Source organism: Podarcis melisellensis, assembly GCF_964234715.1.
Source record: "Podarcis melisellensis genome assembly, chromosome: W".
NCBI classification, from domain to species: Eukaryota; Metazoa; Chordata; class Lepidosauria; order Squamata; family Lacertidae; genus Podarcis; species Podarcis melisellensis.
Window position 1 is genome coordinate 19,110,759 of NC_138535.1, and position 72,089 is coordinate 19,182,847.

The 72,089-nt window shown below is 45.5% G+C and overlaps 1 protein-coding gene across 1 annotated transcript; it reads right to left on the reverse strand.

Annotated features, from left to right (window-relative positions):
• Nucleotides 1–22,486: 22,486 nt before the first annotated feature.
• Nucleotides 22,487–47,907, reverse strand: LOC309361158 (splicing factor YJU2-like). The gene is given in 8 exon segments (XM_081896122.1): nucleotides 22,487–22,629; nucleotides 23,564–23,745; nucleotides 23,923–24,057; nucleotides 25,161–25,190; nucleotides 25,194–25,244; nucleotides 25,247–25,310; nucleotides 33,342–33,442; nucleotides 47,697–47,907. Coding segments are annotated over 8 exon segments (633 nt in total). The 5' UTR covers nucleotides 47,721–47,907; the 3' UTR covers nucleotides 22,487–22,583.
• Nucleotides 47,908–72,089: the final 24,182 nt, after the last annotated feature.

Sequence of the window (72,089 nt, forward strand, 5' to 3'; positions counted from 1 at the left end):
GTTTAGAGTATTGTGCTTGATAGAGTTTAATTTCTCTCAGAATCGGCTGTGACTTCGGATTAGATCTTAGCTTCTTCTCTGATTCTTTAATTTTCTCCAAAATCTTGTCTTTTTTCTCATTTTGCGTCCTTTTCTTTACAGCGTTCTGTTGTATCAAGAACCCCCTCATCACGGCCTTGCTTGCGTCCCAGATAGTTCTTTTTTCCACCGAGGTGTTCAAATTTATCTCAAAATAATCCTTCAAAGCTTTTTGGGCCTTCTTAATGATCTCCTGATCTCTAAACAAATTGTCATTCATTTTCCATCTAAAGGAGCCGGTTGGTAATAGTGTCATATCCATCTTTACCGCATTATGGTCGGAGCAGGTCTTTGGGCAGATTTCCACCTTTCTGGTCTTAGGTGCCAGACCTCTAGATACCCATATTTGGTCGATTCTTGTCCATGTCAGTTGGGCTTCAGAAAAGAATGTTCCTTCTCTTCCCAAGGGGTTCTTTGTCCTCCAAATGTCAATCAAGTCCATATTGTCAGTCAGTTCAAAAAAAAAGTCTTAGGTAGTCTGCCATCTTTTGTCACATTTTGGTTTTGAGACTTATCCATATTGGTTGAGACCACGCCATTCATGTCTCCCATCATAATGATGTTGTCATAGTCCAGATAGTCCAGGACGTTCTCATGCAACTTCTTGTAGAATTCTGATTTCCCCTCATTTGGAGCATAAATTCCTAATATCAAAAGCTTCTCTCCTTGGTGTTGTATCTCAATTGCCAAAATTCTTCCATGTTCGTCTTTAAAAAGGAATTTAGGTGACAGGCTCTCTTTTGCATAGATCACCACTCCTCTCTTCTTCACTCGGTCCGAGGATATAAATTCTTGGCCTAATCTTTTATTTATTAGCACTTTTCTGTGTAGCCTAGTCACATGTGTTTCTTGCAAACAGATAATGTCCAATTGTTCTTTTTTCAAAATATGAAATATTTTTTTCCTTTTCTCCAGAATGTTGGCGCCATTTATGTTCCAACTCAGAAGTTGCAGAGACATCCTGAATAAATCTGCTATTTTTCAAGGGGTGGTTCCTTTTTCTCTGCATCTTCAGTGTCCAAGGGTGTGGGTACAGCAGATGCTCCAGGCCGAAACGGTGTTTCAATTCCTTTCTGTAGGTCCTCTCCGTAGGCAGTCAAAAATTTGTCTCTATCTTCCAGTGTTTTGATTTTAACCTTCTTCCCTCTAAAGGTGAAAGATAATCCCTGAGGAAATTCTCACCTAAAGATGATTGAGTTGCTCCTCAACAATCTGGCCAGTTCAAGATATTCAGATCTAAGGTCCAGCAGTTGTTTCGGAATGTCTTTGTAAATTTCAATTCTTCTGCCCAAAATGTCCAGTGACTTTCCGTAGTGTAGTTTTTTGATCTCTATTGGTAAAAAAATAAATTTTTTTGGAATTAGATTGTTTAAGAAAATGCTGTTGAATATATTGTCTGATAATTAATTAAAACTGGTTAAGATTGTGCACCCTCTAGGGGAGAGAACAAATATTACAAGAAACTCAATTAAAAAAGTCGAGGAGAAAATGTCTGGGGAAAACGGGGACAAGATAGGAGGAACACCATTAGATAGGAAAGCATCCCGACAAGAATAAATCAAGGACTTAGATATCCTATGGCTAAAAATAAAGGAAGAATTCAAACAGAGTGAAATACATATGGAGAAAAAGCTAGGAGAGATGCATGAGTTGATAGATAAGAAAATAGAGGGAGTAGTAGGAGAACTGTCAAATAAAATTAAAGACTTGACAGTTCGGTCAAAGACTATGGAAGAAACAAAAAAAATACAAAAAGATATGAAAGAACAAAGGAAGGAGACAGATAGGATAAAAGATGAAATAGGAGAACTGAAGAGAAATCAAGACCAAGTTTTGGATAATTTAGCGATGATTGAAATGAAACAGAAGCAGCTAAATTTAAAATTTAGAGGAATAGGAGAAGAAACAAATGAGAATATTAAAGAAAAAATGACCAAAGAGCTAGCGAAATGTTTAGAACTGAAAGAAGAGGAGGTTGCCTATACGATGGAAAACGCTTTTAGAATAAAAATAAGGTCTACACATGTAAAATAAAAAAAAGTTCCAGGAGATTGCCTAGTTATATTTAATTCGATGGAGATGAAAAATATGATATTAAGAACAAGTTATCTAAAGAAATTAATCATCGAAGGCAGACCAATCATCATCTTTAAAGAGATACCAACTAGACTCCTACGCAAAAGAGAAGGTTACAAACAGCTAGTAAGTGTGTAAAAAAACAATGGTATACAACATAGATGGGAGTTCCCTGAGGGGATCTCCTTTTTCTATTAAGAAAAAAGATTCAGAATTACTGAGACCCAAGAAGTGAGGAAATTTCTGCGTAGATATAAGAAAGATCTTGGAAAAGTAGAGGAGAGATATGGAGGAAGAAATGGAGACCCAGAGGAGAGAAGAAGAAAAAAGGAGAAAGGAAAAGAACAGGAAGATAAAGGAAGGGAAGAAGAAGTAGAGGAAGAGGAAGAGGAAGAGGGAGCAGCGGAAGAAGAAGAAGAAAGAAGAAGAAGAAGAAGAAGAAGAAGAAGAAGAAGAAGAAGAAGAAGAAGAAGAAGAAGAAGAGGATACAGAAAACAAAACCACTCGAATCTAAATTATTCGTTATTTGTAGATTGGAAAGTAAACACAATAATGAATCTGAAAATTTTGTCATGGAATGTGAACGGTTTGAATGAAAAAACCAAAAGGAATAAAATCGTGAATGTTTTGAAAAGAAATAATCTTGATTTAATCTGTATACAGGAGACACACGTGAGTAAAAAGCATAAACATATTCTGATAAACAAAAAATTAGGGGTTGTTTATAAATTCTATTGCGGGGGGGGGAAAGAGTGGTAGCGATATATGTCAAAGAAAAATGGGAACCCAAATTGATCTGCAAAGACGATGAAGGAAGGATTTTGGGGGTACAAATTAACTTCCAGGGTGAAAAACTTAATGTGGTAAACATATATGCCCCGAACCTGAATAAATTGGAGTTCTTTAAGAAACTGGAACTAATATTACTGGAGCTAGAGTGTAACAAGACGATATTATTGGGAGATTTCAATGGAGTGCCAGCACCAGAAATAGATAGACAATCAGAAAAGAAAAAATGTAATCAAGGGAAACTGCCAAGATCCTTTAACAATCTGGAGGAAAATTTAGATTTAGTAGACATCTGGAGATACAAACACCCAATAGAGAAGCAATTCACCTTCTTTTCAGAGCCACATAAGAGCTGGGGCAGAATTGATCAAATCTGGGTCTCAAGAGAACTTACATTAAGAACTTCAAAGTGCAAAATCCAACCTAGAACCCTCTCTGATCATAATTCAATAGTTTTCAAAATAAAAGGTGTATCACAGTGTGGGTTCAGATGGAGAATGAATGAATATTTATTAGAGAGTGAAGGTGTTATTGAAAAGGCCAAAGCCACCTTAAAAGACTATTTCAGCCTGAATCTCAATAAAGAAACAAGTATAGATGTAGTCTGGGATGCCAGCAAGGCGGTCCTAAGAGGGTTTCTTATTCAGCAAAATAGCTATAAGAGGAAAGTAAGAGAACAAAAGAAAGAGGAAATCCATAGTCTGCTGAATGGTTTCTTTAAATGTAAAGGTTCATCATTGTTCTACTTGATGTGTATGTCTTTAAGGGGTCAGAGCAAGGGCCAGAGCAAGATAATGAGACCCAGCTTTACAGCTGTGAAACACAGCAGGTGCTGCTGAGTTGCATTGATTAAGGTGTGTCAGCATTTGGGTGTAGTATATAAGGAGCAGCACCTAGCTCTCCCATTACCCTGGGGGTTGGGTCATGTTTGTTGTTTAATGTACAAGGAGTTTTTGTTTTTGTAATTAAAACCTTGTTTAAGTTATTTTTGAGTCCCTTTCTTTTTAATGCATGGTCTCCCCAGCAAGCTCTCTGCAGCGCTACCATACTGCAGATAGCCAACATCTTTGGTTATGGGCCCAGCTGCTGAGTAGATGACTGCATATTTTTGGACTCTGAGAAAGGTTTGAAAACTCCTTCTCCTGTTAGTGTAGTTTCTGTGGGGCTGGAAGATTTCCAGAATGGTTGACCGGGTTCCTGAAGCTGAGAAGGCTCTGGTCTTCCCACAGCTAACAGATGAGAACTATAGTTTATGGTCTTTTCAGGTGGAGGCGCTTTTGACCTCTAGAGAAGTATGGACCTATGTAACTGATGACGCTCCTGACCCTGTAACTAATGCTTGGTCGAAAGGAGATGCAAAAGCCAGGGCGATAATTAATTTGGCAGTCAGCGACCAGCAAGTAGTCTATATAAGAAATAAGAAAACTGCCAAAGAAATGTGGGACAGTCTTGCAGCAGTGCATGTTAGAAAAGAGTCAGCATCTGCATTGACATTTTTCAAGCAGTTGTACCAGACGAAGTTGCAGCCTGGTGGTGATTTGGCAGCACACTTGAGACGTCTGGAGGCAATACGCGGTGAATTAATTCGAAGGGACATGGAGATACCTGATATTCAGTTCGTTTTTATCATCCTTTGTTCCCTTAATGAGGACTTTGATGGTATAGCTAGCCAGATATCTGCCGTTCCACCAGCACAATTAACTGTGGAAGGGGTAACGGCAAAATTAATGGGCGAGTTGGATAGAAGGGAGGCTTGTGCCATAAGCACTCCTATTTCCAGAAAGAATGAGGAACGCCATATGCAAACTTGTGGTGATACAACTGCATTTAAAGCTGCCAAGCGTTGTTGGTTCTGCAATAAGCAGGGACATTTTGCAAAGGACTGCAGAGCCAAAAGAAAGCAAAGTACTCCCAAGCCTGTTTCTGTTCGTCAGTCACGGTTGTCATCTCAGCAGCCAACATCATATTGTAAAGACAGAAACGAGCCGCGAGCTTTTCACGCTCGGACTACAGATCGTAAAAGATTTAAAGGTGCCAAGTGGAAGTCTTTTATTGTAGACTCAGGAGCATCTCAGCACGTTTGCAATGATCGAAGCTTGTTCATTTCTTTCGAAGAGGAAATTGGTAATGTACATTTAGCCAATTCACAAGTCTTGCAGTCGCTTGGCAGGGGTACTGTTAAACTTGACTCTTTAAACATTACAATAGCGCACTGCATTTACTGCCCATCCGTGGACAATTTATTATCAGTAAGGTGTTTTGCTCGTCAAGGCATAACTGTGTGTTTCTTAAATTCAATGTGTGAGTTTTTTGATGGCAACAAACGTCTATTGTATGCCCGGGAATCTGATGGTTTATATAGACTGTATTTTCGCACCTACTCACAATCGCCTATAAATTGCAGAACAGCACAGTCAAGCCAGGGGTTGAGGAATGTAAGGCCTCATTCTGGGTGTGTCCATGAGGCGCACAGAATTCTGGGACACCTAAATTTTGCTGATGTAATTAAGACAAAGAATATTGTTAATGGCCTCAACTTAAAACCATGTAAATTCTTTATGCAATGTTTATCCTGTTGCAAGAATAAGATTAAGGTTGCACACAAGGGTAGGTGCTCAGATAGGAAAGTAACTGAGCCATTTGAGCGTGTACATTGTGACTTAGTTGGGCCACTCCCACCATCATTAGGAGGTTCTAAGTACTGGCTTACCCTGATAGACCAGTATAGTAGATACTGTTGGACTTATGCAATAGCTGAAAAGTCACAAGCATTTGAGAAGTACGAAGTTTTTTGCAACTGGGTAAAAACGCACTTTAACAAACCAATTAAGAACCTGTTTTCTGACCGGGGCGGGGAATTTGTTTCTGAGGATTTTGAGAAATTCCTGGAAGCGCAGGGGACTACTCATGAGTTATCTTGCCCCCGAAGTCCCTGGCAAAATGGGCTTGTTGAAGTTGTGCAGCGTGACCTGCAGGCAGGGGTTAAAACTTATCTGCACGATGCTAATCTACCCAAAGACTTTGGGGCTGAAGCGCTTAATGCCTTTTGTTATGTTAGAAATCGCAGTTACCATTCTAGTTTAGATGTCACCCCCTATGAGAAGTTGTTTAAAAAACGCCCTAATCTGAAATACCTACGCATTTGGGGTTCAGATGTAATTATGCATTATCCCGCTAAGCAGAAATTGGGTGAACGTAGTGTCCAGGGAAAATTAATGGGCTACCAGCAGGGGGCGTACAGAATTTACATACCAGCAACTGGCAAATTTCATATTACCAGAAGCATGATACAAACTGTAAATTGGAATGGAGTTGCTGTTTTCCAAGATACTAATGGTATAGATAATACTGAGGAGGAAGAAGAGGAAGAAGCAGCAGCAGCAGCAGCAGGAAATGGTGCTTCTGAATTAATGGAAAAAGACAAAAAGCCTGTTGAATCTGATTTGTTTGATTTAAAGTCACAGGCACCCGAGGGGAGGTTAGATTCTCTTGAGTTTTCTGACCATGAGCTTAGCCTACAGGCACCTCTTCAGTCTGACAATGATGATTTACAACCTGAAACTAGTACTTCACTTAGTCCCATTAAGTCTGAGGAGTCTGACTCTCCTTCCGGACTGAGACGTTCAGATAGAAAGAGGCAGAAGCCACAACGATTTGCAGATGAACATTTTAATACTGTGTATGCCTATAAGGTGGTTTTTTGAGCCAAAAACCTACAATGATGTTCAGAATTTACCTAAGCACCAAGCTGCAAATTGATATAAAGCTATGAACTCTGAGATAGCTTCTTTAAAACAGCATAACACTTGGTCTCTTGTACCACAAACCCCAGATATGAGACTTATTGATTCAAAATGGGTTTACAGAGTTAAAATGAATGACAAAAATGAAGTTGTAAGGTACAAAGCAAGATTAGTTGCTAGGGGTTTTCAACAAATTCCAGGCAAAGATTATGATTTGTGTTATTCACCAAGTGTAAAATATGAAACAGTTAAGCTTTTGTTAAAGATGCATCACAATGTGGAAAAGCCCACTATGCAATGTTTCTCTGCTCTTAGAGTGGTAATGTACCTTAAACATACCAAACATTATTGGTTGCAGTTTACATCAAGTATTGACAAAGGTTTTGAAATTTTCTGCGATGCATCTCATGTAGTGGAACAAAATAATTGCAGGGGTGTGTCTGGTATGGTGTTTTTCTGGGAATGAAAATAAATTCCCTGTCCGGAATATTGGGTCCAGCAAGCTTCCCAGTTCAGCTCCGTATCCCTGCAAGCTCTGAGCTGGCCTAGCAGAGTAACAGCAGAGTAAATGCAGCGGTCCTGAGTCCATGTGAGAAAGGGATAAATCAAGTCCAAAGACAGATCAGTTCTTATCTCTAGAAGCGTTTATTTACAGGTCATAAATCAGTCTCTCCATCGGAAACCTCCGCCATTCCAAAGGCATTCCTCCGTGCTTTTTAAAAAAGCACACAGACAGCTCCGTTGAGCTGTGTCTCTCAGCGTCTCTCAGTGAGAACTGAAACTAACTCTCACAGACAAAGCCTGTGACGTACAGCCCTGCTTCCGGCCCCTCCCAGATGCAGGGCACCACGGAGTTTTAACCCTGTTTGTTCCAAACTCCACACCCCCTCTTGTCCTGCATCTGGGGACAATAGCCAACAATGCTTTCCCCATACACAAACCCTCACAGAACTCCTCGTGCTTCTGGAAGGTTAATGGTTTTGTGAAACCATCAGCGAGGTTCTTGGTTGAGGGACAGTATTTCAGAGCAACTAGCCCCTCACGAACGCTCTGACACACATTTTGAAAACGTATGTCCAAATGTTTGGTTCTCGCCTTGAATTGCCCCGTCTCAGCTAATTTAAGGCACGGTTGATTGTCTTCATGCACCACAACGGGCAGACAACCCTCCCCACAGATTTCCTCAACCAAACACACATAGAACTCCAACTCTCTGCAAGCATCTGATAGCGCACTGAACTCAGCTTCAGTAGATGAAAGCGCTATGAGACTTTGTTTCCGGGACCTCCACCCAACTACTGAGTCCCCAAACTTCATCACCAGACCTGACACTGATTTGCGATCCTCAAGGTTAGCCCAATCCGAGTCCACCCAAGCAGTCAGCTTGACATCTCCTTGAGCTGACAACTTAAGACAAAAGTCTTTGGTTTCCTGTAAATACCTCAGAACTCTCTTGATGCCATTCCAGGCTTGCACACTAGGACTTGAAGCCTCTCTACTGAGCAGATTGACAGCAAACGCTATATCTGGTCTGCTCCACTGTGACAGATATAACAGACTACCTAGAGCTGACTGAAAGAGTTCAGTGTTTTCGAACACCATACGTTCTACTTGCTGACACTCCTTCACAAAGCCAGCCTCCATGGGTGATCTGGCACCTGCACAATCAGACATCCTGAACTTCTCAAGCAACTGTTCAATCTTACCTTTCTGGCAAAGCAAGAAGCTTCCATCACTTGCTTTTGTGATCTGCACGCCCAGATAGGATTTGACATCTCCAAGCTGCTTCAGCTTGAACCGCTTTCCAAGCTCTCTAGCAAACTTTTCCACCTGTTTACCTGTCTGTGCGATCATCAAGATGTCGTCAACAAACACCTGGATCACTTCCTGTTTTAAGCCTGACTCTTTAATGTAAAGACAACTGTCTGCAAGAGATCTCTTAAAACCTAGCTCCTCTAAAGCTTCATGTAGGCACATATTCCAATTCCTGGCAGATTGACGTAATCCATAGATGGATTTGTGCAACCTCCACACGACACCTGGCTCACTGACTTCAAACCCTGGAGGAGGAAGCATGTACAACTCCTCCTTGAGATCTGAGTGCAGGTAGGCGACATCTACATCAAAATGGTTCACCTTCCAACCTCTCTGTGCTGCTATCGCCAAAAGCATTCTCAGAGTCTCTGATCTCAAGGTTGGTGAATACACTTCCTCTTTCTGTGTGAATCCTCGGGCCACTAATCTCGCTTTATACTGTGGTTCTCCTGCTTCTGTGGGTTTCAAACGGTAAATCCATCTACAGCTAACAGCTTTTTCGCCCATCGGCAGCTTTGTGAGTGAGAACACACCAAGAGACTCCATTGAGTTCATCTCCTTCTGCATCGCCTCATGCCATTTGCTAGCTTCTTCCTGAGGCAACTTCTGAACATCCTCAAAGGATTCAGGCTCACATCTAGCCACACCAACCCAGACACTAGTGGCTTCATACCTTTCAGGTGGCTTTCCCTTGGTTGATCTAGCTGATCTCCTCAGCGTGAATTCTGGAACTGCGCCTGATTCACCTGGATCAACTCTACTATCCTCTGTGTCTGACACATCCCCCTCTGACCTGCTGCGCCGTTTCGGGCGTACAGCTGGTTCTGCTGGTGAGGATGGTGCACTCCTTAGCTCAGACTTGACAGTGACCTGTGGAGGGGTCCTGGGACTCCCTTTTGGAGAAACTGGCGCTGGACCCTGCTGCTGTGGACCGTGCACATCAGCAACAGGTTCAGCCTCGCCTTCCTCCTCTTCCTCATCTGAGTCTGACAGAACATCTGGGTTCCCGTGAAGACGCTTCCACCCACTCTGCTCGCAAAACTCAGCACTGCCGCTAATAAGCAGCTTAGACTGGTTGCCAGTAGGGTATGCGAAACGGCACGCCTTTGAACCCGGCTCATAGCCCACAAAGATCATCTTCCTAGACCTTGGCTCACCCTTTCTGCGCATGGCCTTTGGAATGAGAACCAAAGCCTCAGACCCAAAAACATGAAAAAACCCCACCTTCGGCTTCTTCTGATGCAACAAGTAATACGGTGTGTTGCCTACACTGGAATTGTACACCCTATTTTGCACAAAACATGCCGTCCGATAACTCTCTGCCCAAAAGCGCTGTGGCAAACCCGAGTCTGCCAGCATGGCATTCGCAGATTCCTGTAAAGTGCGAAGCTTTCTCTCTGCAACCCCATTCTGTTGCGGAGAGTAGGGGGCAGTCAATCGATGATTGATACCCTTCTGCCTGAAAAACGATTGCAGCGCAGAACCTGTGAACTCCCCCCCACGATCAGATTGAAAGGAAATCACCCTGGTAGAGAACTGTAGTTCTATCGCAGTGATCCAATCCCTGATCAATGTAGCCGCTTCTGACTTGCATTTAAGCGCAAAAACCCAAGAAAACCTCGAAAAATCGTCAATCAGAACTAGAACCCACTTAGACCCAGCTAAAGAAGGTGTTGGCATGGGTCCTGACAAATCAGCATGCACAAGTTCAAAGGGTTTGCTAGTCCTCCTCTCTGATCTGGGATATGTGCAAGTTGTGACTTTCGACTGCTTACAGGCTTGACAATCTAGGTATTTGTCACAAGCCTTGAACCTACAACCAATGGTGTTTTCAGCAGCCTTTCGCACAAGCGACCACCCAGCGTGCCCAAATTTCCTGTGCCATAAATGAATACAATCATTGTGTGGTGGGACATTTGCACACTGCACATGAGCATCTTCAATGGACTCTCCACTAGCCCCATTTTCCACCAGCCCCATTTTTCCACCAGTCCCATTTTCCACTAGTCCCATTTTTCCACCAGCCCCATTTTCAACAGGCATCTGCACCAGAAAGAGCCTGTCTGTTCTCTCAACGCTGTAGATCTTCTTACCATCCCTGTAAAAAGAGCACAATTTGTTAGAGAACCGAACATCGAACCCTTCATCATTTAAGGCTGTTACACTTAAAAGAGAGTGCACAAGCTCTGGGACAACATAAGCTTGCACCCAACAATCCAAGAAGGAACAATATAAAGACCCAGGTTCAGTCAGTGGTCTTTTAGATCCATCTGCCATTTTGACATTTTGTCCATTTTTAACTGTCTTGCAGTTCCTCAGGAACCCACCAGATGGCACAAGACAGTGAGTGGCTCCAGTGTCTATTATTAGAGATATAGTGTCTCTCTGGCTGTCTTCCAAAGCTGCCATGGCAACGCTCGCACCCCCACCGGGGCCTCTGCAAGTGTCAAAGTCAGTGTTCTGCCTGGTTGCCATGCACACAGCCTCCCCCCGATCAAGGCTTTTGCCTTTTCCCAGGGACACCGTCGCAGCTGTGAGATGAAAAAATGAGGCGTCTTTGTTTTCCTCCTGGCCAGCAGCTTTCCCACGTCTGGCTCTGGGAACCTGCTTTGTTGACATTGCACTGCAGCTGGTGACCTTGGCAGCCTGGGCCTCAAGCGGATGCTTCCCAGCGCTGTTGGACGTCGCAGCAAAGCACAAACAACTTTCTGAGACTTTCGCTTTCTCAGAGCTCTTGGCATGGCCTGCACCCCCACTCTTGGGTGCACAGCAGCCTGAGGAACAGCTTGCCACTGCTTTCCTCCTTTCAGCTCCCAGCATTTCTCCAGCACACAGTCCATCACACAGACGTGTTGAAGCATTGCAACAGCTCCCCAACACAGTCCCAGCCCCCATTGGGCTTTCTGGGCATCCTTCAGCCTCTCCTGGGCTTCCTCCTGCCCCCTCTGGCCTGGCTCCCGCTGAGCTTTCACACACACTCCTCAGCGCCTGCCAGGCGGCCGATTCTATGCCCTCCAGATGAGGCTTCAGCACCGCGTCCACAGCTGCTTGCAGCATGTAAAGCTGCCTCTGCTCTTTCTCCCTCAGCATAGCATTAGCTTGTGTGGGTGGGGCCGGCTCCTTCTGGACTGGACTCCAGAGCCCTGTGGCCACAAACCACCCCCTGGCTCCTCTTGACCAGGCCTCCCAATTGGCTCCATGCAACTTTTCACCGGGGTAGCTCTCTTGGCTCTGCTGTGCCTGTGCAGCAGCCATCTCCTCCCCCCTGGGCTTCAAACGTACTCACTCTGCCAGCAAGCTGGTCCTCCGAAGCAGCCGTCTCTCTTGGCTCTTGGCTCCGATCATCAGCATCTCCCACTGCCCTTCCTGGCAGGAGATCACAGCAACTCAAAGCTGGCAGTCTTCCTCCCTTCTCACACTTGTCAGGAAACACGTAAGACCCATGACCTCTGGGAATGAAAATAAATTCCCTGTCCGGAATATTGGGTCCAGCAAGCTTCCCAGTTCAGCTCCGTATCCCTGGAAGCTCTGAGCTGGCCTAGCAGAGTAACAGCAGAGTAAATGCAGCGGTCCTGAGTCCATGTGAGAAAGGGATAAATCAAGTCCAAAGACAGATCAGTTCTTATCAAACAAACAAACAAACAATCTTTATTACGGTCCAGAGACCAACAAAACATTACAAATCAATACAGAGTTCATACAGCCTGCCTCCAGGTTAATCAAGCACTTTGTTTGGAATATAGGGCTCATTTGTTCTTTCAACCACCGATAAAAACTTTGCCACTGCCAAAGTTCTAGCTTTTGTCCGGTCTTCCAGTAGGAACCTGACATAGTGAGCCTCTGACTTTCCCGGGAAAGGCACCAGCAAGGGTAGTATCAGTTCAGCCCTGGCCTGCTCATACTTCGCACAATGTAACAAAATATGATTTATGGACTCGATGTCTTGAGCACACGAGCAAAGTCTGTCCTGGTAGGGAACTCCTCTCAACCTACCATCCAGCACTGCAGAGGGGAAGACATTCAGTCTGGCCTTGGTGAAAAGGCTTCGATAGTTAGGTACTGTCAGGTTTTTGATGTAAGGTGTTAACTCAAAGACATACCCATATTGAACTCCTGCTGCCAGTGGACTACAGACTGCGTGTGACCGAGATCGCAAGTCACTGTGTGCATTGTCCCATAATCTTTGCTTTAAAGCCTTTTGGGCGCCTTCATAGCCCAGGTAATACAGTTGGGGGGGAGACAGACCAATAGAGGTGGCTTTTTTAGCCATGGTTTTCTGCCATTTGCTGACAAATTCCTCATTGGTCAAATGTTGGTACAGACCCTTCCCTAGATTAAACACTGAAATCCTGAGCCAATGTCTTAGGGCAGCCCACCATGCTCTAGCTGAAATTGGGCATTCACCAGCTTCCAACAGAAGTACGGAGTTGGGGACGCAGTTAGGTACCTGCAGCAGAGATCGTATAAATTTTGCCTGAAAGCCATCTAGCTTTGGCAGGTCCCCATTATGCCAGACATTTGCTGCATACAGGAGTTGGGAAACGGGCTTTGCGTTGAAAACCCTTAAGGCTGCTGGAACATATTTGCCGCCCTTTGTGAAGAAGAATTTATGTATGGCTAGCTTTGTAATCTCCGCCTTTTGAAGGGAGGTTTGCCAATGGTGCTTCCAAGATCTTGTATGATGGAATGTGAGCCCTAGGTAACTGAAGTATTTTACCTGTTCGAGGTTATGGCCATCCAGCACCCATTTAGACTGGGAGAATCTTCTTTCGAAGACTAAGATTTTAGATTTTTCATAATTAATGGATAAACCATTTCCAGAACAGTAATCAGAAAATTTCCTCAACAGATAATTCAAGCCCGGCCTGGAACGCGAGATGATGGCTGCGTCATCAGCATACAACAACAAAGGGGTCCTTCTCGTTCCTATTTTTGGAATGTGTCCATCTGGGTCCATTAAGTTCTCTTCTAGGTCATTTAGGAATAGGCAGAACAATGTGGGGGCCAAAATACAACCCTGTCTCACCCCCCTAGTCATCTCGATGCTGTTTGATAGCTGTCCCTGTCGACCGCATCGGACCTGCAGTTTGGTTCCATTGTACAGGGCTTTTATAAGAAAGAGAAGTCGTTTGTCCTGCAAGATCAGACTCAATTTGGACCATAGCTGGCATCTGGGGATGGAGTCAAATGCTGATTTCAGGTCCATAAAGGCCACGAAGAGTTTACCCTGTAGGTGTCTGGTATACTTCTCAGCTAGGAAGGACAGCATTAGACAGTGGTCTGTTGTTGAAGGATTCTCACGGAAAGCTGCCTGGGCTTCAGATAGTATATTATGTTCATTTAGAAAAGTTGTCAATTTGCTACTGAGGAAATGGGCATATAGTTTCCCAATTATTGAGAGCAGGCTAATAGGCCTATGATTGGAAGGTACATTTGGGTGGACTCTCTTAAAGATTGGGACTACTATAGCATGTTTCCAGCTATATGGTACCTTACCAGAGTTATTTACTACCGTAAAGAGTGCTGCCAGAAGCGGGGCCCACCAGTGCTGGTTTGATGTAATCACCTCAGCTGGAATAAAGTCTTTCCCCGGAGCCTTTCCGCTCTTCAGCTTCCCAATTAATGTATGGACTTCCTCCACAGTTACCGGCCTCCAATTAGGGAGCAGTGACAATTGTACCCTGTCATCCTCCTGTAAACTGGAAGGGAGGTTTGGATTTTCCATAAATATATTTCTGAAGTGGTTCTCCCAAACCTGAGCTGGAATGACACAGCTGGGGGCTGAGGAGCTATTTCTCATTGAGTCGGAGACCAGTTGCCAAAAGAGTTTAGTTTCATTGTTTAGTGAGGCATTCAATAGTAGGGACCAGGAATTTTGTTCGGACTGCCTTTTTTTTGAGGCCAAAAGGGCTTTGTACTCTTTTTTGATTTTGAAATAAGATTGAGGTAAGTAGCTTAATCCAGCGTTTCTATAGGCCAAATAGGCATTCCTTAGGGCTTCCTTCTTTGTGTGGCACTCTTGGTCAAACCAACTGCGCCCTTTCGCAGTGCGTGGCTTGCCGGCTGAGTTTATGTTAACCGAGACCACATCCTGCAAGGATGCAATGAGATTTTCATAAGCTGTCAGGGAGGAGTCTATTGATAAATTGTTTATTATAATTGATCTTAACTTAATTGCAGTTTGTGAATTCAATCTATTCTCAACTGCAATTGCTATCTCAGGTGTCCATTTTTTCCTACGCAATGCTGGATCATTTGCTTTGTCTATGTCCTCATGTTCTATGTGAGAGTGCTGAATTGAATTTTGGCCGGTAATGGAGATGATAAGAGGTAGAGTTCTTATCTCTAGAAGCGTTTATTTACAAGTCATAAATCAGTCTCTCCATCGGAAACCTCCGCCATTCCAAAGGCATACCTCCGTGCTTTTTAAAAAGCACGGAGGAATGCCTTTTTAAAAAGCACGGAGGAATGCCTTTGGAATGGCGAAGGTTTCTGATGGAGAGACTGATTTATGACCTGTAAATAAACGCTTCTAGAGATAAGAACTGATCTGTCTTTGGACTTGATTTATCCCTTTCTCACATGGACTCAGGACCGCTGCATTTACTCTGCTGTTATTCTGCTAGGCCAGCTCAGAGCTTCCAGGGATACGGAGCTGAACTGGGAAGCTTGCTGGACCCAATATTCCGGACGGGGAATTTATTTTCAATTCCCAGAGTTTTGTTATAACGGTTGTCCATTTGAATGGAAGTCCCAGACACAAACCATTATTTGTCTCTCCACAACCGAGAGTGAATTATGTGCATGTGTTCAGGCCACTCGTGATGTGGAATGGTATCTGCAAGTATTTGCAGACCTACAGATGCAAGTAACACTACCAGTAAAGGTTTACCTTGATTCCCAGAGTGGACTTGCTATCCTGTGTTCAGAGACCAATACGCAGCGCACTAGAGTCTTAAGATTACGTTTACAGTTTGTAAAGAAACTAATTGCTGACGAAATGGTTGTATTTGAATATGTTCCAGGTGACAATCAAATTGCGGACATTTTTACTAAAGCACTTCCAAAGGTTACACATGAAAAACATGTACAAAGTATGCTTTATGTTTTTGTTCCACAATGATGAACCGCAGGGGAAATGTTGAATGGTTTCTTTAAATGTAAAGGTTCATCATTGTTCCACTTGATGTGTATGTCTTTAAGGGGTCAGAGCAAGGGCCAGAGCAAGATAATGAGACCCAGCTTTACAGCTGTGAAACACAGCAGGTGCTGCTGAGTTGCATTGATTAAGGTGTGTCAGCATTTCGGTGTAGTATATAAGGAGCAGCACCTAGTTCTCCCATTACCCTGGGGGTTGGGTTGGTGGTTGGGTCATGTTTGTTGTTTAATGTACTTGGTGTATAAGGAGTATTTGTTTTGTAATTAAAACCTTGTTTAAGTTATTTTTGAGTCCCTTTCTTTTTAATGCATGGTCTCCCCAGCAAGCTCTCTGCAGCGCTACCATACTGCAGATAGCCAACATAGTCAGCTAAGAGAATGTGAGAAAAAATTAATAACAAACCCAAAAGATGAACAAAACATACAATTAAAAAAAATGTTATAAACACACTATTCAATGCTAACAAGTCAAGAAATTGAATGGAAAATAAAGTTAATGAAACAAAAATATTTTGAATCAGCTAACAAAACAGGTAAACAACAGCTTGGCAACTGCGAAAAAGGCGAAAACAAAATGTAATAAATAAGATAAAAATAGAGGAACAATTGATAGAAGATGCAAAAGAAATAAAGGAAAATTTCCTCAAATTTTATGAGAAATTGTACAAAAAGGAAGACAAAGAGATAACCCGGATAGAAGAATATTTAGAAGACTACAGTGGGAAGACCATAACAGAGGAAGAAAGAACTTAATTAAATAAACCTATAAAAGCAGAAGAGATCCAGGATGCGATAAGGAAGATGAAACCAGGGAAAGCCCCAGGACCGGATGGACTGGCAGCTAAATATTATAAAGTATTAGAAAACCAACTAACGCCAGTGCTATGTGACATCATGAACAATATATTATTATTTTTTTAAAAAAATATTTATTACTTTTCAACACTACAAAAGAGAAAAGAAAGAAAATAAGAAAATAAAAAACCAACACAATACAATATATAAACATTGCACAACACAACATAAGCCAAACAAAACAAAAACAATTTAAAACTCAGATCATATCATTTCAATATCTTAACTTTCATTCACTTGTTTCAGGGACCTCCTCACACCTCCCTTTTTGTCTTCCACTTCTATTAATTGTTTCAGCAATTCCTTTCCATCTTCCTCTATTTTCTGTCATATAGTTATCTTAACATATTTTAATCTTATTTTCCCTTTAATACTCTAATAATCTAATTGTACTTAATTCCTTATAACATTTCTACTAAAGCCATGTAACTTCGTTCCAACATTTTTCAAACACTGATTAATTTACAATATTTCTATAAATAGTCTTTAAACTTTTTCCGAACTTCTTCCTCCGTCTCTTCTCCCTGGTCTCGGAATCTGCCAGTCATTTCCACTAATTCCATATAGTCCATCAACCTGGTGATCTTCTATCCGATGCTCTTAACTCTTTTCCAAGTCCCTTCTGCAAGTCTTCTTCGTACTTATACATGCACTTTACTTTGTCTTCTGCTGATCTTATTTTTATTTTCCTTCCTTTGAGGCTAGAGAGCAGATCTCGGGGAAACTCCCACCTAAAGATGATTTTATTCCTTCTCGACAGGGCGACCAAGTCTCCATAATTAGGCCTAAGATCCAAAAGATATTTCGGGACGTCTTTCAAATTTTTTTCTCTTGACTGTTGTTCTTCTAGGTTCTTCTGGTAGTTCCAACAGTCTCTTATTTTGTTCTTTCCTTTTTTCCCTCCTCTTCCAAGTCTGAAGGCCCTCACAAGTTTGATCTCTTCATGACCCAAGTCCTCCAGTTCAGATAGGGCTCTGATCCTCAGAATCTGATTTTCTTTAAATTCAATCATAGAGGGCATCAACTTATGATCATCAAGTTGCATCTGTGAGGCTGGGACACACTCTCTCTCCAATTGTGTTACTTTAGGTTCAACAGCAACAACTTTCTCCCTAGCCTTCTCCGCAGTTTGCCATGTCAGAGTAGAATCCTGTATAAACTTCTGAATAGTTTCTGTATTAGTAGTCACTTTTTGTCCCAAATTATCAATTTTGGTAGTTGCCACATCCACCTTCTTCTAAGCTGTTCCAGTGAATCACTTATCTTACTTAAAACAACCACTAAGGCCTCTTCTGTCGACATTCTTAACCAATTCAAGGTCAATAATAATAATAATAATAATAATAATAATAAATTTTATTTATATCCCGCCCTCCCCAGCCGAAGCCGGGCTCAGGGCGGCTAACAACACCAAAATAGTGCGACATTATAAAAACATTATAAAAATTAATTAAAATCAAGATTGATGGCAGCCATAAAGTTTTGTAAAGGTTGCCAGAGGAGGGAGTCAGGCTGCGCCCTAACCAAAGGCCTGGCGGAACAGCTCTGTCTTGCAGGCCCTACGGAAAGATGTCAAGTCCTGCAGGGCCCTTGTCTCTTGTGACAGAGCATTCCACCAGGTTGGAGCCGCAGCCGAAAAGGCCCTGGCTCTAGTTGAGGCCAGCCTAACCTCTCTGTGGCCTGGGACCTTCAAGGTGTTTTTGTTTGAAGACCGTAGGTTCCTCTGTGGGGCATACCAGGAGAGGCGGTCCCGTAGGTACGAGGGTCCTAGGCCGTATAGGGCTTTGAAGGTTAAAACCAGCACCTTAAACCTGATCCTGTACTCCACCGGGAGCCAGTGCAGCTGGTATAGCACCGGATGAATGTGATCTCGCAGCGAAGACCCCGTAAGGAGTCTCGCTGCGGCATTCTGCACCCGCTGGAGTTTTTGGGTCAGTCTCAAGGGCAGCCCCACGTAGAGCGAGTTACAATAATCCAGTCTGGAGGTGACCGTCGCGTGGATCACAGTAGCTAGGTCAGGGCGAGAGAGGTAAGGAGCCAACTGCTTAGCTTGGCGGAGATGAAAAAATGCCGCCTTTGTAATAGCTGCAATCTGCGCCTCCATGGAGAGGGAGGTATCGAAGATTACACCCAAACTCTTAACGGACGGTGCTGGCACTAATTGCACCCCCGCAAGAGAATCCCAGAATCTCACGGCTTTTAAGCTTGCAGCTGGAAATTCCCCCAGCTCAGCTCTTGTAACAGTTTCAAAGGCTTCCTCTAGAGGGAAACAGTTTCTATTTGTCTTGATCCTTTTAAACACGGTTCAAACATTAAAGTTAGTTTCAATTTTCATTTACTTTTACTCCTTTTTAAATGCAGAAGGAGACAGTGGAAACAAAATATTTCTCTTCTTTAACTAGCTGTCAGCAAATGTTCTATTCACAGTCAATGAACATTCCAAAAACATCAGTCTTACTAGCAGCCCGTTTCAAGGTTCAGAGAGGTGGTATTTTAAGTTCTTCACTCTCTCCTGCAGGTTTACACAGTCTAAAACTTCCCCCCTCTTTTCCTGCTTCCAAGGGGGGTTTAATGATTTTAATCGATGAAAATTTAGTCCTTTACAGAAGGCTTTCCAAGACTTTAGCTTGCAACCTCTTTGCTTCAGTCTATTTACAAAAGGGGAAGGCGGACTTCCTGTTTTAAACCTCCCCGTTTCGGTGCCAAATTAAGACTTTTAAAGATCCAATACTCCGCTCTACTCACGGGTAGTTGTTTTAAGATCAAACTGTCCACAGGAAAAAGTCAGTGCTCTCCGGCAACAGCAATGCGGCTTCGCTCTGTGAAAGAAGCAGTCAATTTGAAGCACCGCGCCGCTCACCCCACGTCACTTGTTGTTGTTGTTGTTGTTTAGTCGTTTAGTCGTGTCCGACTCTTCGTGACCCCATGGACCAGAGAACGCCAGGCACCTCTGTCCTCCACTGCCTCCCGCAGTTTGGTCAAACTCATGCTGGTAACCTCGAAAACACTATCCAACCATCTCGTCCTCTGCCGTCCCCTTCTCCTTGTGCCCTCCATCTTTCCCAACATCAGGGTCTTCTCCAGGGAGTCTTCTCTTCTCATGAGGTGGCCAAAGTACTGGAGCCTCAGCTTCACAATCTGTCCCCACGTCACTACAGATCCCCAAAATCGGGTTTCCCTGCGAGTAGGGGAGGCGCAAAAGGTGCCAGCCGAATCCCAGGTTCACAGGCTTCACCCGCCTGTGATTTTTAGTGGGTCTCCGCCTTCGCCGTGGTGGCCAGACCCGGATTTCCACGAAGCAAATTCCTCCCGATCAGAGGAATTCCGCCATTACCGGAGGCTCTAACCCGGAAGTCTCCATGAACAATATATTAAGAGGAGGTAGGATACCAGAGACATGGAAAGAGGCCCACATTATGATGATCCCTAAACCGGACACGGATAAATTAAATATCAAAAACTATAGACCTATATCACTATTAAACAACGATTATAAAATCTTCGCAGAGGTGATGGCAAACAGACTCAAAAAATGCCTAGTAAATTTAATACATAAAGATCAAGCAGGATTCCTCCCAAATAGGTTACTCAAAGACAATGTAAGGCATATCATAAACATCATTGAATATCTGGTGTGTAAGAATGAGATACCTGTGGTGCTGATTTTCATCGATGCAGAGAAGGCATTCGACAATGTCTCATGGCTGTTCTTATTAAAAAGTATGGAGAAAGCAGGGCTAGAGGGCAAATTTATGGAAGGAATAAAATCGATTTATTCGAACCAATCTGCTAAACTGATTATAAACAATAATCTAACAAATTCATTTAAGATTGAAAAAGGAACAAGACAGGGATGCCCTCTATCCCCGCTTTTATTCATTATGGCATTAGAGGTAATTACGAACAAAATAAGAGCAACACCAGAGATTCGAGGGATCAAAGTTGGAACGAAGGAATACAAACTAAAAGCGTACGCAGATGATCTGATGCTATCCCTAGAAGAACCGCAGAAAAGTGTTAGTAAGGCCTTGGAGATATTAGAAGAATATGGCAAACTATCCAGTTTTAAATTAAACAAATTAAATACAAAAATGTTGACTAAAAATTTGGGAAAAGATGAAAGAGAAAAACTGGAGATACAGAATGGAATCAAGGTGGCTAAAAAAATAAAATATTTGGGAATTTGGCTAACCACAAAAAACATAAATTTAATTCAGGATAATTATTCCACAACATGGAAGGAGATTAAAAAAGATCTAGACACGTGGAACAGAGTAAAACTTTCATGGGCGGGAAGGATGGCGGCAATAAAAATGAACATACTCCCAAGAATGATATTTTTGTTCCAAAACATCCCAGTGATTAGAGGTTCCTCAATGTTTAAAGACTGGCAAAAAACTCTTTCGAAATTTATATGGCAAGGGAAAAGACCGAGAATTAGATTCAAATTACTTACAGATCGGAAAGAAAGAGGGGGATTCTCGTTACCCAATCTGAAATTATACTTTGAGGCCTCCTGCCTCTGCTGGATCAGAGATTGGATTAATTTGGAAGACACCAATCTGTTAGACTTAGAAGGCTTCAACAACAGATTCGGTTGGCATGCCTATTTGTGGCTAAATAAAGAAAAGGTACATAAAGGTTTTTCAAACCACATTATTAGAGGGCCACTATATGAAGTTTGGGAGAAAAATAAAAAAACTTCTGGAATGGAAAACACCCCGGTGGTATCACCAATTGATATTTTAACAACCAAAAAGGCAAATATGGAAGGAGACTGACATATGAAGACCTACTGACAAGATCAGAGAGTGGATGGAAATTGAGAACATATGAGGAGTTGAAAGACAAATTAACAGGCTGGCTGCAATTTCATCAAATAAACGCAGTATGGAAGGAAGACAAAAAAGTAGGGATAAACGAGAAAAAATCTAAATTTCAGATAGAAATAATTGAAGGTAAATCCAAGTTATTATCTAAAATGTATAACATTTATGGACTAGTGGAATGAAATTCACGGCATGTGTCTTACTCAGAGAAAATTTGGAAAAAATGATGTATAGGTGGTACATCACACCGGCAAAACTAGGGGAAATGTACAAAACAGGAAATAAGGCTTGCTGGAAGTGTAAAATCAAAGAAGGCAATTTCTACCATATGTGGTGGACCTGTGAAAAAATGAAGAAGTTCTGGGAACTTATTTATAATGAGTTAAAAAAAATATTTAAATATACCTTCCCTAAAAGACCAGAGGCCTTCTTACTAGGAATAATTGGGGATGAAGTAAAAAAAGAAGATAAGACATTATTCCAATATGCCACAGCCGCCGCTAGAATATTAATTGCACAAAATTGGAAAAGTCCAAATACCCCAACGATCAGAGATTGGCAAACAAAATTATATGAATATGTTGATTTAGCAAAAATGACACAAAAAATCAGAAACCAAAAAAATACAAAGTTTATTAGTGACTGGGATAAATTTATGGTATACATTGAAGGAAACTATAGAGACCTAAAAACTATAGCAGGTTTGATATAAGTCTTACGACGCGTAAACCATTAACAATTAATAGCTGCAGAAAAAAGAAAGAATTTTTATTAAGAAGCCCGAAATCGGGAAGGAAGGAGGTCAATGGGTGCGTAGAGGAAAGGTTTAAATATCTAAATATATAAAGATTCAAGGAAGAAGACAAATAACTGTAATGGGTGTTATTTTTGTGCTATGTATGGATATTTCTTTTGAATTTGTTGATTTGTTTTTTTTTCCTTTTTGTTTTTTTTTAAGAGAAACTCAATAAAAATATTTTTTTTTAAAAAAAGAGAGACATGGCCTGGGGCTCAGGGGGCATCTCGGGGATGCACCTGTCTGTGATGGGACAGTCCTCTCCGTACAATACCTCTTGCAGGATGTCTGTAGGCTTCACTTTTGCAAACAGCTTAGCAGGACGTGAAGCAGAGTCCACATCCTCTGAATCAGAGTCTTGTAGCAGCCTCCTGCTCTGAGCTTGTTCCAGCATAGTTCTGGCAGGGTGATATATAAGCAGGCAGAACACAGGAATGTAGCAGGTTAGCTCATTGTGCACATGTCAAATTTCAGATTGCTGCTAGCTGCTCTAAGGGTAAGATTTTGTCAAAGGAAACCAGGGTTCAGGAAGTAGGGGGTGGAAAGCAATTCTAAATTTTACTATGTAATAAACATGTAAAAGTGTAGTCATGCTGCTAGCTAGCTGGCCACAGGCAGGTGGCACGATGAGCTACAGCAGGGTTTCCCAAACTTGGGTCTCAACTCCCATCATCCCTAGTCAGCAGGACCAGTGTTCAGGAATTATGGGAATTGCAGTCCAAAAGCAGCTGGAGACCCAAGTTTGGGAAACCCTGAACAACAGTGTGACAAGAAGCAGTGGATAGGAAGCCCAGGCAAACTGCAGATGGGCTGCAGCTGTCCACAAATTCCATCGGCTCCTCAGTCTCCCAGTGCCAGGGCCCCTGCCTCCAGGATCCACTTTGTCTGGCCGACCAGCAACACAACTGGCTGGTGCTGCTACTGTTAGCCACCTCCCTCCTCCCGGGCCGGCTCAGGGACCTGCTCCTGCTGCTGCTGCCACCCAGTAAATTATGAAGAGCTATTCCATCAGGAGGAGCAGCACAGGAAGGAACAAGATTGCCAGAAGAGGTGGCAAGATGGCTGGTGACAGCATGAGAAGGTTTAAGCTTTTTGCAGTTCTCCCTGCCCTTCTCATCTGCACCTCCAACATGGGGGCAGGCCTGGCAGGGGAAATGATAAGCGGGGGTGGGGGGCAGTTTTACTAAGTTTTTATATATGCTGTTAGCCGTCCAGAGTGACTGGGGAAACCCAGCCAATGGGCAGGGTATAAATAATCTTCATCATCATCATGCTTCTGGCAAGCTCTAAGGGGAAGGAGAGGGTTAGGCAAGCAAAGCAGGCAGGAGTAGCAGCCCCTAGTTAGCAATAAAACATTCACACACCACTGTCAGCACTAGCAACCCACCCCCTGTTTTGGTGTATGTGAGGCAGCCCTGGCTCACTTTGTCTCCTGCTCGTCCTCCTCCAGCTCCCGTTCTTTCTGCTGCTCCTCATAGTCTTTGTACTGCTGCAGCATGGACTCAAAGTCCACGTGGGCCTGGCGCTGGTTCAGCTCCTTCAGCTCCTGGAGGTTCTCCAGAACTTCCATCTCCAGCTTGGAGTCCTTGGTCCTGTTCTCCAAAACCTTAGGGGTAAAGCAGGAACATATCTTTTTATTACTTCGTTATTCTTACACTCGCCTTTGTTGTTGTCAATTAAACTAACTAGTTTAACCAAATTAACTCAAAGCAACCTACAGCAATTGATGAACAGGAACTTAAATGAAAGGGAAGTTTTCCCTCGTGGGACTGGCGGAAAATACCTTCATTGGGTTGTTCAGCTCTTCATCCTCTCGCTCTTTCTGCAGGCGCTTCTCCTCTTCCTCCAGTAGCTTCTCGGCCTGGAAGTTCCGCGTGGCCCCATGCTCCATGGCATAGTCTGTGTTCTTGGGGTTTGTCTGACAGGGACACAGGAAGCAAGAGGGAGCTATTTCAGTGGGAGACACATAGGACAAGTTGCTCCTGGCCTGTGCACAACTGCTAGTCAGGGAGCGCACCATGAGCGCACGGTTGGCCACTGTGAGGACAGCATGCTGGGCTAAACCTGATCCAGCAGCTGCTGCTTCTTTCCTCGCAGCAGGAGAGGATCTGGCCCTTCAAGCCCTCATCTGTTTGTCCACTGGGGAAAGAAAAATGCTGGACTAGTTGAGGGACCTTTGGGGTCTGACCCAGCAGGACAGGTTACATTCTTACTAAACAAAAAACTTTATTTGCCCAAGCTGTCTTGAGCCATGGTTAGCTAAAGGAACACAAATAATTAAACACTGCCAATTTATTTAGGATGCATAGCAGGGAGGCAGAATCACAAAGTCTTCAAATGGCAATTCTCTTGTACAGGTGTCCCTCCACTTGCGCGCGATCGACTCACACGCAACCGCATATACAAGCGGTACAGGGAAATAAATAATTTGATTCAAAGCTGGAAATGACAGGAGAGCTCTGCAGAGTCCATGCGGCTTACAAGGAGACCCTCCCCAGAGCCTGAAGAGAACGTCAGTGAGGGTGGTGGAAGCCACAAAAAGTCTGGAGACACAGTGGGGCTTTGTTTAAACTGCTCAGCCTCCCTGCCTCCAGCAGGCCCCAGAGCTTCAATTCTAATTATCCACAATTTCTGGATACAGTATTTTTGGTCCAGATTGGAGAGAAAGCAGCAGAGAGGGTGTTTAGAGGGTGTCTGCTTATCTGCAGGAGCCCAGAATGTAACCCCTGCATATGTGGGGAGATACCTGTAATTATCCTGTGCTAAGGAATGCATGATCAACACACCTCAAGGACAAGGACTTTCTTCATCATGTGCTGGTTACCTCAAGTCTGGTTCACTGCAATGCCACTCAATTTGGGGGTTCCCTTGTGCTTGACCCAGAACCTGCAGTTAGTGCAGAATGCTTTCCCACTGACCGGTGTTTCCAATTTGCTATTGCATTGATGCAGCAAATGGTGTATTTCCATTATTTGTTTTTCAGCTGCACAGGGGAAAAAGAAGGATGAAGACAGCTCGTACCTTGAAGGTGATTTCTGCAAGGCAGCGGGTTCATTTGATATAAAACCGGAAGATGGGAAGCCCCAGGTAAGACTCATTCTGGACCGGACCGTCTCCTTCCGGGCGTTGAACTTCTTTCCTTTGTAGATGTACTCGCCACAGGTCTTGCACCTAGACAGTTTAAACAGTTGCTTCTTCTTATATCAATAATTCCCCACTGGGGCCTCTGGATGGCCAGTATGAGAACAAGATGCTAGGATGACTATTACTTAATATTGGGGCTTTGGAGGAATACAGGTGAAACTCGGAAAATTAGAATATTGTGGAAAAGTTCATTTATTTCAGTATTTCAACTTAAAAGGTAAAACTAATATATGAGATAGACTCATGACATACAAAGCGAGATATGTCAAGCCTTTATTTGTTATAATTGTGATGATTATGGCGTACAGCTGATAAAAACCCCAAATTAACAATCTCAGAAAATTAGAATATTGTGAAAAGGTGCAGTAGCTATTCAATCCATAACACCTGCTATGGGTTCAGTTGGAAGCACAATCATGGGGAAGGCTGCTGACCTGACAGTTGTGCAGAAAGCCATCATTGAGACCCTCCATAAGGAGGGAAAGCCTCAAAGGGTAATTGCAGAAGAAGTTGGATGTTCCCAAAGTGCTGTATCGAAGCACATTAATGGAAAGTTTTTTGGGAGGGAAAAGTGTGGAAGAAAAAGCTGCACAAGCAGCAGGGATGACCACAGCCTGGACAGGATTGTCAGGAAAAGACCATTCAAACGTGTTGGGGACTTTCACAAGGAGTGGACTGAGGCTGGAGTTAGTGCATCAAGAGCCACCACACACAGAAGGATCCTGGAGCTGGGCTTCAAATGTCATATTCCTCTTGTCAAGCCGCTCCTGAACAAGAAACAACGTCAGAAGCATCTTGCCTGGGCTAAAGAAAAAAAAAGAACTGGTCTGTTGCTCACTGGTCCCAAGTCCTCTTTTCTGATGAGAGCAGCTTTTGCATCTCATTTGGAAACCAAGGACCCAGAGTCTGGGGGAAGAATGGGGAGGGACACAATGCCAGATGCTTGAAGTCCAGTGTGAAGTGTTGATTTGGGGAGCCATGCCATCAGCTGGCGTTGGTCCACTGTGCTGCATTAAGTCCAGGGTCAACACAGCCGTTTAACAGGAGATTTTGGAGCACTTCGTGCTTCCTTCTGCAGATGAGCTTTATGGGGATGCTGACTTCATTTTCCAGCAGGAATTGGCACCTGCCCACACTGCCAAAAGTGCCAAAACCTGGTTCAATGCCCATGGGATTACTGTGCTTGATTGGCCAGCAAACTCGCCTGACCTGAACCACATATCTATGGGGCATTGCCAAGAGAAAGATGAGAGACATGAGACCTAGCAATGCAGAAGAGCTGAAGGCTGCTATTGAAGCATCCTGGTCTTCTATAACACCTCATCAGTACCACAGGCTGATAGCATCCTTGCCATGCCACATTGAGACAGTAATTGATGCAAAAGGGGCCCAAACCAAGTACTGAGTACATCAGCATGCTTGTAATTCTCAGAGGTCCAATATTGCTCTATTTGCAATCCTTGTTTTGCTGATTTCATTTAATATTTTTTTTTATAATAATATTTTATTAAGTTTTAGAAATAACAAGCGGAAAAAAGAAAAAACACATACACAAAAATACAAAGTTACAAAATACAAAAAATACAAACATTTAACTTAAAAAAAGAAGAAAAGCAGAAAAGAAAAAAAACACTAAAAGAAAAAGCAAAAATCCCTCTTTTTAATTTCTCATCTTTGATTCACTTATTTTCCTGACTTCCTCACGTCTCCCTTTTTTGTATCCCTTTTAGAAATTAGTTCAGCAAATTCATATCCAATTAATTTATCTATTATCAATCCAATCTTATTTTTTACCTTGTTGCTAGAACCCCTTCAGTTCATTTCAATGTCATAACATTCAAAAATTTTACAATGTTTCTGTAAATAAATTTTAAATTTCCTCCAATCTTCTTCCACCAACTCTTCTCCCTGGTCTCGGATTCTGCCAGTCATTTCCGCCATTTCCATGTAGTCCATTACTTGCATCTGCCATTCTTCCAGAGTGGGTAGGTCTTGTGTCTTCCAATGCTTTGCGATGAGTATTCTTGCTGCTGCTGTAGCGTACATAAAGAAAGTTCTATCCTTCTTTGGCACCAATTGGCCGACTATGCCCAGGAGAAAGGCCTCTGGTTTCTTCAGGAAAGTGTACTTAAGTACCTTTTTCATTTCATTATAGATCATCTCCCAGAAAGCCTTAATCCTTGGGCACGTCCACCAAAAGTGAAAGAATGTACCTTCAGTTTCTTTACATTTCCAACATTTATTGTCGGGCAAATGATATATTTTTGCAAGCTTGACTGGGGTCATGTACCACCTATACATCATTTTCATAATATTCTCTCTTAGGGCATTACATGCCGTGAATTTAATCCCGGTGGTCCACAACTTCTCCCAGTCAGCAAACATAATATTATATCCTATATCTTGTGCCCATTTTATCATTGCAGATTTTACTGTTTCTTCCTCAGTGTTCCATTTCAACAGCAAATTGTACATTCTTGATAGTATCTTAGCATTGGGTTCTAACAGTTCTGTCTCTAACTTTGATTTTTCCACCTGGAAACCAATTTTTTTATCCAGGTTATAAACCTCTCTTATTTGAAAATAGTGTAGCCAGTCTCGCACCTTCTCTTTGAGCTTCTCGTAGCTCTGCAATTTCAATTTGTCACCTTCCTGTTCTAAAATTTCCCAATATTTTGGCCATTTGGCCTCCATATTAAGTTTTTTCAGAGCTTTCGCTTCCATGGGTGAAAGCCACCTTGGGGTTTTACTCTCCAAAAAGTCTTTATATCTAATCCAGACATTAAACAATGCTTTCCTGACAATATGGTTTTTAAATGCCTTGTGCGCTTTTACCTTGCCATACCACAGATATGCATGCCACCCAAATACATTGTCATACCTTTCAAGATCTAAAACATCTGTATTTTCAAGAAGTAGCCATTCCTTCAACCAGCAAAAGGCTGCTGATTCATAATAGAGTTTAAGGCCTGGCAGGGCAAACCCCCCTCTATCTTTAGCATCAGTAAGTATCTTATATTTTATTCTGGGCTTTTTGCCCTGCCAGACAAATCTAGATATGTCTCTTTGCCACTTCTTGAAACAATCCATCTTATCAATAATTTGCAGTGATTGAAATAACAATAACATTCTCGGCAATACATTCATCTTGATAACAGCAATTCGACCCAGCAAGGAAAGCTTCAAATTCGACCAAATTTCTAAATCTTTTTTTCACTTCTGACCAACATTTCTCATAGTTATCTTTAAATAAATTCACATTCTTAGCGGTCATATTCACCCCCCAGGTATTTTACCTTCTTTACCAATGTTAAGCCTGTCTCCTTCTGAAACCTCTCCCTCTCTATTGGCATCAAATTTTTCTCCAAAACCTTGGTTTTTGACTTATTCAACTTAAAACCTGCCACTTGACCAAATTCACGGATTACTTCTAAGGCCCTCTTAGTGCTAGATGCTGGCTCCTGTAATGTCAGTACTAGGTCATCTGCAAAGGCTTTAAGTTTGTATTGTTTAACTCCGACCTGGATACCTTGAATCAAGTGGTCCCTTCTGATCATATTTAGCAAAACCTCCAGAACCGAAATAAAGAGCAATGGGGAAATTGGGCAGCCTTGTCATGTCCCTTTCTCTATTTTAAATTCTTCTGTCACCACGTTATTAACTATCAATTTGGCCTTTTGTTCAGATAAACTTTATCTGATGAGATAAATTCTTGGCCTAGTCTTTTATTGATTAATACTTTCCTATGTGTTCTGGTCACATGGGTTTCTTGCAAGCAAATCAAGTCCAATTTTTCCTTTTTCAATAGATGAAAAATTCTTTTCCTCTTGTCTGGGGAGTTCAAACCTCGGATATTCCAACTTAATACCTGCAGAGACATTGTGTAAATTATTCTGTATTCCCTCCAACTGCTCCTCATAGTTGTTCTTGATCTGTGGGTGGTATCACTTTCTCTGGTTTATCCAGTCCCAATGGTAACTTTGCTGGGTCCAAAGCTCCTGGTCTTGGTATCTTCGGTTCTTTTTCCTCTGCCTCTTTTTGTAGATCTTCCTCGTGATCTTTCAGAAATCTTACTTTGTCCTCCTCTGATCTTATCTTCACCTTTCCCCCTTTGTAAGTAAAAGACAGGCCCTGGGGGAACTCCCACCTGAAAATAATACTGTTTCTTCTTAGCAGGTACACTAGGTCTCCGTACTTAGCTCTAAGGTCCAATAGATGTTTTGGAATATCTTTAAAAATTTCTATCCTTGAATCCTCTATTTCCAATGATTTCTGGTAGTGGAGGCTCAATATTTTATCCCTCTCTTCTTTAGATCTGAGTGTAATCAAACAGTCTCTTACCCTGTTCTTTCTTCCCCCTTTGCCAAGTCTGAAGGCAGTCACTATCTTAAAGTCTTTATCTGGATCAAGGCCCCAGAATTCTTCAAATTCCTGTGTCAGAAATTCACTCAGATTATTTTCTTCCAATTCTGGTACCGCCCTGATCCTTAAATTGGTCTGTTTATCTTTAAGTTCAGTTAAGGACAATTGTGCCTTATGGTTCTCTAGTTGTTTGTTGATTGCCTGTATCTTTTCTTCTACCGCCAACACCTTCTCTTTTGCTTCCTCAGCAATTTTTCTTGTCAGTTTAGATTCCTGCAGCAACCGATCAATGGCCTGTGTGTTAGAGGTGGTAGTTGTAGTGTTTAAATCAATTTTAGCTGACAATTTTTCCAAAGCTCCTTGCTGATTTCATTTAATATTCTAATTTTCTGAGACTGTTAATTTGGGGTTTTCATCAGCTGTACGCCATAATATCACAATTATAACAAATAAAGGCTTAACATATCTCGCTTTGCATGTCACGAGTCTATCTCATATATTAGTTTCACCTTTAAGTTGAATTACTGAAATAAATGAACTTTTCCACGATATTCTAATTTTCCGAGTTTCACCTGTAGATAACTACCGTATTTTTCACCCTATAGGACGCACCGGCCCATAGGACGCACCTAGTTTTTTTTGGGGGGGGGAAATAAAGTAAAAAAAAAAATTTTCCCCCCCCAGGCACGGGGCTGGGGTGGGTGAAGCCTGAGCTTCCCCCGACCCCAGCCCCCAGAACAGGCAGCTCTCCGCAAGCCGTGGGAGCCCCGTGGGAACTCAGCGCGCCCAGGCTTCGAGCTTCGCACAGCTATCTGCAAGCCGTGGAAGCCCGGTGCCGGGCTCCCACGGCTTGCAGAGAGCTGCGCGAAGCCTGGAGAGCGAGAGGGGTCGGTGCGCACCAACCCCTCTCACTCTCCAGGCTTCAGCGAAAGCCTGCATTCGCCCCATAGGACGCATACACATTTCCCCTTCATTTTTAGAGGGGGGAAAGTGCGTCGTATAGGGCGAAAAATACGGTAAGTCTAGCATATTGTAAATATGGTTAAACATACAAGTATGGTAAAAGTAAGGGAAAGAAGAGAGCCTGGGAATGTTTTCACTGAAAAATGCAGTACTGTATATGTATTGATGTAATAAGGTACAAGAAAACGTAAATCCACACAGATTGCTGTGAGTATTATAACCCTATATTACTTCCCTGTTTAGGGAAGTTTTTAATGTCTGATTTTTATTGTGTTTTTAATATCCTGTTGGAAGCCACCCAGAGTGGCTGGGGATGTAACCTTACTGGGGTTCACTGATTGGGTCTGCGTTGCTCCCGGACAGGAGGAAGGAAGTCAAATGACACCGAGGGCTGGTTCAGAGAAAGAGTTCTTTATTTCTGCTCTCCGGAACAGCAGAAAGGCACCTGTGTGGTGTGTCCACAGCAAGTCCAAAGAAATGAGAAATTTCATGCAGTATATACCATATTTTTTGCTCTATAAGACGCACCAGACCACAAGACGCACCTAGTTTTTGGAGGAGGAAAACAAGGGAAAAAATATTCTGAATCTCAGAAGCCAGAACAGCAAGAGGGATTGCTGCGCAGTGAAAGCAGCGATCCCTCTTCCTGCTCTGGCTTCTGGGATAGCTGCACAGTCTGCATTCACTCCATAAGACACACACACATTTCCCCTTACTTTTTAGGAGGGAAAAAGTGAGTCTTATAGAGCAAAAAATACGGTATATCCTCCAGGCACCCTCTCTCCCTTCCCCAGGAATCTAGCTATGTCAGCTTGTACACGCAGGTTGACATCACAGATGTTCCTGCTCCGACACTCTTAACCATAAAAGGGTATTCCTTCCTATACTTCTGACCATAAAAGGATATTCCTGTTCCTACTCTTATCTTGGAGCAAGAGGTCACCATCTCCAAGAACACCCTATGGCGCTGTTCCCAGACTGGGTCTGTGCGTCTTTTGTGGTCAGGATATAAGATAAGGCACAGACGCATCATCCCTGCTCTACTGGAACTTGGCAAGGTCACTCATTGCCGCCACAGACTGATAAGGGAGAGAGCTTTGAGCACAGCCGGGTTTTTGTTTATACATTGACTCAGAGCTCAAGTTAATGGATTTTAGCTAAGGAAAAATAGGGATTTTGGTGCAGTTTCAAACTGCCTGCACAGTCAGTTTTGGGTTTGGGAAACCCATTCCTTCAGGGAGGCCAGGCCAGATGGGTGGGGTATAAATAATAATAATAATAATAATAATAATAATAATAATAATAATAACCACTATTATTATTATTATTATTATTATTATTATTATTATTATTATTATTATTATTATTATTATTTATTAGACCAGAAACTGTAATCTCAATTATTACATTCACATCTGGTTCTTTCTTCTTATTATATCTCGAATGGAATCTTTTTAGGTTTTGAACTTTTTGGGTTTATTATTGTAAATAATAAAGCATTTTAATTTTTTTGTTTAAGGATGCATAGCTTAGTTCCACCTTGGTGCAACAGCACTTTAAGAGACATGGCTTCATCCCAACTCATCTTGGGGGCTGTAGTCTGTGAAGGGTGCTCAGGAGACTCCTATTGAAGGAATGGGTTTCCAAAACCTAAAACCTGACTGGGCAGTCAGTCTGAAACGGGCCCCAAAATCCGCATTTTTCCTTCTCCAAGGGAGCATTTCTAAAATGTTTTAACTTGAGCTCTTGAGCCCAAACCCAGCTGTATTAACAAGTGCTCAAAGCTCTCTCCTTTATCAGTCCGTGATGCCCAATGAATGGCCTTGTCCATTCCAAAGTGGAGCAGAGATTACGCATCTGGGTCTTATCTTACACTGAGGCACAAACCTTGTCAGCCACCCAGGAACGGCGCCAGGAGTTGGTGACCTCTTGCTCCAAGATAAGAGTATAGGAACAGGAACAGGAACACCCTTTTATGGTCAAGAGTACAGGAAGAGGAACACCCTTTTATGGTCAAGAGTACTGGAGCAGGAACATCTGTGATGTCAGCCTGTGTGTATAAGCTGATGTGGCTGGATTCCTGGGGAAGGGGGGAGAGGGTGCCTGGAGGATATATATACTGCATGAAATTTCTCATTTCTTTGGACTTGCTGTGGACTGACCACGCAAGTTCCTTCTGCTATCCGGAGAACAGAATAAACTCTTTCTCTGAATCAATTTCGGTGTCATTTGACTTCCTTTCACCCTCCTGGGAGCAACGCAGACCCCACCAGTCGGTAAAGTCTAATAAGGCTACACTATTTCCCTCTTTTACAATGACTGAGAAAAGAGTATAATAAGAACTAGTAACTTACTTTTCCATACATGTTTTCTCCCCCTTGTTCTGAGGCCTCAAGATGGGGACTAGCTGCTTAAAACAGCTGTTAAATTTTTAATCAAATAGTTGGATACAAGGAAAGGTGAAATATAAGGCAAGCCAACCAAGAACCTTTACAAAGGGTCAAGAGCTGAGAATGGGTTTAAATCCCTAGAAAACATCACCAACAAATTCCTGAGGATCCAAGTGCCTTTCACCTTTCTCAACCCTGCAGATAAAACAAGATTAAATTCCTAACAAACACCTTCCACACAACTAAATCATTTCACACAGAAAGCTCTGGCGATGTAACTGAGCCAATAAGGCCCAAAAATTCTCAGGGGGGAAAAAGGGTCTCGCACAACATTCTTCCTTACCACATGTTGAAAGGTGCCATCAGTCGGACCACATACTGTCTGTCCTTTCGAAGTTTAAGCTTGGGGATCTTAGATGGATCAAAGTCTGGAGGGTAGTATTTCTAGGACACAAGGAAAAAAGATGGGTCAGATGAAAGAGCAGATCATTCTCATGCAGGCTTTTGCAGCGCCCACTACAAACTTTGGCAGTGCCCAGGAGCTGGTGGTCACAAAATCACACCTGTTTTCCAGTAGCTCAAAAAAACCTACTAAGCAACTTAGCACTACCTCCATCCCAAATGGGACAGGGCCAGCCACTTCTCTGTTCCGCAAGCTTCTCCGGTCAATTTGCTTTTCAAGCTCCTTATTTATTTCTCACCATGTCTATCCCAATTTCCCAGCCCTGGAGAGACTGGCTGAAATTTGCTCCTCTGACATGAAGCTGGTACAGTGAACTTGGGCTCTTTGTTCTCTCTTGCAGCAAGAAGTGGTGAACCTTTTAGGTTCTGCTTGAGAAATCTGCTCACCAGTTGACCACACGGTGTCTTCAAAAGCACCATGCATAACACTGGTGTTGGCTGAGCAAGGGAGTTGAGGAAGCCAGATTTCCCTTGCCAACTGGGAGTGCACTTCAAGGCTCCTGGTTGTATATTGAAAACCATCTCTCTACCTGCCTTGCACCTGATGTCACATGTGTTGACATCTATCTGTCTTGAGAGATCATAGATTGTGCCTTCGGGGTGAAGTCAAACTGCTGGAGAATCAGAGCGGCTGCTATGGCTGAAGAGTCTGCTAACTTGTAACTGCTACCTCCTGCATTGCTTTTGCTGCGTTAGCAGCATGCAAGAGATCTCCCCAGGGCACAAGCCTGGGCTGTGTGTCTGGAGGTCCTGGGCGGCCCAGATGACAAGACCCCCCGTCAGCCTCGCTGATGTGGCCCAAAGGAAAGCAGAGCAAGACATTTGGCACCAGCTGGGCTGCAGGAATTGCTGGAAGAGAGCCCATCTGGGAGAAGGAAAACCCTGGTTCTAAACCTCTACTGCCTTGTGGGACATCTTCAGGAGAAGAAAAGGCTCAGGAGTAATCCCTACACAAATTCACAAGTCCCTAAGGCACTTGGATTGTGCCTTGTACTCCTCCTTCCAGCAACTCCTGCAGCCAAGCATCTTGCTTTCCTTTCCTTTGGACCCAGCCCAGGACCTCCAGACTCACATCCTACCCTTTTTGCTTGGAGAGGTCATTTCTGTGCTGGTAACACAGTGCTGATGCCAACAGCCTAATCTTCTTCAGGGGAGGGAGGGGTCAAATCAGTATGCCATCTTGAGCTCCTTGGAGGAAAGGAGTGATGTAAAAGCAGTAATAAATGATATAAAATGGGGGTGGGAAGAACCAGGTCTCTTAGGGAAACGAGATGTAAATGCTATAAGGACATACAGAAAGTGGAGGTTATCTGAATCTGTTTGAGTATTTTAATTTTACAATTTTTTTGGGCAATTAAATCCTGCCGTCCAGTCAGCGCTTCCCTGCGTAGTTCTGCTTGAGGCTGACCTGGGCAGGAAAACAGAGTTGCAGCGGTCCTGCCGTCCGTGTGAGATAGAGGGATAAATCAAGTCCAGAGACAGTTCGTTGCTATCTCTAAAAATGTTTATTTACACAGCAATAAATCCATCAGAACTTTCCGGCATCTTTCTGTGCTAAAAGCACACGCAGTCTCTCTGCTGCTTCTTTCAGTCTAAAGTGAAAGCAACTCTCACAGACAAAGACGGACAAAGCCTGTGACGTACGGCCCTGCATCAGGCCCCTCCCAGATACAGGACACCAAGGAGTTTTAACCCTGTAAAATCCAAACTACACACTCCCTCTTGTCCTGCATCTGGGGAAATAAGCAAAAATGCTCACCCCAAACACAGACCTTCACAGAACTCCTCATGCTTCTGGAAGGATAATGGCTTCGTGAAGCCATCAGCGAGGTTCTTGGTTGAGGGACAGTATTTTAGAGCAACTAGCCCCTCATGAACGCTCTGACACACATTCTGAAAACGTATGTCCAGATGTTTGGTCCTGGCCTTGAATTGCGCTGTCTCGGCCAATTTGAGACACGGTTGATTGTCTTCGTGCACCACGATGGGAAGACAATGTTCCCCACAAAGTTCCTGGACCAAACACGCATAGAACTCCAGCTCTCTGCAAACCTCAGAAAGCGCACTGAACTCAGCTTTAGTAGATGAAAGCGCTATGAGACTTTGCTTCTGGGACCTCCACCCAACTATCGAGTTCCCAAACTTCACCACTAGGCCTGACACTGATTTGCAGTCCTCAAGGTTAGCCCAATCTGAATCCACCCAGGCGGTCAGCTTGACACCACCCTCAGCTGACATCTTGAGGCAAAAGTCTTTGGTATCTTGCAGGTAACGTAGCACCCGTTTCATACCATTCCAGGCCTGCACACTAGGACTTGAAGCCTCTCTACTGAGCAGATTGACAGCAAACACTATGTCTGGTCTGCTCCACTGTGACAGATACAGCAGACTACCCAGAGCTGACTGAAAGAGTTCAGTATTTTCGAACACAGTGCGTTCTACTTGCTGACATTCTTTCACGTATCCAACTTCCATGGATGTTCTGCAACCTGCACACTCAGACATCCTGAACTTCTCAAGCAACTGTTCAATCTTACCTTTCTGGCTGAGCAAAAAGCTTCCATCTCTTGCTCTCGTGATCCCTACACCTAGATACGACTTGACATCTCCAAGCTGCTTGAGCTGGAACTGTTTTCCAAGCTCCCTAGCAAACTCCTCCACTTGTTTACCTGTCTGTGCCATGATCAAGATATCATCAACAAAAATCTGAGCAGCTTGCTGCATCTCAACTGAACCTTTAAGGTAAAGACAGCTGTCCGCAACACTTCTCCTGAAGCCTAGCTCTTCTAAGGCTTCATTCAGACACATGTTCCACTTTCTGGCAGATTGGCATAATCCATAGATGGATTTGTGCAACCGCCACACGATGCCTGGCCCACTGACCTCAAACCCTGGAGGAGGAAGCATGTACAACTCCTCCTGGAGGTCTGAGTTCAGGTAGGCAACATCCACATCAAAATGGTTCACCTTCCAACCTCTCTGTGCAGCAACTGCTAAAAGCGTCCTCAGAGTCTCGGCCCTCGAGGTCGGCGAATAGACCTCTGTGAAGTGGACTCCCTTCTTCTGTGTGAATCCTCGGGCTACTAATCTAGCTTTATACTGTGGTTCTCCAGCTTCTGTGGGTTTAAGACGGTAAACCCACCTGCAACTCACAGCCTGCTTGCCAGCCGGCAATTGTGTCAGTGAGAACACACCAAGAGACTCCATTGAGTTCATCTCCTTCTGCATCGCCTCATGCCGTTTGCTAGCTTCTTCCTGAGGCAACTTCTGAACATCCTCAAAGGATTCAGGTTCACATCTAGCCACACCTACCCAGACGCTAGTGGCTTCGTACCTTGCTGACCTTCTCAGCGTGAACTCTGGAACTGCGCCTGATTCACTTGGGCCAGCCACACCATCCCCTATGTCAGAAACCTCCCCCTCTGACCTGCTGCGCCTTTTAGGCCTCACAGCTGGGTCTGCAGGCGAGGATGGCTCACTCTTTGGCTCAGACTTGACAGAGACCTGTGGAGGGGTCTTGGGACTTCCCTTTGGAGAGGTTCGAAGCCTCTGCCTTGGAGATCCCGGTTCTGGACTCTGTGGCTGTGGACTGTCCACCTCAGCAACAGGTTCAGCTTCATCCTCCTCCTCTTCCTCATCTGAGTCAAACAGAACATCCGGGTTCCCGTGAAGACGTTTCCAACCACTCTGCTCGCAAAACTCAGCACTTCCGCTAATAAGCAGCTTAGACTGGTTGCCAGTAGGGTATGCGAAACGCCACGCCTTTTAGCCCGGCTCATAGCCTACAAAGATCATTTTCCTAGATCTTGGTTCACCCTTTCTGTGAGTGGCCTTTGGAATGAGGACCCAAGCCTCACAGCCAAACACACGCAAGAAATCCACTTTGGGTTTCTTCCCATGCAGCAGAAAGTAGGGTGTGTCTCCCACACTTGAATTAAACACCCTGTTGTGAACAAAGCATGCTGTCTTATAACTCTCGGCCCAAAAGCGCTGTGGCAGACCCGAGTTTGCCAGCATTGCATTCGCTGCTTCCTGTAGGGTGCGATGTTTTCTCTCCGCAACCCCGTTCTGTTGCGGACTGTAGGGGGCAGTCAATTGATGACTGATACCTTTCTGCCTGAAGAAAGATTGCAGTGCAGAACCTGTGAACTCCGCCCCCCCCCCCGATCAGGTTGAAAGGAAACCACCCTGGTGGAGAAACGCAGCTCTACCGCTGTGATCCAATCCCTGATCAGTGCAGCCACCTCCCACTTGTGTTTAAGTGTAAACAGCCAGGTGTGTTTCGAAAAATCATCAATCAGAACCAAAACATGCTTCGATCCACTTAAAGAAGCTACCTGCATCGGACCACATAAATCTGCATGAACCAGCTCAAAGGGTTTGCTGGTCCTCCTTTCTGACCTGGGATATGTGCATGTTGTAATCTTTGATTGCTTACAAGCTTGACAATCTAAGTATTTATCACATGCCTTGAACCCACATCCAATTGTGTTCTCTGCGGCTTTCTTAGCATATGACCACCCTGCATGCCCAAACCTGCGAGGCCACAAATGTAAACAATCATGGTGTGGTGGTACATTTGCACACTGCACTTGTGCTTCTTCAGGGGACTCTGCAACAGTAGCATCAGTGACAGGCATCTGCACCAGAAAGAGCCTGTCCTTCCCCTCAACACTGTGGAGCTTCTTCCCATCCCTGTAGAAATAACACGTATTGTTAGTAAACACCACATCAAAACCATCAGCAATCAGAGCTGATACACTTAAAAGACGATGTGCAAGCTCGGGGACCACAAAAGCTTGCACCTTGTGATCTATAAAGGGACAGTATAAAAAACCAGTCTGAGTTAATTGTCTCTTAGAGCCATCTGCCATCGAGACAAAACGTCCAGTTTTAACTTTCTTGCAATTTCTCAGGAGCCCCCCTGATGGCACCAGGCTGTGGGTCGCTCCCGTATCGACAACAAAAGATAAAGTGGCTCTCTGGCTGTCTTCCAAGTTTGCCATGGCGACGCTCGCACCCCCACCGGGGCCTCTGCCAGTGTCAGGGTCCTTCATGGTTGCCATGGTTGCAAGGCTCCTGCTGGTGTTCTCACGCTTCGCCGTCTGAGAACCGTCGCTTATCTGCCTTAGCAGGTGGCTGACCTTGCATTCCAGAGCCTCTGCAGAACAATGCCCTTCGCTGTTGGGCTTCGCCTCAGAGCACAAACAACTCTTGGAGACTTTGGCTTTCTCAGAGCTCTTGGATCGGCCTGCACCCCCACTCCTGGGTGCCCAGCTGCCTGAGGAACAGACTGCTACTGCCTTCCTCTTCCCAGCTCTCAGCCTCTTTCCCGGACCATCACACAGACGTGTTGAAGCATAGAAACAGCTTCCCGGAACAGTCCCAGCCCCCTCTGGACTTGGTGCTCTCTCTGGGCATCCTCTAGCCCCCTCTGGTCTGGCTCCCACTGCGGCCTGACATGCCGTCTTCAGTGTCTGCCACGCGACCCAGGGCTTCTTCCCTTTGAGCTTTGGCAACAGCCAAGCATCAACGCTGGCCCTTAAAATGGCTAGCACCCTTTGCTCTCTTTCTAGAGCATCAGCCACGTCTGCTTCACAAGCTTCCACTGTGCCTGCAGACTTCTCAACCTCTGCAGCTGCAGCACTGGGCTGGGCAAGAACTGGATCGGCCTGCGTACATTCCCATAGCTGCTTTCCTTCCAGCCAGTAGTACATGCGCTTACTCCAGTCTTCCCAATTGACCCCATTGAGTCTTTCGAAGGGGATATTGTAGCTCTCATGGCCTTGCTGTGGCTGAGCAGCAGCCATCTTCCTCCCCCCGGGGCTTAAGCGTACTCACGCGTTGCCAGCTAGCTGGTCCTCCGAAGCAGCCTCCTCTTGGCTCCGCTCTCCACCAGCGTCTCCCACTGCCCTTCCTGGCAGGAGCTCAAAGCAGCTCAAAGCTGGCAGCCTTCTTCCCTCCTCACACTTGGCAGGAAACACGGAAGAGCCATAACCTTTGGCAATTAAATCCTGCCGTCCAGTCAGCGCTTCCCTGCGTAGTTCTGCTTGAGGCTGACCTGGGCAGGAAAGCAGAATTGCAATGGTCCTGCCGTCCGTGTGAGATAGAGGGATAAATCAAGTCCAGAGACAGTTCGTTGCTATCTCTAAAAATGTTTATTTACACAGCAATAAATCCATCAGAACTTTCCGGCATCTTTCTGTGCTAAAAGCACACGCAGTCTCTCTGCTGCTTCTTTCAGTCTAAAGTGAAAGCAACTCTCACAAAGACGGACAAAGCCTGTGACGTACGGCCCTGCGTTAGGCCCCTCCCAGATACAGGACACCAAGGAGTTTTAACCCTGTAAACTCCAAACTGTGTTTTTTTCTGTCAGTTTTACTGCTTTGTTGTTTGTAAACCGCTTTGTAAAATACAAATGAATAACCTAGCTGTCAGGGAACTGCCATCGGAAGAACAGGTGGCGGAAGGGCTCCAGGAGAATAGGAAAGACTCTGCAGCAGAAGAGGGAACCAGCAGGGGGAGAGCAGGAGTTCCGACGGGAAGGGAGTCGGAGGGGAGGCTCTGGGATACTTCCAGTGAGAACAGTGAGGAGGTAACAAGGGCCCCTTTAGGAGTTCCCACCCTTCGCCGGAAACTGTCACGCAGAGAGTCCAGGAGGCGCATGTCCGTCAAACAGCTTTTATGTTGGAGTAAGTTCCGTAGACGCCCACTGTCGGATTCTACCAGCGACTAACGGAGTCATGCTTTGGGAGCTCCGTTAGTGACTCAGGCTGGCTGACCAGCCAAAGCCAGGAGGGATCAAGCTTTTACGCACAAGCAGCTCATTATCCCATCACAGCAATCTGACAGTCTTTGAAAGCAGCTTGTGCAAGCAGAGGGCATCATGAGCGAACCAGTCGGAACCGGAGGAGCTGGAGCTGGAGCGGGTCCAAGCCTGGAAGAAAGGTACAGGGCGTTGGAGGTCCAGCTCGCGTTGCAAACGACGAGGCTTGAGGAGAGGAGGGCTCAAGATGCGGATAAGGGGAAAACCACCCCACTTGCCAGAAAGGTGCCTGGATTGGTGCAGAAATTTGGGGGGGATCCCAGGAACTATCAAGCCTTTAGAACAGAGATGCAATATGCTCTCAATCTACTGTTTGATGACTTCCCCGATGAGAACTCTAGAGTGGTGTACGTTATTGGCCATCTAGAGGGAGGGGCGAAGGACTGGGTTAGACCCCTGATGGCAGCCAACAATGAAATCTTAAAGGACACGATGAAGTTTTTTCGCGCCATGGACCTGATGTTTTCCAGCGAGATTGAGCAGGGAGTGGTGCGCAGGCAGTTAATGGTGTGTAAACAGGGGAGCCGATCTGTACGTGAGTACTGGACTGAGTTCACCATGCTGATACATAGACTGGGGTGGAATATAGCGAGTGAACCCATTCAAATGCTGTTTGAAGAAGGGCTCTCTCCGGCAGTGAAAGATGAACTTTCCCGGGCGCCTAGGGCGGAGTCTATGGACCAGCTGACTAAATCTGCGCTGTCCATAGGAGCATGCCAGGAGGCAAGAGCTTTGGAAAAGCGGGAAGGAAAGGGGGAACGTTGGAAGGACTTCCGCATTCCAGAGATTCCGGAGCAGCCTTTCCCGCCAGCAGAGCCGATGGAACTTGGAACAGCGCGCTCGCAGTTTCAAACAACAGTGAAGGGCGGAAGAAGGAGGGAAAGAGTGCCAAGAGATGTTATCTCTGCCAACAGCCAGGGCACTTTGCCAGAGTCTGTCCGCAAAGGAAGGAATGGCAAGGGATGGCGGGAACTGTTGGGGGGAAGGAGGAAGAAGGAATTCAGGAGCAAGTAAAAGCCAACGCCTGGCTGCCAACATCAGGGCACAGCAGCCAGGCCAGGGAGTAGTGAATGTGCCCACGCCGGAACCTCCAAGACCAGCGCTTGTGATAGAGGTGTTGCTGGAACTGTCAAACGGACACCCACTAAAGATAAAAGCGCTATTGCATTCAGGCAGCTCCTGTAATTTCATGAGTAAGGAGTTTGCAGCCGAACACCAGATACAGACTATCCCATTAAGTAAGCCTTTGCAGGTTACCACGATTGATGGGAGGGAACTGTTGGGAGGAGAAGTGAGCCAACAGACTGTACCAATGATAATGAGGGTGGCAAGACACACAGAACTGATAGCGTTTAACGTAGCCACCTTGGGAGGAGCTCCTATTATTTTGGGAATGAGCTGGCTGGCACTACACGATCCGCTAGTAGGCTGGCATCAGAGAGTGGTTTCCTTTGGATCAGCACATTGCCTAGAACACTGCAAGGAGGGAGAGGCTCAGGCAGGGGCCAGGGCCACTCTAGCAGGGATGGAAGTGATGGACAAGGGGAAGGTGCCACCACAATACGCTGACTTGATTGACGTCTTTAGCGAAAAGGAAGCAGATAAACTGCCCCCGCACAGACCCTTTGACTGTCAAATTAACTTACTCCCAGGAGCACAATTGCCAGTGGGCAAGCTGTATGCAATGTCAGACAGTGAGATGCAGGAGTTAAGGGAGTTTATTGACAAGAACCTTAAGCGAGGTTTCATAAGAGAGTCACACACGGTGGGGGGCAGCCCAGTGTTCTTTGTGGACAAAAAAAACACGGGTAAACCCAGGCTTGTATGTGATTTCAGAGCCCTAAATGCAGTGTCAGAACCAGTGACTTTCCCTATGCCTAGAATTGATGACATTCTGACACGGGTGAGAAAAGGGAAAATTTTTACCAAACTGGACCTTATGGGGGCATATAACTTGATACGTGTGAGAAAGGGGGATGAGTGGAAGACCACTATGTTCACCCCCTTGGGGGCTTTTGAGTACTTGGTTATGCCTTTCGGATTACAAGCGGGCTCGGCCTGTTTTCAATCATTCATGAATCACGTCCTGGGGCCATTGCTCTACAAGAACTGTGCAGCGTTCTTAGATGACGTCCTGGTGTATTCAGAAAATGAGGAGCAGCATGTGCGAGATGTAAGAGAAGTACTGAGCAAACTGCGAGAAAATCGGCTGTGGGTGAAACTGGAGAAGTGTCAGTTTCATACCAGGGAGGTGGAATTCCTGGGGTACCGGTTGTCTGACAAGGGATTGGCCATGGATCCCAGCAAGGTTCAAGCGGTACTGGAGTGGAAAACACCAAAGACCAAGAAGGACGTGCAAAGATTCCTGGGCTTTGGAAACTTCTATAGGAAGTTCATCAAAAACTTTGCCCATTTAACAGCGCCCATCACAGATTGTCTTAGCAGCAAGAAAAAATTTGTTTGGACGGAAGAAGCGCAGCGGGCGTTCGAACACTTAAAGCAGGCGTTTGCGTCGGAAGAGCAACTTTTGCATGTAGATCTACAGCAACCAATGAGAGTGGAGACTGACGCGTCAGACCGAGCGGTGGGAGCCGTGCTTCTCCAGCCGGGAAAAGATACGTCTGAATGGAGACCGTGTGCATTCTTCTCGCGGAAGTTGAACAAATCCGAGAGGAACTACACAGTATACGACCGAGAACTGCTCGCCATTCATGAAGCATTCCGGAGATGGCGGCACTTGCTGATTGGGGCGCAGCACAAGATTCAAGTCCGAACTGACCACAAAAATCTGGAATACTGGAGAACAGCCCGAGTGCTGAACCAGAGACAAGTAAGATGGGCCCAGGAGTTCTCCAAATTCCACTTTGAGATTCGTTACGTGCCAGGCTCCGAGAACATAAGGGCGGACGCTCTTTCCAGGAAACCTGAGTACTTAGAGGGGGAGGGAGCGCCTGAGGCAAGGCATGTAATCCCTGAAGACCGCTGGGTGTGTGGGGCGGCATTGGTGGGGCAGAGAGAACTGTTAGAGGGTACGGAGAACGATGATTACGCCCAAGAGAAACTCAGAGAACTCAGGAGGACAGAGGAGAACACAGGGGGGTTTGAAGAAAAGAACGGGGCGTTGTATTACAAAGGGGCACTGTACATACCCGATGGGGAACTGAGGGGCAGAGTACTCAAGCAGTTGCTTGACAGCCCCACCGCGGGGCATTTTGGACAGCACAAAACCATGTGGTTGGTTACCAGGGAGTTTTGGTGGCCTAAGGTGAGGGAGGATGTACGGGAATATGTCAGGGGTTGCGACAGGTGCCAGCAAGCGAAAGGGGAGAGGGCGGCGCCAGCGGGGCTATTACAACCCTTACCCACACCAGAAAGGCCATGGGAGGCAGTATCCATAGATTTTATGACGGACCTGCCAAAATCCAAGGGCAAAACAGCTGTCATGGTGGTGGTAGATCTATTAACTAAGATGTGTTATTTTATAGCCTGTTTACATGCGGTCACAGCGGAGGAAACCGCCAAGTTGTTTGTAAAGCATATTTTCAGGTTGCATGGCGCCCCCTTGAGGGTGGTCAGCGACAGAGGGAAGCAGTTTACTTCCAGGTTCTGGAGGAAACTTATGAGCTTACTGCACGTAGAAATCAATTTTTCAACTGCCCGGCACCCAGAAACGAATGGGCAAGCGGAAAGGGCAAACGGGATTTTACAACAATACCTGAGGTGTTATGTAAAAGACAGAGAAAATGATTGGGTAGATAAGTTACCTCTGGCAGAATTTGCCTACAACAACGCGGAGAACGTGTCCACAGGGATGAGTCCCTTTCTGGCAAATTATGGGTGTCATCCCCGGGCATTTCCAGGAGAAGGAGGGGAGAGGTGGAGCGTGCCGGCGGCGGAACATTTTGTTGAAGAGATGGAAGCGATCCACCGTCAGCTTCAACTTAACTTAGAGAAAGCCAAGGAAGAATATAAGAAGCAAGCAGACAGAAATAGGAGGGAAGGTGAAACTATAAGGGTGGGAGACCGGGTGTGGCTATCCACCCAAGGACTACCGTTCAAGGGAGGGAGTAAGAAATTGAGACCCAAAAGATTGGGACCCTTTGAGGTCATACAGCAGGTCAACCCAGTAGCATTCAAACTCAGACTGCCCAGTCATATGAAGTTGCACCCAGTATTTCACAGGTCATTACTGTCGCCGCACCGAGAGGGACGTGAGTGGGGGGAGCGTGAGAAAGAGGTCACCCAAACGCCCGTAATAGAAGAGAGAGAACGCGACATGAACGTGGCAGGAATCATTGATTCCAGGTGGAAGGGGAATCAGGTGGAATATCTGGTAGAATGGGAGGGGGAAGTAGAGTCGGAAAATACTTGGGTACCAGCAGAGGTAGTCAATGACGAGGTTTTAATAGAAACATTTCATCAGCGTTTCCCAAAAAAACCGCAACCCGTGGCTCGATTTAGAAGGGAACACTTTGGGATCACCGATGAGGAAGGGGAGTTTGAAGGGTTCCCAGAGTCAGGGGTGGGTGAAGAAACCGACTCCGACGAAGAAGAGGAAGACGGAGAAAGAGACGGTAAGCCGTGGCTAGAAGTGTTTGAATCCTCGGACGACGAGGAGAGTTCCTTCAGGGGCTTTCCGCCCTCACCGCCAGTGGGAGAGGAGGCGGGAGGGGGTGAAGGGGGCCCTAGGGGGGAGGTGGATGTCAGGGAACTGCCATCGGAAGAACAGGTGGCGGAAGGGCTCCAGGAGAATAGGAGAGACTCTGCAGCAGAAGAGGGAACCAGCAGGGGGAGAGCAGGAGTTCCGACGGGAAGGGAGTCGGAGGGGAGGCTCTGGGATACTTCCAGTGAGAACAGTGAGGAGGTAACAAGGGCCCCTTTAGGAGTTCCCACCCTTTGCCGGAAACTGTCACGCAGAGAGTCCAGGAGGCGCATGTGCGTCAAACAGCTTTTATGTTGGAGTAAGTTCCGTAGACGCCCACTGTCGGATTCTACCAGCGACTAACGGAGTCATGCTTTGGGAGCTCCGTTAGTGACTCAGGCTGGCTGACCAGCCAAAGCCAGGAGGGATCAAGCTTTTACGCACAAGCAGCTCATTATCCCATCACACTAGCATTGTCTGGATGGTTCATCGGGGTCTCAAGGAGGGTCCTTCCTAAGATTTGAACTTGGGTTTATGAGCACAGAAAAGCCAGTGAAGTAGCAACCCAGATTCAAATCAATCAATCAATCAATCAATCAATCAATCAATCAATCAAAGTGCCCTAGTCCTGCGAGGTAGGCTTCTCTCCCCCACCCCAACCAGGGGCTCCCTATTAACTGATTGCCAGCCCCGCTGTTTCCCAGTGCCCACCCTGACAGACCTCTCCTCTTCATCCCTCCAACCACACATGTCTCTCTATCCAATAACACAGAACCATATACAGTGTTACCTTGGTTCTCAAATGCCTTGGGAAGTGTTCTGGTTTTTGAATGTTTTTTGGAAGCCGAACATCTGATGTGGCTGTCAGCTATTGTTTCCGGGGCGCCTGTGCCAATCAGAAGCCGTGCCTTGGTTTTCGAACATTTTGGAAGTCAAATGGACTTCTTTTTTAAAAAAATAAATAATAATTATTAGTTTTTCACAAAAATTTAAACAAATACACACAAATAAACAAACAAACATAGATCATAGCCTTTTTAAACCTTGATCTAATTAACATTGTTTAGTGACTTCCTTGTACCCCCCTGGTGGGATTTCAATATATATCATTTTAATGGTTTTCCAAATCAGTGTTCTTATAAAATTAATGTGCTGGTCCTGGGGGGAAGGTTACCGTTGGTGTGGTCAAAGTCCGGTCCTGGGTCACGAGTCTGGAAACAGTTCACAAAGAGCGAGGCGGGGTCCGAAGCAGGAAGCCGGGCGGGGACGGGAACTCTGGAAGGAAAGGGCTGGGAGAGGCGCACCTGTAGGCACTGTGTCCTCAATCACCTCCGGAGCCAAAGTGGAATCACCTGGTGCCTGCTCCTGAGGATCAGGCACAGGTGCAGGCGCTTCAGATCCAAGGCCCTGCCCCAGCTCAGCCGGCCCTGGAGGCGGGGACTCCTGAGCAGGCTGGGGTTCCTCCGGTTCAGCCTCTGAATTGGATTCCCAGGCCATCACAATTAACTTTATCTCTTGACATCTTTCTTTCTTCCCAATTCAGTATTAAACATATTGATTCATCACATAATACATATTGTAGTCCTAAGCCTGTCCGGTATTTGCAAGGTTTTTCCAACTAATTTAACTTAACATATTTAGCTAAATAATCATTAAATTTCTTCCATTCTTCCTGGTACTCGTCCTCCTCCTGGTCGCGGACTCTTCCAGTCATGTCGGCTAGCTCCAAAAACTCCATCATTTTCATCTGCCATTCTTCCACTGTTGGTATTTCCTGGGTCTTCCAATTCTTAGCTAGTAAAATTCGAGCAGCAGTTGTGGCATACAAAAATAATTTACCATCTTCCTTGGGCAATTCTAAACCTGTTATTCCAAGAAGAAAGGCATCTGGTTTCTTAATAAATGTATATTTCAACTTTTTTTTCAATTCATTATAAATCTTCTCCCAGAAGCCTTTCACCTTAGGGCAGGTCCACCACATATGAAAAAAGGTACCTTCTTAGTAAAATGGACTTCTGGAATGGATTAAGTTTGGGGCTTTTGTTTGTGCTATTTATTTTTGAGGCTTTATCGGTTAATTTGTTTTTGTGACTGTGTGGAACCCAGTTCAGCTCCTGATTGATTGATTTTTTGACTGCAGAAATGGATAAAAGCCCCCCATCCAAACAATGACCATCATCAGTGCAGGTAAGATTTTTTTTTTCTTCATTTTTATCATATACAATACTGTCTTATTTATTTTATAGTACAGTATATTGGTTATTGCTTTCATTTTATGGATCAATGGGAGAAGGGAAACAGGGGCAGGGAAAGCGTGCCTTGGTTCTGGAACCCTTTGTTTTTGGAACGGACTTCTGGAAAGGATTAAGTTTGAGAATCAAGGGACCACTGTAATCCTAGAGTTGGAAGGGACCCCCAGGTCCAGTTTCCAGGGCCCCCTTCTTCCCCAGGGACTCCCAGGAGACAAGGCCCCGATTCTGTCCTCCCTCTCTCTCTCCTGGGGGGCAGACCTCGACCCACATCCCTCCAGGGGGGAGGCCTTTCTTCCCCTCCCCCACCAGGAGGATCATCCCCTTCCCTCCTTCCCAGCCCCACATCCCTCTCGGGGGCCCTGGATCAACCCCACAGATCTCCCCCCCCAACCCCCTCAAGCCAACCCTCATTGTGGCTGGTTTGGGGGGACCCTCATTTTTTCATCTTAACCACCTTATGAGGTAGACCCCTAAACTGACCGCTGACGCCACAGCCCCCCCCCCCGTTCCACTAACATTTAACACTTTCCTCTCCGACATCTCACCGCTTCAGCTGTCGCTGGGATTTCTACACTCCGCCCCGCCTCTTCCCGCCTGTGATTGGCTGCAAGCGCGCCCTCTCCAGCTGGAGCTCCTGGCGCTTTCTGATTGGCTCCCGGTGTCGGTCCGTCAGAAAGCCCAAAGCCTCCGATCACCGAATCTCTTCCTCCTAGAGCGTACAGTGTGCGTGCGTGCGATGCGTTGTCCTTCACTTAAAGGCAACGAGACCCCGCACGTTTTGGTTCCGGGGCGACGGGGAAAAGCGCGGTTCTGCGAACATTTGTAGGTTCACTGCCGAACGAGGAGCGAGTCGTTCAAGCGGGACAGAATTCATAAAAGGGGGGTGCCAGTGATCTCCAGAATTTGCTGTGCGCAATCTGGTTTTCTTGCTTTCTCAAGGAGTTCTGAGGCGACACCACAAACAGGTTCCGGATCTGACCTTTGGTGGAGAGTTTGTCCATTTCCCCTGAGGGTGATGGCTGAAAAACACGACCCCAGAGAAGACAAAGAAGAAAAGCGGAGAACAATATGCACGGAATTTTGGACATGTTTGCTTATAGGTTGTTGGCATCTGCCGGAAAAGGGTAAAAGGCGGATCCAGCTGCTTTTAAATGGATCCTCATGAATTCATATGATTTTTTTCATTCAAATTAAATAAAACCACCATGTTACTGTAGACCATATCTTACTTTGTAGGCAGCATCAAAAAAATCATGCAACCACTGTTTCGTGGGGCCGCAGTGGAGCAAAAACATGGTTAAAAAACATGGATCCTCATAATTTTTGCACTAGATCAGCCCAAAGTCACCATCAGATCAAATTGTACGGCCATGGGCACAGCATGCACCACAAAAATCACGGAACCACAGCTTCCTGGCGACACTGTGGCCCAAAAACATGGTTTCGAAGCATGGATCCTCATGGATCCTCACACTTTTTGCATTGGGCCAACCCAAACCCACCATCAAATCACACATCATAGCCAGGGGCAAAACCTTATATGACAAAATGGATGCAAAAATTTTAAGAGCAGTTTACAGTGGAACAATGAGAACAATTATCAATAAAGGAATAAAATTTAGTGCAAGTTAAGCCCTAAAACAAAATTGGTACAGTGGAACCTCGGGTTGCAGACATAACCCATGATGGAGGCACATCCACAACCCACAGAGTCCGCATCCTGAAACGCCGCGTCTGCACAGGGGCCGGCGCAATTTGGCGCTTCTGCACATGCACAAGCAGTGAAACCCGGAAGTAACCCGTTCCGGTACTTACAGGTTTCCCGCAGTCCACAACCCAAAAACACGTAACCTGAAGCGGCCGTAATATGAGGTATGACTGTACAAAAATGTTCTTTCAATGGTATATATCTTTGAAATACATACAGAAGATGAATAATGAAATGAATGGACATTGCTGGAAATGTCATAGACCTTAAGGAATCTTCTTCTATTTATGGTGGACCTGTGAAAAGACCAAAAAGTTTTGGAGAAAAGTTCATTTTGAAATGAAAAAAAAATGTAAAAAAAACACCCCTAGATTTGCATTGGACCCCAAAACTATGCCGTTGAGAATGACTCCTTCAGCTACTGTATTGTGAAATTGTCAGTGGAAATATTTAGTTATATGACCACAGCAGTCAGAGTGGTGTTGGCTAACATATGGAAATCTGACATGCATGGAAAGAGAAACTATCAGAATGCAGTGGTACCTCAGGTTAAGTACTTACCGTATATTTCACTCCATAAGGCGCACCTGACCTTAAGGCTCATCTAGTTTTCAGAGGAGGAAAACAGGGAAAAAATATTCTGAATCAAATGTTGTACTAAACTACTGGTATATCAGAGTGAGACTGAGGGGAGCAGGAGCTGTATGTTTGTTTAGTGTGCATGCTCAAGGAGCCAGCGGATCAGCTGAGACGCTGAGGGATTTGCATAATTTTTCTCTCTCCCCCATCCCCTGTCCTCCAGTCCCCAGCAGCCTTCCTATTTTTCCTCCTGATTTTCACTGCGTTTGTGGCTCAGAGCTCGAGGTTGGGTTTTTTTTTGCTGTGTAAAAGTGCTCCTCCTTGCAGCCTTCTACTTTGTTTGCACACGTAGCTACTGGTATCCGGTTCAGTTTGAGTGATAAGCAGCCACTGGCAGCAATAGAATGGAGCACAAAAAAGGGGTAGGGGCACTAGGACCCAGACAATGCTCAAATCTATCCTGCCTCAAAAAAAGCTGCAGAAGTAAGAGGCAGGCTCCCTTCCCCAGCGGATCAGCTGAGGTGGGATTTGCATAATTTCCCCCTTACTTCCTGGTTTTCACCTCATTGCTTGAGGACCTTTGCTAGCTGAGGCTGCTGAAGCTGTTGCTGGCTATGCATCACTTTTAAAAGCACCTGCTGGCTTTGAATTGCCTGCCTACTCCCAGCTCGCTGTAAAGCAAGCAAAGGGAGAGCCGTGCAAAGTGGGACAGAAGCCCTGTAAGCGGCTCCTGCTTTGCTTGACTGACGGGAGCCATGGCTTCAGTCCAGTGCATTCGCTCCAGAAGACGCAAAGGCATTTTCTGTCAGTGTTTGTAAAAAGCAAAAAAAAAAGAAGGAAAGGGTTCTGACCTCCCTTTGTCTCCTCAGCCTGGTCCTCGGACCCTTGTCTGCATAAAAGAGTCCACGAGAATATCCTTGCAGAGTTTTATTCTTAAAAGTCTTTGTGCAAAACACGACTGAATATCTATACACACCAGCACTAACCAACCAACCCAAACACCAGCCTCAGTACAAACTAACATTTCTCACTTTATATATACTACCTGCTGCAGGCCGCTGAGTCTTGCTGACCCAGCTTTATTCGCATTAAAGAAACAGCGGCCATTTTAGCCGTGACACCCCTTCTGTTTCTTAAATGCGAAAAACCCCAACAGAAACAATACATACATGCATTATATACATAAACCCAGTTTTGTCATCAATTCATTATGGCATGTTGCTGGCAAAGGCTTGGTAAACAAATCAGCAATATTATCTTGTGACTGACAATACTCCAGTTTGATCACCCCATTCTGTACACAATCTCTCACATTTGCATGACGGATAGCAATATGTTTTGATGCAGATTTCATTATTTCTGAGCCCGCTAATGCAATGCATGATTGGCTATCTTCATACACTTGGATAGGCAAATCTACTTTACAATCTAGATCTTTTAGTATCTGTATAAACCACATGTTTTCATTGCATGCTAGCGATAGGCTCCCATATTCTGCCTCACAGGATGAGGTCGCAACAAATCCTTGTTTCTTTGACCTCCATCCAATTATGGAATTGGCAAACATCATAACCATTCCACTTGTAGATTTTCTGGTAGCTTCACTGCTTCCCCAGTCCGCATCAACAAATACTTCTAGTTTTTCGTCTTGTGTACTAGATATCTTCAAACATACATTTAATGTCCCCTTTAGATATCTGATAAGCCTTTTCAAAGCACACCAATTGGCAGTACTGGGTTTAGATACACGTTGGCTCAGAACATTTGTAGCACATGCAATGTCTGGCCTTGACCACTGGCTTAAATACAACAGTGATCCTATTTTTGAGTGATACAACTCAGGCTGATCAAATTCATCATCACACACTGTCTTTGGGAAATCTGGTGTCATGGGAGTCTGGACTGGCTTGCAGTTTTCCATGCCAAACTGCTCTATCAAATGAAGAATTTTCTCTTTCTGGCTCAATAGGAAGCTTCCATCTGCTTCCTGCCTTACTTCTACTCCCAAGTAATTGCTTACAGGCCCTAAGGCTTTAAGCTTAAACCTCTTTTCCAGCTGACTTGTGAGCTTCTGGATCTCATCTGTGGAACTCCCTGCCACAAGCAAATCATCAACAAAGACTAAGAGCATTAGATATTTGTTGCCTGTCCCCTTGGTGTACAGGCATGGATCAGCCACACTCCTTTTAAAACCAATTTTTACAAGGGCTTCATTTAAACACTGGTTCCAACACCTTCCACTTTGTTTGAGACCGTAAACAGCTTTTTTCAAACGCCAGACTGCACCATTCCCCTCTTCAAACCCAGGGGGTTGTCTCATTAACACTTCATGGTCTAAATTTGCATGCAGATATGCAGCATCAACATCAAAATGGTGCACTGCTAGTTGTCTTACAGCAGCAATGGAAAGCATTAAGCAAAAAGTTTCACTCTTTACAGTGGGAGAAAACACTTCATCATAACTCTCCCCTTTAATTTGAGTGAACCCTCTGGCTACTAATCTGGCTCGAAAACGTGGTTCCCCAGATGCAAGGGTTTTCCTTTTGTAAACCCACTTGCATGACACCACTCTGCCACCAGGTGGCGGCATTATGACCTCAAACACTTTGTTACGTTTAAAAGATTCCATTTCTTCTTTCATGGCTTGTTGCCACAAAGCACGTTCTCCAGGGGGTAAGTCTAAGACTTCATTATAACTTTGTGGTTCCACACAACTCACATTGCATACTCTCACTCCTCCTAGGGTCAAACGCTGAAGAGGTACACCCTTGTTTGAACGCTGGGAGCACCTAGGCACAACTACTTCTTCTTCCCCCCTTATCTCTGGCTCTTCTTCCTCTTCCTCTAGAGAAGTATTATCTATTGCCACATCTTTTGGGAAAATATGTGCCTCCTCCTCATCCTGCTCCTGTGTTGCCAATGGCTGAGAAGAAGCCTCTTCTCTTACTTGTAGGGGCAGTAGGCAATCTGGGTTGACATGGATCGCAGTCCATCTGTCCTGGTCAGCGAAGTCTGCACTTCGTGACAGAATCACGCATCCTGGGCATAAATTGAAACGCCACCCTTTGCCATAGGACTGATATCCCACAAACTGCAGTTTCTGTGCTCTAGCACCCCCTTTCTGGCGCTGAGCTTTGGGGATATTTACATGTGCCCAAGCACCCCAGTTATGGAGCATTGTCCACTCTGGTTCTTTCCCAAGCAATACACGATAAGGTATATCTTTTATAGAGCTTGACCAGGTTCTATTAATCAAAAAATTCACGGTAAGAAGAGCCTCGCCCCACAGTCTATGGTTGTGGCCCAATCCTGCATCCACTAGCAGGCAGTCCTTTACTGACTGTATTACAGCCCCACGTCTTCCACACAGACCATTTTCAGCAGGGCTATAAGGGTTAGTCAAGCGATGAGTGATCCCCTTACGTCGCAACCATGTCCCAAATTGTTTGTTCAAAAATTCTCTGCCCCTATCTGTTTGCAACTGCACAACAGGCCGAGCGAAGAGCTTTTCAGCTTGGGCAACCCATTCTCTGAATGTGGGAAAATGGTCAGATTTCTGCTTTAACAAAAACAGCCAACTGAAACGTGATTTATCATCTCTTACCAGAAAAGCATATCTGGCGCCCCCTTCAGTCTTCTGTGGAAAAGGGCCTATCACGTCACAATGGACAAGTTCTAAAACCTCTTTAGATACTCTGTCGCTTTTAGAAGCCACAGGCTTCCTCTTAGATTTGGCCATTTTACATACATTGCAATCTAGGAAACAGTTACAGCTATTTACTTTTAGATTCTTGCACACCTTTTGCATCTCTGAAAGCACACGGAAATTGGCGTGACCCAGTTTTCCGTGCAGTTCATGTACACACCCCTTATGAACTGGCAAATTATCCTGAACCACCTGGGCTGCTTTAACAGGCTTGTCCTGCATTACATATAACCCATTTTCCATCTTTGCATGGCCTCATACCTGAGTTCCATTCTTTATCAGACAACCATCCTGCATGAACTTAACACTATACCCTGCATTAATCAAACAGCTTACAGACAGTAAACAATAGTCCAAACTGCTGACAAACAGAGTCTCTGGTAGAGTAGTGTTCAAGCACTGCAGGAAACATGTTCCCTGGCCATCAATCTTGCTTCTATGACCATCAGCAAGATAGATTGAGTCTTTTCCATCAGCTGGCTTCCCCCAGGGTCTTAAAGTCCTCCCGACGGTTGCAGATAATCCTGCTGCTCCCAGAGTCCAGCAACCATGTATCTTCCTCTCCTCCCGAGAAAATGCAGACACAAAATGAGCAGAACTCGTGTTCTTCTTCACTGAAGAGAACCCCTTCTGCTTACGTTTCTGCGTCAATTGCTGTCTCAGCTCGAGGAGGGAAGCCAAGATGGCGCCGAGGCAAGTCACGCTCTCCGGCGCTCACTTTTATTCTTTTAAAACCTTATCTTAATTGCCCTCCGGATGCCAATTTCTAACAAACGGAAAACATTTTAAAGACTCTGAGCACTTTTATAATTCCTGTTGGCTCTGTGAGCTTCAGCTTGTCCCAGCTTGTCTTCAGCTTGTCCCAGCCTGCTCCCTCCCTCCTTATCAGCTGCCCGGTCAAGGTTGCCAGAGAGGAGAGAACGCTGCTGCCTGAACTGAGAGCAGAGAGAGAAGAGGTCTAAAGACAGAACTGTGAACTGCTTACCCGACCAACGGTGCCTGGCGAAGGAGGGTAAGGAGAGACACGACTGTGAGCCCTGCTTTGAGACTGGCCCATAGACACCCAGCTCTGCTGAATACAGAGAAAGATAAAGCTTGGAGATTCGGGGGTTAACTGAACTGACTGACCCCCGCCCAGCTGGGGGGCTGTGTGAACTAGCTGGGGACAGCATTCCTGCTTCGCAGCTGAAGAGGAAGTGCAGTAGCTGGAAAGACTCTTCATTTTAACAAACTGTTCTGAGGAGACCAGCATTTATACTCTCAGAGTCTCCTGGTGAAGGCATCCTGAGTTTTTTACGGGAAGTTTTTAATCTACACAATAATTCTACAACAGTTTGTTGGATAGGACCCTCTGGAGGTTTGGAAAACCGGCTTCAGCAAGATATCGTTCTGTGCCCTGCCTTATGTGGTAGGCCTTTGAAAGACTGCTTAGAAGGAATCAGTGAATCAGCCCACAGAAAGTTTCCCTTCTGGGGCTCTTGGATATCCTTCGTTCTGTATAGGGCGGTGGGAGATGGCCTCTAACAACTAACCTGGGGCCGGAATACAAGGTTATCATAGCTGTACATGCGCTATAGCCAAACCCCACTATTATCCTTTTCCAGCTGCACATAAATTGCCTAAATAAGGCAATTTTAATTTTAATGTAATTTTTAGCCGTTTTATTACTGCTGTCCCTTTGGCAGCATTGTTTTATTATTATATTCTGACTAGGTTGCTGCATTTGTGAAACAGCGCTGGTCGCATGATTGAGGTGAAAACTACAGGCTTAGGACAATCGCCAAGATCTAAAAGCAGAGAACTCAAAATAGAGAAATATACTGAGGCTGCTGATGAGCACATCAGGAAGCTGCTGCAGAGAGCAGGTGGGAATATAGATTGATATGTTGGAATTCTGCCTGGGTCAGAGGAATGTGCCACAACGTAGGCACCGGCAGGAATTCCTTGTCGACCTCCCCGCTGCGATTCCCGGCAGATAAGCAGGCGAGGTCTCGGCGATCCTTCCCAGATGTGAGAAGAACACACCGTTCCTTCTCTCTCCCCTTTGGTATCCCCAGGGAGGGGAAAGAAGCAGACAGAAATCTATTTACATTCTTTTATTTCTGTCTCTTACAGCAGTACAGAGAAACATGTCTGCACTCAACAGCAGTGAGAATCAAAACTCCACCCATGTACTTCCAGTACGGGTCACATGACACACACTGAGCTAACATCCGGTGCTCAGTACAGAATGGACTGCCCCTTTCTTCCCATAGCAACAGTCACAAACATCCTGTCTGGCTTTCCAGCCACCAGCAGCTGACGAAGCTGCTAAAGCCTTTGCTTGCTGCTGTATTGGTGCTTTTTGGTAACATACTCCCCCAAAAGTATCAATGCGTGCTGCGAGCAAAGCGTCATCCAGAGAAGAAAACAAACAGTTGTTATACATATAACATTCCCCTGTTGTTTCAGTTCCACCCTTGGAACTACCCGCCACTGGTTTCACCAATGTACCTCTCTGGTTGTGTGACTTCCAAGGAATGAGTGCATCTGCATTACCTTGGTTAGCAACTCTCTGTTGTGCCTTTGTCTCTGACTTAGACACAGCTTCAATTTCTCCTTGGTCGTTTACAACAGCAACACATGCAACAGCTAAGTTGGCATACTCTTTTGAATACCTCTTTGGTGGTACACCCTTCGTTGCTCTCTCAGACCTTCGTACAAGGTGCTGTTCTTCACTGCTTTCTGGTTCATCGTCTGAACTCTCTGGAGAACTAAAGGTAATCAGTGGTTCATCCTCCTCCTCTGAGGGTCTAGCCATTATGTGAGATTTCCTCTCAATGACTGTTTCAACTGAGCTCTTTGAGCTACTACTGTCATCATCAGTACCACTGTAATCATCAGTACCACTGTAATCAATAAAATCATCATCATCATCATCATCTCCTGCGGGAAATGTGTGAACAATTACTCTCTCCTGTTCAGGAGCACTCTCTAGAAATTTTGTGAGAATCACCTGACCAGATTCAGACAAAATTACTCTGTAGAGACCCTTTTCATATCCCACAAAAATGCCTCTGGCATTCTTTATCCCACCTGGAGTTTCTGTCCTCACATGAGACCCAAAAACCTTGAAATGGGCAACTGAAGGTTTTCTCTGGAACAGTTTCTCAAAAGGAGAACATCCCAACTCTTTTGAAACCTTCCTCAACCACGTATAAGTGTATGACAATCGCGATTCTGCCCAGTATTCATGTGGCAGATGTGAACTAAGCAATTGCGCATGCATCCCCTTTTGCAATTCTCTGTTCACCCTAACACAGACACCCCTGTTCCACGATTCTTCGGAAGCAGCAATCTTGTGTCTTATCCCTTTCTTCTGCAGGAACCTCTGGAAATCCTGTAAAAGAAATATTGGCTTCTCATCTGTGAAAAGACAAGCAATGTTAGCATCATGCATATTTTTAACCTTGTCACAAAACTCTTTAAACCTTTCTAAGGCTTCTTTTGGTTTCTCCAAAACATAAATCCAGACAAAATTTGTGAAAGAATCCACACACACAAGGTAATATTTTGCATTGCCTCTAGATGGTGCTAGAGGACCAATCACATCAGCATACACCCGCTGAAATGCCCTATCGACCCTTGAGGTCACCTGCTTGGCGTTCTTCTTGGATACACCTGCAAAAGAGATCATGTTAGAATCACAAGAATTACATTTCATGTAATCACTTTGATCAAAAGTCAACAAATACAGTCCATCTTTCTCTTTGGCAGAAAGATACAACTCTCCATCTTTGTAGATCTTGCAGCTCTCAGCATCATAGGACAGTTTTAGTCCCTTCTTTGCAATCTGTGAAACGCTCAGCAGATTGAACTTCAACTCTGGAACCAAGTACACATTGCTTATAGTCAAGTTCAGACTTTCAAGATACACAGTTCCAATCCCGGTCGCTTCCAACTTCTGACCGTTGGCTTGTTGCACAGCGAAGCTTTGCTTCTTAAATGTCGAAAATAGTCCTCTGTGTGGACACATATGAAACGTGCAACCTGTGTCCAGGACGAAGAAGTTTCCCGCTTCTAGAGTGGCTTTTAGCGACATCAAAGCCTTTGCAGTCTTCGCCTTTGACGTGGTATGACCTTTGCCTGACGCCTCAGACTTTGTAGAGCTCGCCTTGGCTCCTTTATGCTGACGCGGCTTCTTACAGTTCCTCTGAAGATGCCCAGTTTGCCCACAATTATAACATCGGACAACGTTGAAAGCTACTGCACTTTCTCCAGTAGCTACAGCATTGGGGGCGTTAGAACTCCGTTCTTCCCTCCCCCTATCTTTCACTTCCAGTGCTGCAAGTCTGTCATGTTCATTAAGAACAACTGCGTACACCCTCTCCGAAGTTAACTGGGCCGCCGGTAGGGACCCAAGCTGACTGGCAACCGTTTTATAAGTCCGATTGAGGCTGTTTATCACCATGAAGCAAAACACTTCCTCCTGCAAACGGAAATTGTGTTCCACCATCTGTTGCCGCAGATATTTCATTTCCGTCAGGTGCGCTTGAACATCTCCATCAGGCGCAAGCCTCAGATTGGTCAGCTTCTCAAAATACAGCAACGCTGAAGAACCTGCATCTCTTTGATGTGTCCTTCGCAATGTGTCCCAAACCTCTCGTGCGTATTGTAAATCTTGAATATGCACAAGCTGGGAATCTGAAACACACAGAATTATAGCCGTCCTGGCTCTCACATTCTGTGACTCCCAAGCACGTGTTGGTGCTGCAGGGATGGGGTTCTCAATCACCCCAAACAGTCTCTGACTCTGCAACAGGGCCTTCATCTTAATAGACCAAGATGAATAATTGTCATTAGTCGGGGGGGGGGGTGGACAAGGCAGGGCTCCCCCTTTCTTGGCATCCATTTTGAGTCCTTGCCTTAACTCTCACTCTCAAACCTGCTAAAATCCAATAGCTGGTTTGTTTACGCTCTTGGCACCTGGCAGCTCTGAACCGCTAGCTGCTCTGGAAAGTCCCTTTCCAACAGTTCATGAGATACTGTAGCCAAAACATTCCATTGTTTTCGCCTCTCTCATGCACAGCCCACCTCTGGTAGATTCCACTTCTCTGACGGGCGTTGCTTAGCAACTGCGCATTCCTTTCTTGTACAGGAAACCACAAGAATCTCAGGAATGCAAGCCTTCTCTCTCGGAGCTGTTTTTCCCAAACGCTGCTCCCGTGAACCAGAGAATAACTCAATCTGCGTTCACACTTCTAAGCCCGAAATTCTCATACCTTGGGGCTCCGTGGCTTGGCTGTCTTTTCGTCTGGTCAGCTTCTGGCTGTAGGCAGACGTTATCTTCCTTCCGTAGGTCAGAGGATCAACCTCTCATTGCAGACTTTGATGGAGGGACGAAAACCATCCTCTGCTACCATTGTTGGAATTCTGCCTGGGTCAGAGGAATGTGCCACAACGTAGGCATCGGCAGGAATTCCTTGTCGACCTCCCCGCTGAGATTCCCGGCAGATAAACAGGCGAGGTCTCGGCGATCCTTCCCAGATGTGAGAAGAACACACCGTTCCTTCTCTCTCCCCTTTGGTATCCCCAGGGAGGGGAAAAAGCAGACAGAAATCAACAACAACAACAACAATATTTTTTACGGCCGTAGGCCCATACAGGTAAAAACAACACATAAATAACAGCTTGTGCACGTGGGGGGGGAAAAAAACAGCCGCTAAAACACCACTATAACAATAAAATACTATAAAGTAGAATGGCATACTACGCCTTATTTAGCTTGTAGTGCTCCTTGGCGTCGCTTTTGGGTAAGGACAGCGACCAGGAACCTGGCCACTTTCACGGTCGTATGAGTATCCTTATCCTGCAAGATTTGAGCAAGGTGGAATTTTGGTGGGGTACCCTCTAGTTTCTGTATGATTGATCCCAACAAATTTGCCCGTGGCACATTGAACAGGGGGCAAGTGAATATGATGTGCTGGAGCGACTCCGGCGTCTCCTTATCACATTCGCACGTGGCGGGGGCTTGGCCCTTTGAGAATCTATGTCTCAGGACGTTGGAGGGGAAAATGTTGAACCTCGCTTTGGTGAAGGCCAGTCTATGGGCAACAGTCGAAAGGGAGGAGAGGTATGATGGAACGCAGTAAGTTAAAGTGATACCAATGTTCTGGGGCGAACAAACACCTCCCCCCAGCATATAATTTCGCTGTAGATCGATGTCATCCAGTCTTTGGCGGATCAGTCTTTGAGCAGTAATTTGGTCTAGTTTTAGGGAATCTGAAGGAGAGATTCCATAGCTCAGGAGTTTGGCATGAATTCTACTAGTCCAAAGGTTAGAGAATTCATCTCGCCATAAGCATTGGACAAGGTAGTGGTTTGGTAATCTATGCCACAATGATAACCAATAATTGAAGACTTGCTTCCACAGGCAAGTTTCTAAGGATGCGATCTTCAGTTCTAGTCGCATGGCTGCGTTGCTTACGCACAGGGGGAGCATTAGGAGCCGACGTAGGAATTGATTTTGCAGTGTCTCAAGAGGAGCAAGATCTGTCATCACGGCCCAAAGCGGGGCAGCATAAGCAAGCACGGCAACCACTTTTGCCTTGAACACCTTTAGGGCCGAGGGAACATGCAAAGCTCCATCCGAAAAAAAGAATCGGAGGAGCGCATATGACAGAGTTTTGGCCTTGTTAAGTAGGTGTTGAATTTGAGCTTTCCACCCCAAATTGTGTTGAAAAATAACTCCTAGGTATTGAAATTTTAGGACTTGCTCTATTTTTGCTCCACCAAGCTTCCATTCGTATAATCTCCGGCTTCTGGAGAAAATCAGAATCTTGGATTTAGCATGGTTGATGGTTAATTGGTTGAGTTGACAATACGTGGCAAAGATCTTCAAAGCTCTGGTTAGTCCAACACGTGTATAAGATAGAATTACCGCGTCGTCCGCATATAAAAGGAGTGGGCAGCGGTAATCCGCAAGTCTAGGCGCGTGTGTACTTGGAGATGAGTTAACTAGGGGTGCTCGCATGTCGCTGATGAATAGGTTGAATAGACAGGGAGCCAATATACATCCTTGGCGCACTCCCTTGTTTATTGGTATCGAATTAGTGAGGTCGCCCGCAGGAGTAAGTCTCACTCTAGCAAGGGTACCTTCGTGGAGCTGACTTATAAGCCATAGGAGTCTTCTATCAATGCCCTGTTTCGCAAGTTTCTCCCATAGAATATTTCTAGGAACGCTGTCAAAGGCTGCCTTTAGGTCTAAGAAGGCAGCACAGAGGTAGCCCCGGGGAGGAGAGGAGTACTTTCGAGCCAGATGGTAAAGAACTATCGCATGATCGGTTGTAGAGCGTTTAATTCTGAACCCTGCTTGTTCGTGGCCAATCTGATTAGTCTCATCTACCCATCGCAATAGTTTAGTCAGCAAAAAGCTGGCATAAATTTTCCCTATGATCGAAAGGAGGCTGATGTTACAGTAGTTTTCCGGCTCCATTGGAGAACCTTTTTTATGAATTGGTACTATAATGGCCTCCTTCCATATTTTGGGGATGAGGCCGGAAGCGTTGATTGCATCGAAGGTTTTGGCCAAGATGCCAGCCCACCATTTTGGGTGTAGTTTAATGGCTTCAGCAGGGATCAGATCGGGCCCTGGGGCTTTACCCGGTTTCAGCTGAGCTATTAGCTTGGCTATTTCGTCAGGATCGGTGGGAGGCCAAATAGGTAGGTGGGTAAACAGATGCGTCAGGTGGTCGGAGGGAGCATCTGCCTGTGAGAAGCATTTCTTCAGGAACAATTCCCATGTCGGTGCAGGGATGACTGCCCTTGGGTATTTCCTCACCCTTCTGTTGATCAAAGACGGGAAATCCCTGGATCTGTGTGATTTTGAAGCAGTAATCAAAGCCTGCCAGCGATTGTGTTGCCACTCATGTTTGGCAATTTTCTGCGTGCGTTTGTAAACTAGCTTGGCTTGTGCATAACTAGCTGGCAGAGTAGCTGCATCGGAGGTCTTATATACATTATATATAGCACGGAGGCGCTGTCTTGCTTGTTTACACTGAGAATTATACCAGGGGGCACCGTAAGTATATTCATTTCGATTTAATATTTTGGGTGGTAACCTGAAGAAGGACGTAAGATCAGTCGTATGATGGTGGAAGCATTTCAACACTATGCTATGCTCGTCTGAGGCAGAGCCTAAGTTGGGATGGGGCCCGAGGATTACTTTTTGAAAGAATTCCTGATACCTTTGAGCCTGGGTCTCCGACCATTTGATTCCTCTTACTTGGAGAGATCCGTTGGTTACCATCTGGGTCGCATGTCTATGAGCCTCCGACTGCCAGTTCAGGGAGAGCTTGGCTACAAGGGGAAGATGATCACTAGATTGTATATTCTCGATCTTAAAGGTGGAAATACACTTAAGTAGATCCCTGGAGACCAACAGGTAATCGAGGACGCTGTTTGATTTAACGCTCAGGTGGGTAAAATCCCCAGGAATGTCAGGGAGGCATGTGCCATTTAAGGGGACCAGATTTAAACGGATGGCCATTTGATAGAGGAGTACTCCAGCCTCGTTTGCTCTGTGGTCTTTAGAAGTTCTCCTCATGATATGTTCCAGATCATAATTATCAAGGTTTGGAGTAACCCACCATTTGGCTTTGGTCAGCGAGTCCCAGTTTGCTGCTGTGCGGGCGTTAAAATCGCCACCTATTATGGCCGGGGTATTAGGAAACTTAACATAGCATGAGAGCAAATGCTCTTCTAGGGAGCCCCATTTAGAGCCAAGTTCAGGGGAAGAACCCCCAGGTGGCAAGTAGACATTTGTAACTAGAAGTGAGATTTTTTTCCCCGCAATCAGCCCGGTAAGGGCGTAAGGAGGCAAGGCCTGTACTAGAGTAAATTTAGAATGTAGGTTGAGGGAGATGCCTATTATTAGCCCCCCTTTAGGGCGGCCTCCTTTCAGGGAGGGGCAGGCAGGGAGTTCTAGAAGCTCAAAGCCATTTAGGACAATTTTCTCTACTTCCCACGATTCTTGGAACAAGATGATATGAAACAGGTTAATATACTCCAAGAATTCTGGATCAAGTTTTTTTCCCCTCCAGCCCGCAATGTTCCAGCTGAGGACTGATAGGGGGGAGTTCCTGTTGTGTCCAATTCGCTGTCATTTCAGGGAGAGATGTGTGTCCTTAGGGGGCAGGGCAGACCCCACAAAAAAGTCAGTTATTTTACTTTGCATGGCTGGCACCTGCTGAGGGTACCTAGTCTTGAAGTTGGTAGTGAGGTGTTCTGACTGGTGTAACAGGACGGGTCTCCTGCTGGCTAACCCAAGGGCGGACACTTCAGTGGGAAACTCCACAGGATTTGCTGAGACTGCCCCACCGCGAGGTCTAAAGATCGCCGATGAAACCATTTGATTTATATGTCCGGCCGGGTCTTCAATCAAATCCGGTCCATTTTTTGATGTAGGTGGAACACTCCCCTGACCTGATGCTGGCGAAGGTATTGGGGATGCTTGGCGTACTGGTACCGTTTGTATGTCGGGTCTATGCCGCTCAGGGGAATATGAGGACTCCAGTTCCGGCATTGATGGATTAGTTGGTAAGGAATTGGTTTGGTGGAAGGGACTCTGGGCTATACTCTTCAGCGGGGAACTCTTGGAGGGCGAGTCAAAATTTATCAAGAGTAGAGATGAGGGGCCTACTTGTGAGACAAAACCTGGATCTGCCAAGCATCGGTGGGTTTTGCCCTCAAGTGGGGGAGGCATGGGTTTAGGAACTGGACTAAGGTAAGGAAGACTTCCTGCTTCCTTAAAACACGGCTCCGAAGAGCTGGCAGGATTATCCTGAGAAGTGAGCAGGACTTTTCCGTTCTTCTGGACATGTATGAGCTGATGATTAAGTAGTTCTAGTCTATCAATTATTTCTTGTTGTTCCCTCAGTGGGAGGTCACCAAAGGTGGCTAGAAGCTCTCTTTCCTCCGGTGGGGTCAGAGGATTACTTGCGCCAGTGGGTTTCTTTAGAGCTCGTGGGGGCGTAGAGTAAGTCCAGTTTCGGTGCGGATGGATATCCTCCGGGAGAGGAGGCTCGATGTCCCGAGGTGCTCCCGACCTCTCCGACAGAGTCCGCTCCTTGCCGTGACCGGCGAGTAGAAGGGGGTGGATCTTACTATCCATAAAAACTCTTGTTGGGGTGATATCGTACCTAGCCAAGAGTGATTTCTGCCTGATGATAACTGAAGGGATCCTTGGAGAGTAAAACGCAAGCATCACTTTCTGTGGCCTGAAGTGCTGGTTCAAAGGTAATACTGCAATGAGGTCACATTGTGTGGTTTCTATGTTTAGGAGATTGCTTAGATGCTTTTTGACCCCATCCAGAGTGAGCCACCTTGCTGACCCTGCCCCGATGTTTAGGCAGATTTTCTTAGGTTGCAGGGACAATGCTTGGTGTTTCAGTGCAGGATTTGGTCTATATTTAGGAATCACACTTCCTTTTTTGGTTGAGGGTAAGGTTCTACGGAACTTCAATTCCCCCGTATCTACAGATGGCTTAGACTTTAACCAGAGGTTATCAATTTTCTGTTCGAGGTTACATAGCTGGGAGGATAGCACATCAATCTTCTTGAATATGCAATTAAGGGTTCTGACCACAAGATGGAGATGTTCATGTTGTTCTTGTCTTGCGCAGTCCTCAGTTCCGGTGTCCTGTACCACCTTCAGTGGGACACTCCTTCCTCCTCCAAGCTTGCCGTTTGCAGTTTTAATCTGAGGTGAAAATAATTCCTCTGGTGTTGACGTTGTTTCTGGGGACATTAGAGGGTAGAAACGGTTCTGAGTTTTCACCCTATAGCAGTGTTCTGTGGGGTCACTCCATTTGCCAGACACGGGGGGGTCGGTTTTTTATTGTTTGGCTCTTGGGGAGGGCAATGCCTCGTCACAGTCCCTTAGGCGTTTGCCTTGACCCATCGTTATGAGTCGTTTAAAATAGCAGTGATTAAAAAGTAATAAAAGGTAATAGAAATAGCAATACAACTGAATGTGAGCTGGCGGGAAACCAGTGAGTCGAAGGCTGCTTCCAAGGCTGCCAGAGAATACAATTATCTGCTCATTAAAGCTGATTTACGATGCAGGCTTTACAGTTATCGGCAATGTGAACTCCTAGCGTGGACTCCAACACCCTGGTACAATCTTCAGCAAGAACTTGAAAGGCTGGGAGCCACAACACAAATTTAGGGAGGATTCAAGCTGAGCTCCAGCAAAAGCGTCTTACCTCATCGCCATCTTGGAAACGACAGAAATCTATTTACATTCTTTTATTTCTGTCTCTTACAGCAGTACAGAGAAACATGTCTGCACTCAACAGCAGTGAGAAGCAAAACTCCACCCATGTACTTCCAGTACGGGTCACATGACACACACTGAGCTAACATCCGGTGCTCAATACAGAATGGACTGCCCCTTTCTTCCCATGGCAACAGTCACAAACATCCTGTCTGGCTTTCCAGCCACCAGCAGCTGACGAAGCTGCTAAAGCCTTTGCTTGCTGCTGTATTGGTGCTTTTTGGTAACATGATATCCCCACTTGCCCCCCAATTTAAGGCAGTCACACCTGGGGTAAACTGCCCTCTCTTTATATCAAGACAACTTTTACCATGGTTTTTACTAGAAGAACATATAAGGAGTTGGGTATACTGCCTGACTCGGCAATCAGCCCCCCGGGCCCTGGTAAAAGACAAAGCAAAATCACAAATTACTTTCCTAAGATGGAGGAGGGTAAGAGTCCACAAAAAGAGTTAATTCTTGATGAAGTAATACCCCCCTCTCTTACTGTTCTTGATTGGACGTCTTATTCTAAAGAGATATATCAAGATACTGGAAATATTAACTCCCCATGCAGCCTAGCGCAAGAACTAGCTTTAGCTGAGGAACTTCAGGAGGGAAATACCTCTATTACTAAGGAACAGCTGCCCACGGAAGAAATTACATCAACCCATCAAAACCAGATACCTATTCCAAAATACTCTCAAACAGAATTGAGTGACGGCCGCCCTTTGGATTATTCCCTAGCAATAAGTACTGATCTAGCCAACATAAAAAATTATTTAACAATAACAAATGGGCTACTGCTGACGTTAGTAGAAAATTTCACACCTCAATTAAAAGAGATAAAATTAAATGATATGCCCCAAGAACATAAAACCATTGAGCTAGTGGGGACGAACAAACCAGTAATAAATAAGAATCTGCAAAGACACAACTCAAGGGTAAAAGTGAAGAAAAGTAAAAATATCAAAACAACAAGGAAAGTCAAGTATACCCGCAGTAATCGAAACATACATTGGCAGAAATTGTTTAAACTTCTGCCCTCGGCCCCAAATAAATCGACCACACGGGGCAGTAAAAAGAAGGGTAAAAAGAGGGAAACAAATATAGTTACACAGCAACCGGCTAAGGAGGACTCGCCAAGGCTGACTCCAGTAGCAAGTGAGAAGGCAGAAGTAACAATTCAGTCCCTGTATAACCAACTATTTAACAAACCTGATGCTGCGGAAGTAGAGGCCTCTACCTATGAAGGCAATAAAACACTTAGCAAATCGAACAGCGGGGAGAGGAAGCGCTTAGTAGAGATGATACCCCCCTTCAGACCTGGCAAGCTTCCAGACAGGAAAGAGATTGGAATTTGATCCTAAATCCCCCAAAATTGGTACTCACGAACTTCCCGAAGCCTAAGGGCTTCCTTACAGGGAAACAGCGAATAATGAACTTTGTATCTAGCCTAAATGACATACTGCCAGGAATGGTTAATTTTAATGACATCACCTCGGTGGAATATCTACATTATGATGGTCACTCAGTGAGAGCACTGACCACTTTTAGGGATCAGAACCTGGCCAAGTTTATTTTTAGGTCAAGACCTGCCTTCTTAAAAGCACGGATAACAATACTTAGGCTCTTTGAAAATAAGGCTCCTTTGAGCCCCCTTTTGAAAACTAAGCAGGCAAATCTTAGAAAGGGGAAACAACTCTCAAAATTCTGGCCTGACAAACAGAATCCGCAATGCCTTGTGAGCAAAGGTGAGGATTTCTTTACTATGGAAGAAAATATCCTAATTGACCAATTCTGGATGTTCCCACCATTAATACAAACTGACATCTTGGGAAGACTAGACAAGCTAAGAGATAAGCTGGCCGAGAGAGCTTCAGGCAACGAGGTTATTAAGGGGGACCAAAAAAAGACCACAACACGTAACCTTCAGATTAAAGCGGAGATTAACTTTCCACCAAGAGAGAATGTGCCACCCTTCAAGGAGAGCACTCCATCGCCCCCCCCCCCGAAGGAGAAATATCCCTAAGGTGACCCCACCAGACGTATGGGACAAAATGAGATACCTAGATGAAACAGAACTGGGCCAAAATCAGGCCGCAACAGAATATCCACAGAAGGAATTTATGCATAATAAAGATCCGGTGTTCACAAACGTGAGCACTTTGCATCCACCTATTGAAATCATAGAGCGGCTGGATAGCCCGCCATACAAAGACGATAGGCGACCGATACATAGAGCGACAAACCCTAAAAGTACGCTAGCTAATAATTGACAAAGACTCGACTGTGATAAAGCCAATCTTAATTTTTTATCATGGAACATTGCTGGTTGGCTCAACAAGGCGACTGACCAATCATTTGTCAATTTTATTCAAGATCATGATATAGTCTTCCTGCAAGAGACATGGCTAACAGGGGACTTAGATGTAAATGGTTTTGCCTCATTTTCGCTCGCAGGTTCACCAAGCAACAAAGGGGGACGAGTTAAGGGAGGGCTAGGCATTCTAATATCCACAAGTTTGAGAGCATCTTTCGTCGAGCTGGAGCCTCTGAGCAGTATGGCCATGGCATTATTAATGAAATGCAGATATTGCACACTTCTATTGATTAATATATATGCCCCTCCCCAAAGAGGCAAGCAGCTTATCAAAAATATCTGGCATAGGCTAGAATCATATGTCGATGAGCTAATGAATCAAACTCCTGCAGCGGCAGTGCTGCTGGCTGGGGATTTAAATGCCAGAATTGGCCAATCAGACGAAGCGTTATATGCTCATTTCCATGACGTACCTCCCATTTCTGAAGAAGCCCATTCTATTCCCCCAAGGCTCTCAAAAGACAAGGGCTGCAACTACGCAGGCCTACGCTTTCTACGTTTTTCCAACAATCTGGATCTGACTGTATTAAATGGTCGTGTCGACAGAGAACCCAGTGGGGAATTTACATTTATATCCAACATGGGAGCCTCCACTATCGATTACGTCCTGGTGTCATCTAACCTTTTGAGCAGAGCACGGGAATGTAAAGTGGTGGAGAGGGTTGACAGCGACCATCTACCGCTCTGTTTAATACTGGATGTAAGAAAAGATTTATTTTGCTCTGATAAACTTGTAGCCCCATGTTTCGAAAACATGGAGCTAAGATACTCATGTATCAAATGGTCCAGCAAATTGAGTGATGAAATATCGGAAAGACTTCACTCAGATACTTTTCTTGCTAGAAAGGAGAACCTCGTTAATTCCCCAACTCCTGAGGCTAGATTAGACATGTTCCGGGAACTGATTTCGTCCCTACAACCTTATCTGACCAACAAAAAACCGCCACGGCAATCTCTACACTCTAATAAATCCAAACATTGGTTTGACCAAGAATGCATGGCTATGAAACGCCTCCTGCTGGATAAGTACAGGAACTCCAGTGAGTCAGAGGACTCCCAAAAGGGGGCCCCCCTGGTCAGACCAAAGGGGGGACAAGGGGGAAGCAGTGAGGAGCAGGGGAGCGAAGGGAGAAGCCCCAGTGGGAGTTGGAGACAGGAGCCGGCTTCTCAGCCGGAACGGAGTGAAGGGGGTGGAGTTACCAGTGTGTCAGAGGGAGCAGAGCAAGAAAGAGACAGGGGAAGGAGATCGGAGCAGGGCGCTCAGCCGGAAGGGGTGGAGAGCAGCACCGGGAGCAGTGTAGCGGTCGAGAGAAAGGTCAGAAGCAACGTACGCGCGCCAAGTTCAAATGTAGAGGCGCGCGGAAGTGAGGAGAGCCCTGGGGAGGAGCCCGGCCCCAAAGCGAGAAGGAGGGGGGCAGAGGCGTCAGAGGATTCAGCCTCGGGCGAGTCCCGGCGAGGGGGAACCCAGGGGGGCAGAAAGACCCTGCGGAAAAGGAAGGAGAGGAAGAGGTGGTCCAGGACTAGCCTCTTAAATTGGTGCCTCGGCGGGACAGATTCAGAGGGGACTTCAGCGGTCTAACGTTACAGACGTAGAGTCACAAAGATGGAATGTAAACGCAACCATGATCTTCAATAAAGACTTTCTGTAAATAAACCGGATCGGAGTTGGGTCTCTTGTGAGCTGGGACCAAACGGGTGGCTCTGACAGTATGGATTATAAATTTATTACTTGGAACGTAAATGGTTTAAATGAAAAATCAAAAAGGAACAAGGTGGAACATATTCTGGTTAAGCAAAAATATGATCTAATCTGTCTGCAAGAAACCCATGTAGTGGAAAAACATAAAGGAGTATGAATAAATAAAAGATTGGGGCTTGCGTTTATTACATCAAGTAAAGAAAAAAAGAGAGGGGTGGTAATCTATGTAAAACCTCAGATGGAGCCAACACTGCTTTACATGTAAAACCTCAGATGGAGCCAACACTGCTTTACAATGACAAAGAAGGTCGAATGGTGATTATAGAAGTCAAGATAAATATTGAAAAAGTGATAGTTATTGGAGTTTTTGCACCAAATGAAAGAAAATCTGAATTCTATCAATTCTTGGAAGAAAAAGTCATAGAATATTTAAGGGAAAAAATATATTATTAGGAGATTTTAATCGAGTAGTCAATCCAAACATGGACAGAACAATAAAGAAGAAAGAAAAGAGGCAGAACAAACTCCCAACTACATTTTCCCAATTAATAGAACTCCTGAATTTGTTTGATGGTTGGAGGTTTAAGAATCCAACAGAGAGGGAACCAACAACAAGAGGGAACCAAAAAATTATTCAAGACTTGAGGAATGACTTTGTTGAATTGAAAGAGAACCTAAAGACAGTGAAGTCTGACATTTTGCAAGGGTCTGCCCTCAACGGAAAGCCTGGCAAGGCATGATGGGGACTACAGGCCACAACGAGAAGGGGGAGGAGGGGCCGGTGCAGGGAAACGACAAAGCCTGGCTGCCAACCAGCGGGGGCAGCAGCCAGGCCAGCAACCAATAGAAGTGCCCCAGCCTGACCCACCCAGGGCAGCTATAGCCCTAGAGGTGGTGTTAGAACTCCCAAATGGGCACCCCGTCAAAGTGGAGGGGCTGCTAGATTCTGGCAGCTCGTGTAATTTCTTCAGCAGAGACTTCGCTCTGGAGCATCAGCTCCACCTGTTGCCACTAGATTTTCCCTTGCAGGTGAACACCATCGATGGCAGGGAACTCTTGGGAGGGGAGTGACACACCAGACCCCGCCAATGCGAATGAGTGTCTCCAGGTACACGGAAACCATAGCCTTTCATGTGGCCACACTGGCAGGACCCCCAATAATACTGGGAATGAGCTGGCTGGCAATACATGACCCAGTAGTGTCATGTCATCAGCGGTCGGTCACCTTTGGGTCAGCGTACTGCTTAGAACACTGTCTGGGAGGGAAGGAACCAAGGATGACTGTGGCCAAGGTGGCTGGGGCAAAAAAAGGGAGGTGCCACTGCAATATGCGGATTTGAAGGAGGTCTTCAGCGAGAGGGAGGCAGACAGACTGCCCCCCCCAGACCATTTGACTGCCAAATCAACCTGCTTCGAGGGGCTCAGTTGCCGGTGGGTAAGCTGTATGCCATGTCCGACTGGGAGATGCAGGAGTTGCAGCAGTTTATTGACAAGAACCTGAAGAGGGGTTTCATAAGGGAATCCAAGGCGGTGGGGGGCAGTCCCGTGTTCTTTGTGGACAAAAAAAGAGACTAATCAGCCCAGATTAGTTGTGGATTACAGGGCCGTAAACCTGGTGTCAGAACCCGTGACTTTCCCAATGCCCAGGATCGACGATATTTTGACACGTGTGAGGCGGGGAAAGATTTTTACCAAGCTGGACCTCAGGGGAGCATATAATCTGATTAGGATAAGGGAGGGGGACGAATGGAAAATGACCATGTTCACCCCCCTGGGGGCCTTTGAGTACTTAGTCATGCCATTTGGATTACAATCGGGGTCCGCCTGCTTTCAAGCCTTCATGCGCCACGTGTTGGGGTCCCTGCTGTACAAGAATTGTGTAGCCTTTTTGGATGATGTCTTGATCTATTTGGACAATGAAATGCAACATGTCAGAGACGTCAGGGAGGTGCTACAGAGATTGCAGAAGCATCAGTTGTGGGTCAAGCTGGAAAAATGCCAATTCCACGCCAGGGAGGTCGAGTTCCTGGGGTACAGGTTGTCCGACAAAGGACTAGCCATGGATCTGGGCAAGGTGAAGGCAGTGCTGGAATGGAAAGCCCCCCAAAACAGAAAGGATGTGCAGAGGTTCCTAGGCTTCAGCAACTTCTACAGGAAGTTCATAAAGAACTTTGCTCACTTGACAGCGCCCATCACAGATTGTCTTAGTAGCAAAAAGAAGTTCGCATGGACAGAGGATGCGCAGCAATCCTTTGAAAAGCTGAACAAGGCATTCGCCTCGAAGGAGCAGCTCCTGCACGTGGATCTGGAGAAGCCCATGAGACGGACGCGTCCAACCGTGCGGTTGGGGCGGTAATTTTGCAGCCCGGGGTCAAGCAGAACTGGAGGCCGTGTGCCTTTTTCTCTAGGAAGCTGAGCAAGTCAGAGCAAAACTACATGGTGTATGACCGAGAATTGCTTGCGATTTATGCGCCATTTCGGCGATGGAGACATCTGCTGATAGGGGCGCGGCACAAAATCCAGGTCCGAACGGACCACAAGAACTTGGAATACTGGCAGACCGCATGAGTGCTCAACCAGAGACATATCAGATTGTCCCAGGAGTTCGCCAAGTTCTTCTTCGAGATTCGATACGTGCCGGGAGAGGAAAACGTAAGGGCAGATGCTCTCTCCAGGAAACCGGAGTACATGGAAGGGGAGGGGCCACCAGAGACTAGGCTAGTGTTCCCCGAGGACCGGTGGGTGTGGGGGGGGGGACGTTGGTTGGGAAACGAGAACTGGCAGGGCTCACCAGAGACGGTGAGTTTGCTCAGGCCAAGATCAGGGAACTCAGGGACGGAAAGGAAGACAATGGAGGGTTTGAGGAAAAAGAAGGGCTACTGTACTATAAGGGAGCGCTGTATGTACCAGGGGAGACTTTGAGAGGGAAGGTACTTAGGCAACTCCACGACAACCCAATAGCTGGGCACTTTGGACAGCACAAGACCATGCTACTTGTCACCAGGCAGTTCTGGTGACCAAAGGTGAGGGAAGACGTACGAGAATATGTACGAGGGTGCGACCGATGCCAGAGGGCTAAGGGGGAAAGGGCGGCCCCTGCAGGGTTACTGGAACCCCTACCTACACCGGGAAAGCCCTGGGAGGTGGTGTCCATTGATTTTATGACAGATCTGCCCAAATCTAGGGGGAAGACAGCGGTCATGGTAGTAGTCGATCTACTGACGAAAATGTGCCATTTCGTAGCTTGCTCACATGCAGCAATGGCAGAGGAGACAGCCAGGCTGTTTGTGGATCACATTTTTAGACTACATGGGGCTCCCTTGAGGGTTATCTCGGATCGCGGGAAACAATTTACTTCCCGGTTCTGGAGGAAGCTCATGAGCTTGCTACAGGTCGAGGTGAGCTTCTCGACGGCGAGGCACCCAGAGACCAACGGACAAGCAGAAAAAGTGAACGGTATACTCCAGGAATGCCTACGCTGCTATGTCAGCGAGAGACAGAACGACTGGGTAGAGAAATTAGCTTTGGCTGAATTTGCATA